Here is a 72,089-nt window from a genome sequence, read left to right as displayed (position 1 = left end):
GTATTAGCGGTGAATGCGCTGTATAATACTGGCGGGGAAGCTCTAGTAGTCATTTGGTATTGCCTCCCGGGCCAAATATAATTACACTGTGGGCCAAATTTGGCCCACGGGCCAGAGTTTGACACCCCTGGCGTAGAGAAAGAAAAAAGGCTTTTTGAAGCTGGGGATTTTATACAGATATGTAATGCATTTCTTCTACAGTATCTAATACATTTCTTGACACCATTTTCTTTTCTATTTTGATACATTTAGTTATGGAGTATTTTGTAACAAGAGACATTTTGATGTACCTTTGCCCCTCTGTGATGGAGACCTACATGTACACATTTGATGGATCTTTGCCTCTTGTGTGATGAGACCTACACATTCAATGCCCATGCAGACCAGTCAATTGGCCACTTAGTACCTCTCTGTCCCCGTTGACCATTGAGTGTTCCCACTGTTGAGTATGGGAGGCGATGGATGACGCCCCGCAGACGTGCAGAGCCTCATTGTTGTCAGGGCGAGGCGAGCATTGACAACAGCCTGTCTGCCCCCACCCGCCGCCCCAACATGAGAACATTTTAGTCCGGGGCCACAGTGGCACTGAGCTGCAATAAATTGAGACAGATGATCAGTCGATGACGATTTCCATAATCGTTATACCTTCCGTAATTCATCAAGGTAATGATACCCGCGTCCCTAATGTCACATTTATTCCATTTGGTGCGGAGCAGCGGGTGCACAGCGCCTCTTTTTTCTTTTTTTCTTTTTCCTAAAGGATTGATTACACACCAACTGCTTTTTGCCTCTGCCTGTGAGTGGAGAAGCAATCTGTTATTCGACCTGAAATAACAATGAAGGGACTGGAAATGCAATCTAATTCCACTCATACAACTTCCTATATCCCGCTGCCTGGGAAAGAGAGGCCATTACACATGGGCACATGCGCCATTGCTAAAACAGAAAGGAGAGAGGCAATCAATGATCTCTGGCCTTTGGATCTTACTGGACCTAGATTTTATAGCTCTGTGTATTGGTTTACTCAATCTCAGTGTGGCATGGACACACAGTGACATTCAATAATATTTATGAAATTAACAGTTCTTGTCAGCAAAAAAACAGCAGTCAAAAATCCTCTGTGTGATAAGATTGAGCATCTGTGTAGCACTCACATACACACGCACATAAGCACACGCATACACACACACACACGTACACACACACACACACCATCTAGTTATCTTAATTTGCTGCAGCTGGAGGTTTGTGACCTTTTCAAGGTGTGAACAGCTTTGCTCATTACCACCCTGGTCCTCCTGTCCACTTTGCAGCTGACAGAAATGGAATATAGAATCAGACACCAGAAAAAAAAGCACACACTGTTGAAAATATAAAGGGACGAACAACTAACGATAATGAACTAGGACTCGACGGACAGAAATTCAATAAGCGATCATTAAAAAGATATTCAATAAGAGATCATTAATTTCTGTGTACTGTACAGTATGTGTCACCGAATTGATATGGTTAAACTCACTCCTCAGTATAAATACCGCCCACCCACGCCATTTTAGTGGTGTAGCTGGCTAAAGCAGTGTTCATGTGAGGTTGTCATGTGCATTGGCAAATCAGAGGACCCAAGATAAAACCCAGCGTCGGCAAGTGAGGGGGGTAGCGATACTAACTAGCGACACAGTGACAGTGGTGCCGTGACCCAGATACCCAGTTGAGCTCAGCTCGACCAACTGGCATCGCAGTGGTGTTTGGAGTGAGTTTAGGGGGGTGAGTGTAACCATGTTGAAATGGTTAAATTCACAAATACCGCCCACCTGCACCATAAAATCACTAGCTTTTCGGTGGCATATCTAGCTAAAGTGGTGTTGGTGTAATGTTGTCCTTACCCGTCAGTTTTAGAATAGATTTTAAGATCCTTATTAGTTTACAAAGCACTCCATAGTCATGCACCTCAATACATGTGAGGCATGTTTTTACCATGGACTGGACTTACCCAGACTGGCGTGGGTGAGGCTTAATCGCCTCCTGACCGGCGTCAGACGCTTCCGCTCATCGATGCACATATGGGGCTTGGCATCCTGTGCGGCGTGCGAGTGTGGCGCTGAGGAACAAACCCCAGACCACGTCATCCAGGACTGTCCGACATACCGGACACCCAGCGGAATGCATGGTCTGACGGTTTTGGATGACGAAACGGTGACATGGCTCACCCATAACCCGGGTGACCCCTCACTCAGGCTCGGGGTGGTAAAAAGGATAGCCCCTCGGCCCCGAGCCTGGGAGGGAGAGGACAATAACAACTAGCCCAAACGAAGAAGAAGAAGACCATATACACAACGTAGGTCACAGAGGTCCTCTGGCACTGCATCTGGTTCCAAGAGCCACAGGACCAAGAGACATGGGGACCAAGAGACATGGGGACCAAGAGACATGAGGACCAAGAGACATGAGGACCAAGAGACATGGGGACCAAGAGACATGGGGACCAAGAGACATGGGGACCAAGAGACATGGGGACCAAGAGACATGGGGACCAAGAGACATGGGGACCAAGAGATATGGGGACCAAGAGACATGAGGACCAAGAGACATGGGGACCAAGAGACATGGGGACCAAGAGACATGGGGACCAAGAGCCACAGGACCAAGAGACATGGGGACCAAGAGACATGAGGACCAAGAGACATGGGGACCAAGAGACATGGGGACCAAGAGACATGAGGACCAAGAGACATGGGGACCAAGAGACATGGGGACCAAGAGACATGGGGACCAAGAGACATGAGGACCAAGAGACATGAGGACCAAGAGACATGAGGACCAAGAGACATGAGGACCAAGAGACATGGGGACCAAGAGACATGGGGACCAAGAGACATGGGGACCAAGAGACATGAGGACCAAGAGCCACAGGACCAAGAGACATGGGGACCAAGAGACATGAGGACCAAGAGACATGGGGACCAAGAGACATGGGGACCAAGAGACATGAGGACCAAGAGACATGAGGACCAAGAGACATGGGGACCAAGAGACATGAGGACCAAGAGACATGGGGACCAAGAGACATGAGGACCAAGAGACATGGAGACCAAGAGACATGAGGACCAAGAGACATGGGGACCAAGAGACATGGAGACCAAGAGACATGGGGACCAAGAGACATGGGGACCAAGAGACATGGGGAGGCAGCCTTCAGTTTTTATGCCCCCAGCCTCTGGAATACCCTGCCAGAAAACTTAAGAATGGCTGACACTGTGGGAGCTTTTAAGCGAGATCTTAAGACATACCTTTTTAATCTTGCTTTCATAATTTCATCATCATACCTTTGTTATAATTAAATCTAATCAATTTACATTTTTTATTCTCATTTTTTATTTTTTACTTTCTTATTTTCTATTCTCATTTATCATATATTATCCTTCCTGCTTTATTGTCTTAATTTTTGTACCATTTACTAATAAACTGTTTTTATTTATATTTTCTTATTCTGTAAAGCATTGGCTTGTAACATGTGCTATATAAATGTAATTGACGTTGACTTTGTCCGTTGGCAAGTCAGAGGACCCGAGACCGAACCCAGTGTGAGAAAGTGACGGTGGAAACGATAGTGACGAACGACGCAGTGAAACCTGTAACATTATGCACTATCACTACTATCACTCAGATGGCAGTTCCTTATTGGGGTTGGATGATACTTAATAGGCTACTCGTAGACTACTTGTATATACTGTACTCGTAGACTACTTGTATATACTGTAATTCATGTCAGTCAATCAACAGTTGACAGCATTTCAGAAGGCTTTTAGATGAGACATTCAATCTGAATTCTCACTATAGGAAATTAAATATATACTCCAATAGTTCCACTTAATATTAGTGTCATATAGAGGTCTTACTGTAGAGAATATATCTTAAAATAAAACACTGGTTCATAATTGATAGAGTTGTCTATAATGTCTAATGTACTGAAGGTTGTGTGTTGAAAATGAACACCATCTTCAAGATTTAAGATCTGTTTATATGCCCTGTATATGCTTTACACATAGTAGGAGTTTGATATCACCAGAACCATTTGTTCAAAATTATCTTATCTTTTTCTATTGTCCATCGCTAGCCTTGTAATGCCTGGAAGTTTCATTCCAGCTTTGATTAGGTATAGGTATAGGTACTGCATTTGTAACGCGCTCCCCATCCAGTTGTTACACTGGCCCGGAGCGCCATTCACACACCAATGGCGGCAGCTGCCATGCAAGGCGCTTGCCTGCTCATTGGGAGCAATTTGGGGTTCAGTGTCTTGCGCTTGACAGGTTGTATTGACTAGCTTTCTGAATCGTGAAACATCTTGTCAATACAAATGTCTCTGTTACATCCAAGTTCACATAATGAACCTTTCATAATAACACACAGGTGTCTTGAAATGAAGGATGAGCATCTCCGATTCAGAGCAACTCGGAGAAGCAACGTTACCGCTGTTCGTTTTCAAACATGACTGCCCTATGGAAGCAGTAGCCCAAGTTAAGTTTGCAATTAAGAAAATAATGATCTGGATATGTTTTAAACATGAGAGGAGCTCCACATGGCGACTTATTTGAGCACTTCAGAAAGCTAGAGCAGCAGGGAGTGGAGATAATTGAGTTGGAGTTGGTCTCCCATGGCAGGGAAACTTTGTTCACTACTTTTTTTCAATGAATGAACGAATGAGTCACTACAATTACTTCACCCGATTAGGTTATATGTGGGTTATTAGATATACTGTAAATTACAGTATATCTAATATCCCACATACACATTACAGTCTGTAATGCATTATTTGCAGAGGTAACAAGATGTGTTTTTTTATCCTCCTGTCCATAGATCTCCTCTCTGGAGATATCTGGATATCTAATATATAGTGGCCTACTATAGGTACAGATGTGGGAAGTTAGAAATGTCACATGCTGCAGCATTTCACCTTTGCGGTATTTGGCAGGGAAATCCCGTTGGAAATCTCGTGGGATTCAGGGGATCGGACAGGTGTTATTTGGTTTTAGTGATGCACCACCGCCAGGTGGCGTCTTTGAGTAGATTTAGCAGGCTGGGCTCAGTGTTTTTCTCCTATAGTCTACGAATGAAGCATCATTAAATTTCACATTCTTTAATTTAAATGCTCTGTTGTAAAGCACTGTGAGCTGAACTTATCTGTATGAAAGGTGCTATACAAATAACGTTTAATTGTTATTATTATCTTGTTCTCAAACACATGTTTTCTCCATCTGGATGTAATTTAATTATTACGAACACCTATATCTAGGCCTACAGTAGCCTATCTATCACGGTAACTGACGTGCCGACGTGGTGGCTGTTAGGTCAAATGCGCAAAATAACAGTATTGTAAATATATTTGTCAGTAAAGATATGGTGAACGTGGGGGTTTTGTGTTTTGTTTCTGGAACGCATTCAACTGGTAGGCTACTCGTAAACCCTGGAAGTAAATTTGAAGACGGGGCACCAGCTAATGTAGCCAAGTCTGAGCGCAGTAGGCTATATGGCTTCAGCACGATACAAAGAAAGAATAAGCTTGATCGACTTGTGGATCCATACAAAATTGACATAGTCGCCATGAGTAAAGATCATTCATTGCCAATCATATCCGGACATTAACTATCTTGTGCATAGCGTCAGGTTTGACAGTGTGTGCGTTCACATGCACACTATACTCAGATCAACCGATAATTGTAATAATGCGATTATTGAAATGGTCTTGTGAACGCCTTTATCTGATTATCAAAATCGGGGTAAGGTCTTAGAACCGCCAAAGACGTCCATTGGCCGATTGTGGGTTTTCATTTGCACATAACTATATTTTAATAAAACATTGAAGTCCACATGTCAATGACTTTCCCTAAAATTGTGTTCTGTTGCACCCCCTATTGTTAAATTATAAATTAAAAAAACATACACAATATTTTGTTATTTGAATGATCTTGAATATATATATATATATTCAAGATCATTCAAATAACAAAATATCGTGTATGTGTTTATTTATTTATACCGGCCGCCAGCCGTTCAATGAACGGCTATAGGGAATGCGCAGTTTCGCGCTGGCTACAGCCTATTATAATATGCACAGTTTCGCGCTATGTAGGCTATTATAAATAAGTATTATTCATTGGGGGAGCTTGGACTCGCTGGGGACTGGTGGAGAGACGCAGAGCCTCCCCAGACGCGACATCCTCCAGTTGGCTGAAGAGCTGCGCGCTCTGGCCTCCAAACAGCCACCGGCGGCGCCCCTCGCAGTGTCCACAGAAGAATACCCCCCAAAAAAATACCTGCATGGTGAAGACAAGCTGCAGCAAGAACAGAACTGTCTACCAATGCATGAAGTGCACCATAGCTGTCTGTGGCAGTTGCACTGCCAAGGTGCAGAGGATATGCGCGAAGTGTATTTGAGCTGCCGCCTCAACCGTGCGTAAGAGCAGAGCGCATCAACTCGTCACGAGTTACTCGTGTATAGCTACTAGTAGCTCATAGCCATTTAAACGGCTTATTGTTTTATTCATATATCAACTAGATAATTCGATAATAATGAGTAGCCTAGTAGGCTATAAAAGGAATTCAATAGGGCCTAAGCCTTAAGTTGTAGCCTAGGCTACAGAACAATCACAAGACGCATAGGCCTAGCCTACCGTAAAAAGCGTTGCGTTCTCATAGGCCTATTAACTTAGATAATTATTAATTAGATAAGTATTATGTATCTACGTTCTATGCTGCATCTGTACAGTAGACCACTGTTTTATTTGGATCCTTGGCCAAAATGCTGTTCTTGTAGCCGTTTCATCGATTCTTCTCCTTTTGTGAAGTGTAGGCTATATTCTTGTTAAAGTGCGGCCTAGGCTTTATTCAAAAAAATATGAGAAAGGGCCTATGACGCCTTTCACATACAAATCATGTTGCTTTTAGTAACATTAAAAACAATGCAAATGCAAATCATGCAAAGTTGAAGGCCACGACTTCATCAGTTAGTGTTGGCATGATGAAGCATTATGACCTGAGCATCTATAGATGCTCAGGTCATAATGTCCGTTGAAAATAATTCCCTAGAAGCACAATTTGAATTCTATTAAAATAGGCAAAAATTAAATTTCCACATATTCTGATTCCTTCTATATAATTTATTTTTAATTTTTAATGTGTAGCCTAGGCTATAGGCTAATGCGATGAACAGCCACAATGTAGCCTGCTTATAGCAAGCGAGAGGGCAGTCTACCATAAAGTGTATAACCATAATGTAATATATCTAGACTACATGCATTGTGGTATTTCTTTATATAGCCCAGCCTGCAATTGTTTCTCAATAAACAGTTATGTCATCCTCTGAGTCAGAATGTAGGCTAATAGACCGGCAGCTCTAAATGCCTTCCCAATCAATGAGACATGGTTGTAAAAATGATGTTTTATTGATGAAAAGGGTAAAACTGAAAAACATGAAAAGAGTCATTGCATTGATCGATGCAGTCCGTTCAAATAGGCATCAAAAGATAAAGTAGGCCCATTTAAAATGACCAATTACATCTTCAAATCCCTTCTAAACTTGGCCTTTGATAGGGTTTTTTCCCGCCCTACTGCAAATTATATCCGGACATTAACTATCTTGTGCATACAGAGCACAAACAATGAAACAAATAGATTTCCTCCCTGTCTGTCTGTGGCATTCGCTACCAGCAAACACTGAAAATACAGGTCCTCAATTTGTTTAGATTAGACTAGCCTATCCAACTGGACCACTCCAATGAATGTTGAACGTAGCCTACTATTATGTCCACACATGCATGCGCCATCTGACTAGCTCGCCACTCGCCAGCGAACCTGGACTACACTATTGTAACCCCCCCCCCCCCCCCAAATTCTTTTATATTCAAATAAACTGGATGGACCGGTTTCCTAGCCCTGGATCGTGGGGATGGGGGGTAGCCTACGGCGGGTGCTTTGCCATGACCGGCCATTCCACAGGTGTTGGATTGAATTCGCTAGTTTGATTGATAGATGGATTTAACGTATGTAAAGTAAGTAATAAAGTAATATGTAAGTATTGTGCAAGTATTGTATAGGCCCATGTGTAAGAGATGAATGGTTGTAACCATGAACTCAGCCAGAGGTAGGCCCTACTGTAGATTGTGGTATCTTTTCTTCTTGACTTTTGGGCAAAATGAAAGGACTTCAGGAGCAAAATGCGGTCAAAACAAATATTTATTGAGCATGCCTAACACAGGTCAAAACTTCGGCAATACTAGTTCTTTTTACGAGGTGGCGAGCTTATATACTTGGCTTCAGGCCAAGTATTACATGACAAACAAATTTGCATACAAGGGATGTACATTAACACAGATCTGCTTGTAATTGGTCAACAGGTCACTGAGCTCTGCCCCCCTCCGGACATGGGGGCCATTTTGGGTTCTTCCTGTTTCCTGCTTAGATCACGTTTCAACTGTAGACGAGGTGTTATCTTTATTGACCCAGAGGACAAAGGAATGTTTACTCAGGACAGGGCCTGTGTTGTAATCTACATGTTAGGTTGCTTGAAATTACAAAGTTCTACCTAAAGTGAAGTTTAGTCATTATTCTTAGTAAATGGATTACTACATGAGAGTAATACAAATGTTTTGATGTAATACAGTATAAAAATATACTACAAGATGATCAGCATTATCACCAGCCTCAATTGATGCTTTCCTCTAGGCTAGGTGTTGCCATTCATTCAAACCACCATATCACCTAGACTACTTCTGTTGCTGCATTTTTACATTTATGCTTTCATGATTTTAGAGCGCAATCAACATTTTCCAGGATTCCAATAAGTCCATCCATTCATCCAACTTTGTGCTGAGCGCAGCGCAGGCTGGTAGCCTACTGTCAAGGCTCACGACTGATGCACTCCCTTAACACGTATCGCAACTCCCCAGACCATGTAATATGTCTCCAACTATTTATGTATCGATCGTGTTGGCGGTTCGGCAAAATCCCCTTCACTATCTTTGAGTTTTGATTTATCTTTTGACCGATATGTTGGCTACCACAACTAGACTATATTTGCCTCATCAAAACTAAAGGTGATACAGTTAAGTTTTCGTCTGGGATTCATTCATCAGTACCATCCAGTGACCTATAGAGATGCAGGCTAACCACAATAAATGTGAGGACGGATAAATAATATGACTTTATATGAAAGTAGGCCTATTGTGTGTTAAAGGGGAACGCCGCTGTCATAGCAAGTTTAGCTCAAATGTCACTTTGTCCTCAATGAAACCGATCCGTACACACCAACATTTAACCGATCCGTGCAGTAGTAAGCTAGCTACTTTTTCCTCTGTGCGCGCACCCCCTTTATAATGGAGGTCTATGGGCCTCTGCTAAAAACTATGATAAACATGCATTTTCAAGGCAGGAAGCGCCAGGAAGCCCCTTACCGGTCTCAGTAGAATGTTGTCTTGTGAAATAAATTGCCATCCCCATGTGTTGACGTGTTAAGGCCGTTTTAGACGAGGAGCGATATCGCGCATTGTAATTAATTTTCAATGAGAGAGGCGAGCGGACAATTTGCACGCGCCCACTAAGTGCCGTCCGAGTAGCTCCACTCCTGGGTCCAGTTTCGTAAATTAGCCTGATCCCTGTGTCCACGTCTATCCCCTTCTGCCAAGTGGTAGAGATTGATATTGGTCGGAATAATGGGACGTCGGACGAATGGGTTTAATGTGGTCGGAACAACGGGACGTCGAAACAATGAGACGTCGGAATAATGGGTAATTTTCTGAACATTGAGTGGTCGGAATAATGGGATGGAATTATTGCATGGGGATGCTTCCTGCCTTGAAAATGCATGTTTATCATAGTTCAGACAAGATCACTTTTGTCAATTTTGAACATTTATTATACAAGCAGCATAATTATACAAGCGGCATAATACATGCATATGAATGTTTGGCGGTGTGCTCTTTCCGGGGGGCCCCCTGCCCACCGGCGTGGAAGCGCTCCACGCGCGTGGAGCGCGTTAGCAGGGGGAGGCAATCTAGGTGTTCCCCCCCTCTGGGCCAAGCCCTTGGCCCAGAGAGCCAGGAAGGGGGAACGGCATCTAGCCCCCTGCCTCAATGACGATCAGAGTGGGCCGCGATCGGGAAGACGCTCGGAGGTAACTCAGCCCACTAAGACCGTCAAAGAGTGCCACAGGAGGACTGCTGTACATTATAGTCCCTGGTCCCCACGGGCCGACGCTTCGTGGGTTCCGCGGGAGATACAGCCTCGCGTCTCTGTGTCCATGGCGCCCGCCACGGATAGCCACAGAGACCAGCTAGCGGCTACTCTGGCATCCACCGGCCGACGCCGGTGGAATACCTGCAAACTACCCCGGACAGAGAGCAATGACGACAACAGACGACATCGACATACGCAGGAGGAGCAGGGGAGGAGGTGGGGCGAGCATGCAATTACGACAGCAGTAAAGCAAGCGCGAATAATGACATGTTTTGACAGCTTAAATACCTGCGCTCTGGTGAGCCGACCAATGCTATGACAGCTACAGTCAGCTGGTGCTGCGTCATGCGTGACAGATTAACCTCTGCTGACCCCCGGCTGTGACGTACGTGCCTTGGCTGAATTTGCGTCGGAGACTTCATTTTTTAACAGAGGCCCATAGACCTCCATTATAAAGGGGTGGGCGCACAGACAATAAACATTGTCCCATGAGAAAGTTGTCAAATAAATATCTCCACTCCACACTTATTGTATTGGATTGCACTGTACTTTAGTTTGCTATTCTTGCACTTTGCCTTCAGCACTAGATTATGCTCTTAGTCATTTGTTTTAGAAAGAAGATGCACTTGTGAGTTCTGGCAAGTAGTAGTACATTGGCTTTTCCTGTATTAAATGCAATTATTGTTAGTCGCTTTGGATAAAAGCGTCTGCTAAATGACTGTAATGTAATGTGATATGCAGACTTTCTCAAAGTGATTGTTTTCCCCACAGGTTCTGCATGTCTTACCTCTGGCTGGACAGCTCATTTGCCCACCATCATGAGGGGATTTTCCTCCACAATTATAAACAGGTGTTGTGATTTTGATTTCCATTTGCTGCTTTTCCGCTTTTGATTTGTCTGGAATTATTCCGTGATTGGATGACATGGACTGGACTTTCTCTCTGACCCCGTTTACACCTTGCATTAAAATGCGTCTTGTATCGAGATTGTATCTAGATAATGATTTAGCCTGATTACATTTACACATGGCATTAATCTTCATCCCGATCCGTTTGAGATCCGATTGACTCTGTCCAGCTGACAATCGAACGTCACATCCTGTTTGTGCTTGAATATTTTCGTCCGACCAAATTGAGAGTAGACACTTTTGTCTCGTCTGGACTCCAACCTTGACCAGGATCCATTTTAATGCTTTCTTGCTAGCTGCCATGGAAGCCTGCTCCTTGCTGGTCTGGAACCGGCGCGTTGCAACAGCTACGTATTTCCGCCCAAGTTGTTGATATGTGGATTAAAAACGCATTTCCATTTACACTTCTATTAAATGTGGTCGAAATGCGTCCCTGACCACCTCCGGAGGTGGTTTGGCCGATCGGATCTCACTCCGTCCTCAAAACGTTTTGGGCGCATTTACACCTGTACTTTCATGTGGTTTAGCACGATCAGATTGCAATCTGATCACCAAAAACAAATTTTAATGCAAGGTAATTTTTTCTGGACTTTAACTACTTTAGTTAAAACCCAACATGTAGCAACATGTAGGCTGTAATATTTTATTCAACACAGCATTTCCATTATGCTTACCATGGGGCAGAACATATTAGCACTTCAGAGCCGGGTCAGATGTTTAAGAAGAAATTAATTTATTATGGATCTGCTGATCACGTGTTGTGGCACAGTAGGCCGTTACCAGGGGACCCACATATGGCTGCTGAGATATAGAAACATGGGGAGAATAAGAGTGATTAAACATGTCTTCTTCCACAAATCGCTGTTTTTTTTCTTCTTTATTAAAGCACATTAGCTCTAATGACTGTGACTGAGTTGCCTCCGACAATATGATCCTCCTTTCACTGCGCTTTTAACGTGAGACTCCTGAGGGCAATGATGCTCTGGATCAACAGTATTTATGGTGGCTAACATCTTTTTATAAAGGCATACTGTAACTGAATTACAGTATGATATTAAAATCATGCTATCACACTGTACTCATACTGATGTACTCCTACAGTTTTTCATCTCTTTTGGAGTTTAGGGCCTATTCTCAGTCTGTCTTACATGAACCTGACACACAGAGACTATAATTTCCCTGATCGCCTCAGTATTGCACTAGCTAGTTGTTCTGCTTGCGCACACTCAGCTACTGTACAATGAGGTCAACGGGGCCAGTGAGACGTTGGAAAAAGTACGATGATAAATGTGCTTATCCAAGATAGGAAGCACAGGGTGTAATCTTACCAGTCTCAGTATGCTCTCCTGTGAGATGTAGCTATCACAAACTAAATGTTCAAACAAAAGTTCCATTTAAAACAAAACTATTTTGCAGTGAACTTCATTTTCACTTTCATTCCTGCACTACAGAGGGGATGGTTGAAAAGCAATGTCTCCAACTGGCCCCACTGACTTCCCTTGTAGCCTGGTGTGCGCCTGCAGAACAACTGTAGCTAGCTCAATACTGAGGCGATAGGGCTGCACAATTAACTGAGAATTTCGTTTTGCATGGAGTGTGCTGGGGGCACGTGGACGAATCATGGGTGTTTATGCTGTCTGACGAATTGCATGTGTTCCTACTGAGTGCGCTGTGAGCAATTTAGCAGGTAGACAGCATTTCTCATATATATATATATATATATATATATCAGTGGCTGGCTGGGGCGTGGCCAGTCTAGTTCTTTATAATGTCTATGGGAGTACTAGCCTCCCTTGTGGTAATTTTTCAGCGTTTTGGCCCATCACAAATTAGCAAGAAAAAAAAGGCATTACATTGATTTAAGAGAAAAGAACCCGCCCTAAGCATAGATATATATGGGTCCTCCAGCTGCATGTTATAGATGTCACTGTGGGAGCTTTAGAATTTCAATAATGGTTTTTATCCATAGGGAAAACCTGCTTTATGAACAAAACTGAGATAATATTAATTATGAATAAATAAATTCATATATTTAGTGTGAATGCTGCAAGCATTCACACTATTGTTATCCAGTTCTTTATTATTATTCCACTTCCGTAAGTTTTTTGTCTCTCTGTAGCTCCTTCATACTTTGAGCTACAGAAACAGTTTAAAATGTTCAGGACCTTTAGCACATTTAACGCATTCAACAGATTTTTAAAATTCCTTATAGTTTTTATGTAATTTAAGTTTGTTTTGGACCCTTTTTAACATTGAAGTGGATGTGTGGAATGTTCAGTTTCTAGAGTGTAGCAGCTTGTACTTTGAAAACATCTACACGTTTTGTAAACTGCTGTCGCTCCTACAGTTTTAACAGCTCATACACATATTATACATCAAAACGTTCACACAACTGTGCTGATTCGTACAATGTAAGTATCTAAGCCGTGTGACTCATAGTTTTCGCTGTATTACGATTTGTTTGGCAACTGCGCTCTTCATTGAAACGTATGGGCCCACACTCGCATTTTTACCCTTTTTCTAACTCGTCGCCATGCCTACAGTTTTTAAGCTACACGGACAGTTATACATACAAATGTTCAGCATTTTCTCAGGATTCCTACGGTGTCAATATCTAGGCTGTGACCTTTATACTTTTTGAGAGAGAGCTGTCTGAAGCCAACATGCCTTTCCATTGAAGTGAATGAGAGGATGCTCACAGTGTCAGTTGAGATTTGAATTTGGGGACACGTGCATGCTCTCTGTACAGGCACCCTTTTATGACTATTGTGGTAGCATTCATATTCATTCCTTCCTTCCTTCCTTCCATCCTTCTTTCTTCCATCCATCCTTCTTTCCTTCCTTCCTTACTTATATTCAAAGAAATATTTAGAATGACACTTTTTCAGGCTGCGAACTCATATTAATATCTTTTCTCCTCTTTCAGCTATTGAACTCAATAAAACTGAGTTATGATGAGTGGTCTAATCTATTTTTGAGTGTAGTACTAGCAGTACTTATAACAAACACCTACTGCTTTTCACTGCTACTGCTTCTAACCTCAACTTCCATACAACACCTCTACAGCTACTGCTCGGCCCGGGGTGGGCTATAGACACATGGTCTCCAATGAGGGGTGCATGGGGATGGCCTGGCAATCACTGACCTGCCCCCCACAACCTCTGACCTGAGTGGGCGGAGTCTCGCCACCACGCCACTATCCACGCCACCGTCCCCACATCTCAGATCCTGAGTTGGCTAAAGATGCAGTTTTCACGGTTGGTTGCATGTGGGTGGTCCGGGGAGCAGTACACTGTCCTAGACCGGCTCTGACCCGAGGGGGCGGAGTCTCGCCACCACGCCACTATCCACGCCACAGACACCACAACTAAGACCCTGAGTGAGCTACAGACACACGGTCTTCACTGGTGGGTGCAGGGAGATTGCCCAGATGTCATTGCACTGCCCCCGACCTGCTCTGACCGGAGGGGGTGGAGTCTCGCCATCACGCCACTATCCACGCCACGGACCTCACAACACAGCCTCTGAGGTGGCTAGAGACACACGGTCTTCACTGGAGGGTGCATGGAGATTGCCAAGAGGTCATTGTACTGTCCCCGACGGGTTGTGACCCAAGGAGGCGGAGCCTTGCCACCTCGCCACTATCTACGCCACAGACCCCACAACTCAGCCCCTGAGTGAGCTAGAGACAAACAGGCTTCACCAGTGGGTGCAAGGAGATTGCCCAGAGGTCAATGCACTGCCCCCGACCGGCTCTCACTCGAGCGGGCGGAGTCTTTCCACCACGCCACTATCCACGCCATGGACCACAGAACTCAGCCCATGTGGGCTAGAGACACACGGTCTTCACCGTTGGGTGCATAGAGATTGCCCAGAGATCACTGTACTGTCCCCGACAGGCTTCCAAGCTTTTAAGCTATACATTCCATCATTTATTCCATCTTTCAGCTTTGACAGTATTACTCTATTGCTCATCTTTCAAGCTTAAGGCTCAGTTCAAGGCTTAAACTACTCAGGTTGAAAAGTTTAAAAGTATTTAAGTTCTTAGCTTCTTTAGGTAATGCAGTTCCAATTCTGCCAGTTTCACATTTCAGCTAAGCTTCCGGGTTTTCCAGCCTACAAGCTTTTTAGCAATATATTCCATCATTTATTCCATGTTCCAGCTTTGACTGTATTACAGTTTATCTTCCAGCTTTTGTAGCAATATATTTAAGTTTTTAGCTTCTTTAGGCAATGCAATTCAGCTTCCAATTCTGCCAGTTTCACATTTCAGCTTCCAGGTTTTTCAGCTTCCAATCTTTTTAGAAATACATTCCATCATTACAGTGTAACAGTTTATCTTCCAGCTTTTGTAGACATGTATTTAAGTTCTTAGCTTCTTCATGTAATGCACTTCAGCTTCCAATTCTGCCAGTTTCACAGTTCAGCTAAGCTTCAAGGTTTTTCAGCTTCCAGGCTTTTCAGCTTCCAGGATTTTCAACCATTCAGGTGTGATGCATTTGACATTTCAGATTTTTCACATTCATGCATTTTCAGCAATGCTTTTTCTATTCCGTTCAGCTGCTCAGCATTCACACGCATTTTCTGCAGGAAATGCAATTTTCTAGTTATATTTTAATCCCTCTCTTCTCTCCAAAAACTGAGGAGGACTGTCCTCCCCTGCCTCAATGGACGAGCCTCCACTGATATATATATATATACACACATAGAAAATCAGAAAATGTATTTAAAATGTGAAATTATAATCACAATTACAGTATCAGGCAAATAATCGCAAGGTTAATTTCATGTGGTTTAACTCCTTTTTGCAAAGCAGTGGTTACAGTATATCTTTTGTGTACTCATGAATATTTTGTATACTTTTGTTGTTTCACACTGTATAGATTCTAAAGTTTGACTCGAGTCAAAGGTTTGACCCAATTTTTATTCTGGTCTACAAGAATGTGAGGAGTCAAAGTGCAATTTGGACTCAGCAGAGTGAATGACATTGCTCATGATAAATTCATAGGAGTGACAAGGCCTGGTGACTCTCCAGGCGTGAGTTAATTTGTCTAGAGGCCTTCTGAGCTGAGTTGAGCTGCAGCAGCATGACAAAACAGAAAGCCATCCATTTTACTGTGGAGGTGGGGAGAAATAGTCCATGAAATGGCTGACTCTTTTGGATGACCATATATAATACATTGCAGATATGATATGCTCACCAAGTCGTGTCCTAAACAGAACGTTCTCTTTTTCATTTATTTATTCTCAGTTGAATTCCATTTTGAGAAGTTGGTGTGTATGTGTGTGGTGTGTGTGTGTGTGTTTGTGTGTTCTTGTTTGTTTGTGTCGGGGAGGAGGTTTTGGGTGCATGGGGGAGGATGATAGGTTGGTGCTTATGTATTCTGTGTGTGTGCAAACATCAAACATCTTGTATGTTCTTTAGAAATAAGAAAGGGAACTCTGCTATGCAAAATCGTGTACATCCCCAACCACTGAAAAACAAAGCATCTGTTCTCCCAAATATCGTGTGAGACGGGGATGAGAATGAAATTTGCCAGTCAATCAAGTAATCAATGGTAATTGGGAGGTGTGCGCTGGAAGTGTTTCTCATCAAAGGAAGCCATGCTGAGCTCAGTTCCAGCGTCCGTCAGCACGCGGAGGACGGAGGTCAGTGTCGACACAGAGCAGGTCATCACATCCCACTGTGGGATCAGGACAGTGCTGCTGAAGAAGTTCAACCTGCCAAAGCTAATGACGGTACACTTCTACACCTCCATCATCAAGTCCATCCTCACCTCCTCCATCACCATCTGGTACTCTGCCGCCACAGCCAAGGACAAGGCCAGACTGCAGCGTGTCATCCGCTGAGAGGGGGATTGGTTGCAACCTGCAATCCCTCCAGGAACTGCACGCCTCTAGGTCCCTGAAGCGGGCAAGAAACATGGTGGCTGACCCCTCTCAACCCGGACACAGACTCTTTGATCTACACCCCTCCAGCAGAAGCCTGCGATCCATCAGGACGAAAACCTCTCGGCATAAAAGCAGCTTCTTCATGACTGCAAGCAGCCTTATCAACAAGGTCCCCCTCTGACTGCAGCTTTATTTAGCACATTACTTTTGATTGTGTACTGTATATAGGATTGTATTATATATAGGATTGTATTGTATATAGGATTGTATTATATATAGGATTGTATTATATATAGGATTTTATTGTATATATGATTGTATTGTATATAGGATTGTATTATATATAGGATTTTATTGTATATAGGATTGTACTGTATATAGGATTGTATTATATATAGGATTGTATTATATATAGGAATGTATTATATATAGGATTTTATTGTATATAGGATTGTATTGTATATAGGATTGTATTATCTATAGGATTGTATTATATATATGATTGTATTGTATATAGAATTTTATTATATATAGGATTGTATTATATATAGGATTGTTTTGTACAGTATATAGGGTTGTATTGTAAATAGGATTGTATTGTATATAGAATTGGACTGTATATAGGATTGTACTGTATATAAGATTGTTCTGTATATAGGTTTGTACTGATTGTATTGCATATAGGATTGTTCTGTATATAGGATTGTACTGTATATAAGATTGTTCTGTAAATAGGATTGTACTGTATATATGATTGTATTGTATATAGGAGGGGGTGTCATGTAATAAAGTGGATGTGTCGTGTAGTCTGCAGATAGACCTGTCTCATTCACAGGCAGTGGACTATCGCTGTGTAGTTGTAGCATGTGGGTGATTTTGTATTTGCACTGTCCTGTCCTGCACCCTGTCCTATATTGTCTGCAAAAGCGAATGCCTTAACCCTAGTCACATTCCTAGTATGTGTGAACTATATACATGGGCAATAAAACGGATCTTGAATCTTGAATTTGAAATTGATGTGACGATGGTAGACACTAAGGCATATGTCATACAGTATGTAAAGGCACACTAATTATTATATGTCTCCAATGCATGGCCTCTAAATAGAATGTTTACTAGATGTTTTTGTTGGAACTGGGTGAACGTCTTACAGAGCATGTTCATTGCTGAATAAATGAATGTGAACCTGGGTTTCTTGGGTTCTCAGAGAGTGTGAATCCGTCACAGAGTTTATATTTCAGAACCACTCAAATGCTCAAGCACACCTATTGTAGCACACATTCACCGTTTCAAGCCTATAATGGAGTTTTGCCCAGGCATAATCGTGTTACCATATGCTCTCTTTTCTGTAATGAATTTGCATTCATACAGTAGCTGTTTGTTACATCCCACATGTTCCTATCTGTTTTTAACATATTTCAACTTTAGGCAAAAAGTGGTGATATACTGATTATTTACTTCCCTGTAATTGTATACTATGTATTTCCCATGCCGTTCCGCAGAGCCGGAGAGTGCAGGGGCGCATTAAGGGGGTTGGGTGATTGTGGAACCCCCACTGAGATGAAAAGGAGGATGGAGCTGAGTAGAGGGGGTGTGTGTGGAGAGGGGCTAACCAATCCGCTGAGCTGGAAATGGGTCCTGTCACGGGGTGTGCTGCTCGGGGCTCTTTCTCTCTCCCCCCCCCCCCTTTATATTTCTTTGCCTCCTCTCACTAATTTTCATACTCTCTCTCTTGCACTCTCTTACTAGCCTCTATTTGTCTTTCTGCTAATGTTTCTATTTTCTCTTCGTCCTTCCTTCCTTCCTTCCTTCCTTCCTTCCTTCCTTCCTTCCTTCCTTCCTTCCTTCCTTCCTTCCTTCCTTCCTTCCCTCCCTCATGGCATTGTGCCAGAGCCCCCCTTGGGTTTGTTCCCACCTCCGACCTCCACCCCGACCCCCCCCTCTCTCCTCTGGGTTCTGATTCTCTCTCAGTCACTACGGACTTGCAGACACCATCCATCACAACGCACAAATACTCAGCGCACACATTTGGTGGAGTCCTAATTAAAAACCCTTTCCAGTCGTTCTGGGGAGATAATTAGACTTTCATCTCACCGGGGTGCCTCACCCAAAGATCCATTCCTTTTCTTTGAGGAAGCCCAGGAAAAAAAGAGTCTTTAACCACTTTACTTCGGGGCATCGGTCAATAATTAAAGATATCTTCGGTTTCAAAATGAAGTCGGCCTTGGTGATAAAAATAGACAAATATCTTCAATTTGGCAAGAAAATGACTTAACAATGGAGAGGGACTGCATTAGAGATTTTCAACAAACAAGGTTACGTGGGGTGCTTGGCCCAGTGGGGCTCAGGCATTGATCTGACGTAATAACACCAGTGTGAAGGGTCCATTTATAGTATGTCCTGTCACATGCCTGAGTAAAAAGACCTAAATATAAAATGGAGGGATGTCGAGCTTCAAGCAAGACCGATATGAGACAGCTGGAAGGGTTGAATAATTGAAGACTGCGAACCAGCTCAGAAACACTGGCCGTGTTCCCCCAGCTGTTCTTCACACTGAGGCTGACACTTAAACACTCGTCACACCAGGACGGTTAATAGGGTCCATCTGTTATTGGGGTAATGAACACTAGCATAGTCATGGTGAAATTAATCATTACCACTGGGATGTGAAACATGATAGGATAATGACTGTGCAGTGATAATGGTCATGGTTAGGATGTTATTTATTTACTCTATGATGATGATGATGATGATGACTACATTGATAATGTTGATGAAACTTATGATGGCAGTGAGCATTAATGACAAAGCCAAATGCATATTTGTGTTCATATTTGTGCGTATACAGTATATTTGTTTGTCATGCTTATCATTATTCATACACTCGTAAAGGGTCATTTAACATAGAGGACCAGAAAATAATACGGCACCAGGAAAAACAAAAAAAACACCATGAATATTATGTGCTGTAATTGTTGACAGTTCCCCATAAACAGATGACGAAAAGGTATAGTAATGTAGAACAGAGCAGCAATGTAAGGCATGGAGTGTGACCTCCAAAATCAATAAACAAGCTGCCTTTCATTACATAAGTGAAATTTGTATTCATCACAGAGATATATATTTATCCCACTTACATCCTTGGCCCTGGAGCAAATTGATTTAGAAACGATTACCTGACTCAGGTAAAACCAATTTCCATCCACTTGTTACCCAAGTTGGTGACAAGGGCACAAGTAGGGTCACTTTCAGCAATTTTGGGATGCAAGCGGCACAATCAGCAGTTGATGTCATGGCTGATGTGTGTGGATGCATCAAATTGTCCACTGAGTCACTGTGTAGGCCTAGCTGTAACTCAACACTTGTAAAACTCTATCTTAAATGTAACAATATTGCATAGTCATAAATTTGATTTCAGTTCTGGCAGGAATGGTCCACATAAAATATTTATAGTATGACCATTCAAGAGAGTCAGTAGTGTGGTATGGATAGTGGATGTTGCAACAACTACACTTTCTTGTTTTCCATAATTTTCCATTTTCTTCCATAATTACATTATTTTCTTTAACCCAGAATTTTCAGTGACTTTCTGAAAAAAAGAGTGCAATGAAGGAAGAGTGCTGATGCAAGTCTCCAGAACAGGAGACCTCCTCTAGGTTCAGTGTTGGCTGCACAGAATGGACACCAGGAAGCTGATTCTCCTTCCCCAGGCTAGCTTCATAATGAAACCAGGTGCCAGATACAGTCCATAAGGCTATACTTAAACCCATAGACCAAGAACTTGCCATCAGTTTCAATTTTATGAGTCCCTCAAACCTGTTTATTTCGTTGCGATAGCATTACAAAACATGCAAGGTAAGGCAAAACGATGGATGGTACCTGATTTAATGCCTCACTTCTGCTCACTTGCCTTAATGATGCAAGACAGGCTACTAAGAAAATATACTAAGAAAAATGGTCTGGAGTGAAGTAAGGATGTCTGAGGTTTACACAGTCACCTGCTTCGTTAAAATAAATTAACATTTCAGAAATTCTACTTTTACTATGGCCTCTAAATAGAGTAATTTGCAATCCAGACACAAAGACAGATGGATGATTGTTTATAACATCTGCACCACATATAAAAATGTCCTCTCCAAGAGCTTATGTTTCCAAAATTAGTAAAAATGTTGACATAGACTAGACAGCATTTTGCTCCTTTTCCAGCAGTATACATTCAGAACAGCATTAGTTCAGTGATATATATCCTCTATGAAGGCAAGCTTCCAATGATCCCATTTGAATCAAGTATCATTTAGTGCTGTGTCTAGGCTCTACTGGTAGAGTAGGATTAACTTGTGATTTACAAATGTATGGTTGTCGTTTTTCATGTACCTGAGGAGACATTGCTGAAATGATAGTTTTTAGGCTAATTAGTCACCTTGAGCAGCTGGGAGAGAGAGAGAGAGAGAGAGAGAGAGAGATACCTCTCTCTCTGTGCAAAACAGCAACAAGCAAGAACATTTCTTGGGTTTATCCGCTGGGGAATGACTGCTGTTTTTGACAATAAATTAATGTACACACCTCAATCTGACAGCACTATCATCAAGTATTTCTATCATGTCAAAAAACTAACAAGGTGCTGCTGTGAATAATGAACAACTCCAGACTTCTTTATAGAAGGATGCCATAATGCGCTAGGCATATTAGCCTTCGCTTTTGATTCCATTGGCCCTTCAGGGGTGAAGTTTCAAAGAACCGCTGTGCTGAAATGCTGCCCCATTTTCAAAGACCCCCTGCTGCTTGTGTCAGAGCACTGAATCTCTCTGTGCTTCATGAATTAAGCTCATCCAAATGGTCTCACAGAAGACATGGGGGACTCATCCATATTATCTGTGAGGTACATTAATACGCACACTGCATTTTTATTTGCAAAACAGCAAATGGTAACAGTTTTGACTGTAGAAGGTTTGGTATAGGTTTTGTGATACAAATGTACAGTGTCTATACCATGTGCAGTAATCTAATTTAAATGACCCCTAATTATGTAATCTGAAATAATTTGTAATTAAATGGAATATTGACAAAATGTTGTGGTGGGAAAGCACCTTTCCCCAAAGCATATCCCCTCATTGAAGACTAGGTCCCGGAGGTGAGGGGATTGATTACCCTGTACTGGGCTCTCTTAGCCCAATTAAAGATCTGAGAGGATGGCTTCCCATGGGAAAATGAGCTCTGCTGTTTCAATCAAATGGCATGGCAACCCTCTGATGTGTGTGTGCCACAACACAAGTTAACCCGCTTTCTTCCCTCATGCTATTTTATATGAGATTTGGGATCATTTGCACCCTGAGGAAACAGACATCTATTTTTGGAGATCTTAGTGATAAATGTAATTATGAGACACATTACAGACATGTTGAGAGTGTGTCTGTACTGATCACTGGACACATGGAGATTCTGTACATGGAAACAGTCAAAACATCTGTGCTTCTCAGTTCAGATCAATGATTCATTATTTAAATGATTCTGTGCTTCTCAGTTCAGATAAATGATTCATTATTTCATTCACCGGAATTGACTATTGGAACAGAGTCAGGGAAAATGATATGACACACATGCTTTATTGGGTATCACAATACTCTGCATTCACAATTTTCAGGCACAAAACATAAATGAACATAGCTTGTTCTGTCTCTCTTGTGTGGTCTGCCTAATGTAGAACAGTAACGGAGAGACAGATGGCGAGGCACAGAAAGTTAGTCAATTACATTGATTTGTCCACAGGTGCCAATCAAAGCACTGTCGCTGATGACTTTGATGATGACGGAACAGAAGAGTTAGCGGCTCATTATGCCAGTCATTATTGGGTGTGGCACTCATCCGTGCGTTTCAACAAACAGACCCATCGCCTCACAACAGCTTCATTTGAATTCAAGTCAATAACTCACTCTCCTGGCCCCACAGAAAACAAATGATCAAAACAAAGAACACATACTCTCAGAGGATCTCCAGACCTTTTCTGTTGTTGCGCACAAAATTGCCCTTTAATTGAATTGGAAAAAATCTGTTTCTAAAACCTTTTCCTAACAAATGAATGCACATTGTCTTGTTGGTATCACAACTCAGGAGGGAAAAGAGACTGATTGGGAACTATTGCCAACCTCAACTATTCAATTGTGGTGTTCAATTTGGCTATCTAATTTAATCACAGCAATAATTTAGCCTATACATTTGTTCTCATTAAGTTAACATTGTGTTGGTGTTTTGTCAAGCAAAAGTGAGTAGTCAGTATGAAAACAAGGGGTATACATTGCCTTTCATCAATTGATCTATCCCTGGAGAGTTCAGCCCAAACACCTCCATAATAGACTAGTAAAAGTAAACAAGAAAATGACTATAGTTTGATTCACTATAACATCACTTTGTTGTGTTTGTACATGTTTGTATGTTTCACTGTTCTATATAGGGAACAATATTGGATGGATGGATTGCTCTGCATGTACAGTAATCCAACACTTCCTAGGTCAGACATCACCCAAGTATAATGTTCTTTGTTCCAGTAAGCCTAAGCCTGACTACTTGTCAGGTGCACACTTTTCAACAATGAACATATCAAGTACTTCAAAGACTGTTTTATGAATGTCTTTAAATAGTACTAATCACAGTACACAATCACAATCACAGTACTAAAAACTAATCACAACACCATGCAAACTGAACCTTTAAACAAAAAGATAAATTTACTCTAAAGCAGAAGTCTTGTTGTAACCGTTGGGATAAATGCTGCATAGCTGGCCTGAACCCCTTCCTGTGTTTCAGGAATCAAGGGTCTGGGTCAGTACTTCGAAAACCAGCATTGCTTATGCAATTTCACAGTTAATGTCAATTTAAAAGTGCTCAGTGCCTGTTACTGTCTGTTTAGAAGAGAAAAACTACTTAAAGGGAGAGCAGGTGGTGAGAAAAGGAGAAAATACTGAATGACATCACAATAGTGTAATCCTAATGTTAATTTAAAATGAGATATTCCTCTAAATCTGGCTAAAAAACATCCAAATATATATGTTTTTTTTTTTTTTCCCGGCAGCGTCCAAGGGGCCCCAAACTAATATCCTGCTTAGGGCTTCCAGATGGACAGGGCCGGCCCTGTACTAGCACTATGGAGTGTGTCAGTACTTCACAAATGGACTGTATTAGCAAACAATTTACCTCAATTTCCGGCTCTGCAAAGGTGAAGGCAACATTCAAAACAAGCATAATACTTCAGTAAAGGGGCTTTATGTGAATATAACTATCCATAACAGCGCCAGATCAATTATGGCAAATGGCTCTCTATCTCAATTTATCTATTTTTTCAGAGTCAATGAGAATCAAGAGCAAATGCATATGTTGTAAGTACAGTACTGTTAGGAATCAATGGCAGCTCTTTCATATCACAGAACTGAACACAGAACAGACGCTGCTGAAAGTAGAATAAAGAAAGTAGGAGGCTTTATTGAGATCCAGAGTGTGTGGTTAGAAAATGTGGCCTTGATGCAAAAATTCCCATGAACAAATCTTCAGTCTGCTAATTAGGGATTTTGTGATTTAATCAGATTTTTTTCTGAATCCCATTTCCATTTCCCATTGGACTAGTTAAATTTTCTCATATGCTATCAAAGGGGAAATTGCGACATGGAATCATCCTTAAAACAATGTTGTTAGCTAAGATATAGCAGCATGCCATAGCGATTTTTCGTTACGCTATGCTTGTTATAAAGAAAAGGTCTACAATTGAAACAATATTATACAAAAATAGTATGCTGGTTATTATGGTCCGGCCAGCCTCATCTGACGGTCCCTCTTGTATTTGCAAATATTCTTGAGCTGGCAGGAATTATGAAATCCATCAGTTTTTCTCAAAACTAAAACCTATCAGACCCTACTCTTCCAACATTTTTTGGTCAATTGACACCCCAATTGCTACTCTACGGTATGTCTTCAGACTGTCCTCCACAAACAATCTTCAAAGATTTTTGAAATATGAAAAAATTTTAGCCCACAGGGCATCAACATGTTTTACTGTAAACAGTACTGTATGCAGCTACTGCAAATACTAGCTCAATAAATCTCCAACGTTCATGAAAAAAATGACTAAATGTTCATGACAAGGTAGATATAGTGTGAAGATTTTCAGAGTTCTATCTTAAAAAAAATATTTTTGACAGTATTTTGAAGTCTGTCCTCATTTTGTCCCCTCAAACTACTGCTGTTCATATAGGAAAAAATACACTACCCACAATCATATAGTGGAACAGCAATGTCTCCACCAATCAGAGATGTTGTTGTTGGCAACCCTGCCCCAATAGCGGATCCTAGGACTACAACTGGCTAAATTGACTGATTCAGAGGAGACCTGTGCCACTGATAGTTTGATTGGTTTCCACCTGTCTTGTTAGTCTGTGTATATAGAGCCTACATGTAGCTCCCCTCTTGTTCTTTGTCGGTTCATTATTTGCTGTAGCCGTGCGTTGTCCATGGTGTTTCCTAGTGATGGTGAGATGAAGCTTATTGAAGACTTGAAGCCTTCCTGCCAAATTATTCACAAAAGGGTTCATTTCCCGAGGCTTCATGCGCTCACAAACCCCCTGCTGGTCAAAGACCGTAAAACAGGCAGATGTTTTCGTAGTCATTTTAACTGTATGTGATTCTCTCAAACCTGTGTAGCCACAGTTTGGGCATGGGAATAATGACTGCCAGGGACAAGAATTCATTATTTTTCATTTAACTAGCCATTTTCTCTTGTGAGCACAAGATAAATCATTCAAACCATTTGTTTTTGTCTCCCCTTATCAACAGGCTTGTGCTTGTTAGTAAATAGTGTGCATAAGAGTTTCTTGGCTGACACATTGCAATTGATGTCCCGTGGTAGTAGTACACATAGCAAAGTGAACCTCATCCTTTACATACATATTTGAAAAAAGTCATAATAATGACAGGGACAATTGTGTTTTCAACTGTGGCAGTGTTAACAAGGAAGAGGAAAGTGAGAGTGCTTGTGAAAAGAAGGGCAGTGAAGGTGCTTGTGCAACTGATGTAGAGAGGGGACTTTATTCGTTTTTATTTAAAAACAGTATTTGTTCAACTGTGTTTGGTTTTAAGCAATTTCTTTTTTTTTTATACGACTTCTCTGGCTTTGGAAAAAAATGTTCATGGTACGGTATATATATGTTCATAAATCGCACCAACCAGCGAGGCTGCGAACATCATCAGTGACGTCATCCGCAGTTAAAGATACTGTACAAGTCTCGATACACGCTTCACTAAACACATACTGGATTTCTCGACACACGCTCCAAAGATTCAGCCCAGTACGTCCCATCACTAGTGTTTCCTGAGCCATCTTGTAAGTTTGTAAGCTTTGTCTTTTGTTCTCCACTTGTTGAGTGTATACCTTAGTTTTATTGTTTAGTCTTTGGTTTAGTTTTTTACCCCTTGTGGTGCCTTTACCAAACATTTTGTGGAAACTGATGAAACCTCCATGTTACATACACTTGTGACATTTACATGCAACCCTTTATTGCTTGTCAGTGTGAAACCATCTATGCCTTCTCACATGGCAGGTAGCTCAATAAGAGTTCAAGCCCAGGGGGATGCAGAATAAAAATGCTAATACATACTCCGGCATTGTGCTGTGACATGATTTTTTAAAGATATTTTAAGTTTTAAATTATAGTCTGGGCAAATACATGAGCACACCCTCATGTACAGGTATTTGTCATCCTCTCCTCGTCTTCTTCCTCCTCTTCCTCAGTACCTCATACACCCTTCCCCATAGTTTATTTGTATTGTGGCAACTCAGGGTACAGGGAAGACCTCAGATGGGGTGCTGCTGCGCGATTTGTTGACGGGGGGGGGGGGGGGGGGTGCTGCTGCGCGATTTGTTGACGGGGGGGGGGGGGGGGGGGGCCTACATATGCTTGGGCCAGCCCAGTGTCAGTATAGAAAATGGACCAATGGGCCGCTGTCCCTGCTCTATGGGCCGTTCGTTAGCCCTTTTTTTTTTTAGATCGGCCCACAAGTAGGTCCGGCCCACCGGGCATTTGCCCGGTACGCCACATGGCCAGTCCGGCCCTGTCCACCCTCAATCTTCAACTTTAAGCAACACGCCTAAGATTCATTATGTGGCTAGTTAGCAACAGCATGGCATGTCTTTAGGTGTTTGCATTACACATTAATAATTTAGCTGCCACTTTCATCCAAACTGACTTACAATAATTGTATTTAACATGGGAAGTTAGTGTACTACTATTCACCAGATATCTCCTTTCTAAACAAGTGACTAAGAGTAATGTAATACTTAAAGTGAATTGCAAAAGTAAATAAAAATATAGCTGCAAGAAGCTATAATGGGCCCAAGCACACCAAAGGAATCACAGGCAATAAGTGAAATACGCTATAGCCACATTTGAGATACGCAGCTATAGGGAGGGAACATGAAAACATGCACCCCTAGTGGATTTGTTCCTATCAGAGAGGAGTTTCAATGTAAACTCCCATAGACTGGATTTTCTAATAATTACTACGAAGCCATTTCGGTGAAGTTATCAAAACAAAAACTTGTGAGTGTCTTTACATTAATAATCTACAAAATGTGAGAATTTCAAACAGTATTTCGCCTTTTTTTCAATTTTTTCAAAATTGCTCCATTCCTTCAGTCAAAGTCAATGGAATTTAAGAAAAATATTTTCATAATTCGGATTGTGATTGAAAATCAACTATGATCACCAGAATCAATAAAGTTTGTCTCCAAGTATTTGCCGTTTAAGGCATTCTACTAACTTTTCGGTGTCGACCAAGATATCATTTTTCAAAAGACGTGTCTATGAGAAATCCCATTCATTCTCTTGGCATTAGGAATGCTACCACTAGGGGGCGATGAGATTACTTTCCCTCCCTATTGATGTCATTGAAAATACAATGAAAGCAATAATGGGGGTGTTGTTGCACAAAAAAACACTTATATCAACATCAAAATGTAATCTGATGATGTTGTGTCCTAAAAGCAAGTTGTAGAGCATATGATCACCTACCCATACAAGCAAAATGAACCCCATCCGACCACTGGGGGCGCTACAGTAACTGATTGTGTTTTAGCCACTTTAAATCATTTTGGCTTGTTATAGTGCCGACCTGTGGCCAATTTGCGTCATATTTCTCCAGTTAACTTAGGATATGCTCTGGCACAACTTTACTAAGTTGCGGAAAAATCAACCTGGCAGTTAGGCCTAAACCGAAAATGAGCTCTCTAGCGCCCCCATTGGGTTTGATCGGGCAAATAATGCAAGGTTAGCCTCAGGTTATATCTGGGGACATGCCTACAAAGTTCCGTGGTGTTCTTTATAACCCTTCAGAAATTATATCCCTTTATGTGAAAAGCCACGCCATCTGCAATTTTCATAGGCTCATAGTGGCTGTTAAGTTCAACTTCTACAACGGAGAGTTTGGATACTTGATTCTGATTGGCTAGCAGCCTTTATAAAATACTCTGTAACCCACGGCTGCGACCACATAACAATTAGTATTAATGCCCTGTCAATCTCATTGACGAGGCCATTGATAAGATCATGCGGTAGGCTACTACAGTATGCTTTGCGTAGCAACAACTGCAACCTCGCCTTTTTCATATCCTATTACAAAAATGCACTCATCAGTCCGACTCCAACAATTCCACACCCCTACCAGCAAAAACAAGTGCTCTGGAGAACTGTTTTAATAACTGCACCAGATGAAAATGTTCAAATAAACGTGAACCACCCGAATTATGCCTATATATGTGAACAAGGCCTATCCAAATAGGCGAGATAGCCTGTGTTGCCTGGCGACCATTTAATTCAGAACTATAGCCTATCGCGGAAGATTATGTAAGTACTAAAATGATAAGAATGATCGGTAAATAAATGACTGAATGTTACTATTGTGTTTTTTGTGAATATAAATATGTAGTAACCGTTATAGAAAAGCAACACTATTGCGTCAGGCCTAACAATGCCCCGTAGCTGTTCCTATGTAACCCACTGCCTCTCGTGGTCAGTTGCTTAATTTTTCAAGTTTTGCCACGATGGAATTTTAGATATTGGTCCCTAGAGTGTGTGTACCGAGTTTCATGCAGATTGGCCAAATTTTCTGGGAGATAGATTTTAACGGTTTTCAAAAAATTCGAAATGGCGGAATGTCTGTATAACCGGACGTTATGGGTCCTTGAGGCAAATTTGTTCGTCATGAGGAGAGACATATGTCTGCAAAGTTTCATGAATCTTGGTCAAACGGGACATGAGATATACCTGTTCAAAGTTCACAAATTCAGTCGGCTGCTATTGCACCCCCTTTTGGCCAATCGATGTGAGACTTGCTCGATTGCCTCATCACACTATCCTCTACCACTGTGCAAAGTTTCATAAAAGTGACCAATTGGCTATAGGGGCTGCCATTGACTTCCATGGCAGAATAATAATAATAAAACTACCAATTACAATAGGGGCTCTGCACCTTTGGTGCTTGGCCCCTAAAAAACAATAGGTGATTAAGGACAATCCTGGTAGAATTTCTTTAGGTGAGTTTTGATATGATTCGCCTATGGCGAAATATGAGCAGTACTGATGTCGGTGGGCAATTCACTGTGTGGCCAGGACAGAAAAGAGCTGTGACCAGGTCACAATTCTTGTTCCATCTAACAGGAACACATGCCTACACCAGTTTGTATATGTGTACACCTAGAGCCGCAATCTTTCTAACCCACTTCAGGGCCCTGGAGTCATGCAGGGCCTGGGGGGAAGGCAGGTTGCAGCCGATCACCTTCCCAGTGGAGCGTATGATGTGCTGCAGTTTGGCCCTGTCTTTGGCTGTAGCGGTAGAGTACCAGGTGGTGATGGAGGTGAGGAGGGATCTGATGATGGTGTGGAACAGTACCGTCATTGGGCCTCATTCACCAACAAAGTAAAGAAGTTCTTAAGAAGCATTTCTTCTTAAACTGTACTTAAACCGTTTCTAAGAAAATTCTGGCATTCACCAATGGTTTCTCATCTGGGATTTGTTCTCAGCTAAGAACAGAATATACGAACACTGAATAGCTGTCGCAAGTAGGCCATTTGAGTGCGGAAATGTAGACTATGCAAAATTGGTGATTGCGGTTACCTCAATTCTACAGTTGGATGATATATGATTGCAATGCTATTATATTTGCATAATTCCCAATAACGTGTCTTAATCATAACCATAATTTCCATTGTAAACGTGGTCAGAATATCTGATATGTCATTGTTTAAATCATTTCGCTCCGAATTGCTTGTTATTCGTGTTGATCTTGAAGATGTAGATAAAATATTTAGATTGTGTGTTAATTATGTGTGATTTTGGTGTAAATTAATGAGTGTTGTGTTTTGTTTTCTTTGACCGTTCTGCAAAAGCACCGTGAGATTTCTCTGTATAGGCCTACATATAATAGCCTACCAACAAATCCATGACCAGTTCATCATTTGGTGATTTCTGTCACCTCAATTCTACAGTTGGATGTGTGTTAGTGCGCTAGACGGAGAGTCTGCTGTGGAGGGGGTGGTAGTCCGTGTCCCTGGTGTCTGTATCCATATCGCCAGCGGCGCACACACCCAACAGTGCTGTTGTCCCTATTATGGCACCAACACGCTGGTCGAACGCGGACAACGGTGGGCACGCCGGCCCCCCTCCAGTAGCCTGCATATCTCTCCTCAAGATTAAACATTCACGATTCCTTTATTTGTCACATGCAGCCTAATGTCCAGTCACAGTGAAATGTTGCTGCCGGCTCCAAGGTTATGATCATTACAGATAAACTCCAATACTTAATTTACAAATGACACAATAAGGACCATTTCTATACAGTATGTAGATAAGATCAGATAAGTGGGATACCTATTTTGTCAACTGCTAGCGTTGACAGCTGTGTAGCTGTCAACGTAGTTTATTTAAAATGTGTAGTTTAATTAAATTATTTTTTTAAAGGAAGGGTTTTTGAATGAAAAGAAAATAATCATGACCACAATTTGACCAAAATCGACTAGTGACCAAAAATCAACTTTGACCGTCATGAATGATTAATCGATTAATTGGACCCCCCCGAAACACTGGGGATATCTGGGTCAGCACAGTACTTCAAGATGGAGGGAGAGACAGAGTCAGGTCTGGCCGCTTTCCAGGGGTTCTGTCTCTTGAACAGACGGTTAACATCCTTCTCCGGGATGGTGAGAGGCTGTGTTGCAGTTGCGGGGGGTTGGGCGGGCAGCTGTAGAGGGGTCTGGGCCCCTACTGGGGTGGGGGCTAGGTTGAAGGGGCTGGTGGATGTGGGTGGCAGGGGGGTCCTGTTATTTTTCAAATCTGCAGTAGAACGCGTTCAGGTCATTGGCAAGTCGTGAGTTATCAGTGGCCTAAGGGGATTTTGGTTTGTAGTTTAATGATCTGTCTGAGGCCTAAACCTTGGCCTCTTTAAACTGGTCCTTGTCCCCACTCGTACTCTTTCCTGAGTTTGGATGTGAACTAGGGTATGTCTTTGTTATAGCTAGTGCAGGTTGGTTCACATTCGTACAGTACAGTAGCACAGAAGCTGGTGAATGACATCAGTGTCTGTGAAATCATCTTGATTGTTCCCAGCTTCCACACACCCGCCCAGTCACTGGGTGCGTTAAATAACTGAGCGCTCACGCTTAGAATGCTCACTGTGAGCGCTGAGCACATTTTAAAAACACTTAATGTTCTGCTCATTCTGAGCGCTGATCAACCGTCATGTCAAAAACATTCACTGAAAATGCCTATGCAAAAAGCAGTAGTAGGTGCGTTATTCAATGTTTTGGTGGAGGAGGCAGACATCCCTTCATCTATGCGACTCATTTCCTCTTCGGTTACTAAAACAGATGCCTTTAGTGTGCCATCAGCACTGGAGAGGTATAGGCCTACCTCCATGAGGTGTACGAGCATCCTTTTGGGATGCATCTTCTTTTGTGTTCGCTCAGACTGATCGTAGTTTGGGTTCCCAAACTCCATCAATGTTCCGAAACTCCGTTTCTTTCCTGCTCTGGAGAGGACCAAGATGGCGCCAGTATGTTTGGCATGCCGTCGGCCGCGTCTACTCAGTTTTGTGTTTGTCATTGCTCTGTTTTTAAATGTTTGCTGTCGGGATGTTTCGGCTCTATTTGCCTACGATCGTCAAACTTTACAAAGCATCCGAGTGTCTGATTCGATGCAAATGTTTTTTGGAGCTGACATGCGAGATCAGAATGCCCCCCCCCCTGTTAGCAGATATTCCTGCTTACCTGCGCCGGTCACCTGGTGCCTCTCCGGAGGAGACGGGGAAAGCGGAGTGGTGTTCTGGTGAAAGTCAAGGCTCTCCTGTCGTCGTCTTGTCTGGATAATCCGCGACTCATGCGTGGGGGATATTGTTATCCTCTACTGTCACGCTGCAGATCAAGAGGCCATGGGTGCGGATTGACGTGCACAGCCCGAATGCCCTCGGACTTACGGTGTGGCCTGGCCCGCTGATGACAGCGCCCACTCCACGCGCTGGGCCGGCTGCCTCTGGCTGGTGTAGCCGAACAACAGGACCGCTGTCCGGGCAGATGAGAGCCCGTGTTGATGGGGTTGTCCCCAATAACCTGCGCCCAGTAAGATTGGCTGCGACCAGTCTGACTCCCAACTTGATCTTGTCCATGGCTTTGATTAATGCCAGGTCATTGGCGAATAAGACGTTCCAACTAAATGACTTTTTCACTTCCCGTGGGCTTGATTTTATGTTCCTGACCGAGACTTGGTTACACGTTGGTGAGTCTATACCATTCTCCGAACTCCTCCCTCCCGACTGTACGTATCTCAGCACCCCTCGGACCACTGGGAAAGGTGGTGGGCTTGCGTGTGTTTTCAAGTTCAGCTTTCATTGTCGGCAGATTCCATCTGTCATTTACTCGAGCTTTGAGCTGCAACTCTTTGAACTAAACGCGTCTCCCCCTCTGCTGTGTGCGATTGTATATCGCCCACCTAAATACAACAAGGATTTTATCCAGGAGTTTGAGAGCTTTCTGTCTGGAACCATGGTGGATTATGATCATGTTATGATTTCGGGTGATATGAACATCCATGTCTGCTGTGAATCCAGTCCTCTGGCCAAAGACTTCCTGGCTCTGACTGATTCCTTCAGCCTCACTCAGTGGGTCTCGGGGCCGACGCATAATAAAGGCCACACGCTGGACCTGGTGTTATCGCATGGCCTTACTGTCTGTGTAAATGAAATTTGTGATAACGCCTGTATTTCTGATCACATGCCTGTTCTATTCACTGCTGTTGTCCCATGCGCTGTTGCCCCCTCACGTGCTCCTGTGCGCCGTTTTCGAGTGATAAACTCGGACATCTCAGCGCTTTTCTCGGCAGCTGTCGATGGCTCTACCCTCGCGAATGTGGATGGCCTTGGGGCGCTCAGTGTGGACGAGCTCGTGGCGCTGTTTAGTTCCACTTGCACCTCTATACTGGACTCTGTCGCCCCCCTTGAGGAGTAGAAGTCCCAAGACACGCTTTGAACCGTGGATTACTGACTCTATCCGTGCGCTCAGACGCTCTTGTAGGCGTGCTGAGAGAAAGTGGAAAAAGGACAAGCTACATGTCTCGTTCAGGATTCTGCAGGACTGTGTAATGGAGTTTCAGAGAGCTGTGAAGGCAGCCAAAACCGGGTACATTTCCAACCTCGTCTCCAATAACATTGGGAGACCCAAGGTTCTCTTTGACACTCTGGACTCTCTCGTCAACCCTCGGGATACTGCCCCGGTTGTACCGTCATCTGCTCTCTGTAAATGATTTTCTTAATTACTTTGTTGAGAAAATCGTGTCTCTTCGGTCCGCGCCCCCCATTGCTGCCCCTGATCCCTCTGCCTCATCCTCGTGCCCAGCTAGTCTCAATGAGTTTAAACTCATATCCCTGACATCACTGTCTGACGTTGTCCACGAGCTGCGGCCTACAAACTGCCCCTCCGACAGTGTTCCCTCTCGGCTTTTTAAAGATGCGTTTGATTCAGTGGGCTCTTTTATTCTTACGCTGGTCCATGCATGTTTTAGTTTTGGAGTCTTTCCAGCCTCCTTTAAACATGCTATAGTGCAGCCACTAATCAAAAAGCCTAGTCTTGACCCAAATGTTCTCTCTAATTTTAGGCCCATCTCTAAACTGCCTTTTTTGTCCAAAGTACTGGAAAAGATTGTTTCCATTCAGTTGCACTCTTTTTTAGCGATGAATGATGTGTATGATAAGTTCCAGTCTGGTTTTAGAATTGCTCATAGCACTGAAACGGCTCTCTTAAGGATTTTTAATGATATTATTCTTACTGTCGACTCTGGGTGTGCTGCTATCCTGGTTACACTAGATCTGACCGCGGCCTTTGACACTGTGGACCACAAGACCCTTCTTACCCGCCTTGAACAGTGTGCTGGCATTAAAGGTGCTGCTCTCATGTTCCTACAGTCTTACCTGACTGATAGGAGCTTCTCTGTCCAGCTGGGTGAGTTCTCCTCTAGTGTGGCCCCCCTCACCTGCGGTGTCCCCCAAGGATCCATCTTAGGCCCTTTATTATTTTCTTTATATATGCTGCCCCTGGGTTCCATTCAACGGAAACACAAAGTGTCTTTCCACTGTTATGCTGACGATGTCCAACTGTACCTCCCCCTGAAATTTAACTGTAAGGATTCCTTTAAGCCTGTAACATCTGCGCTAAATGACATCAAGACCTGGATGGACTTAAACTTCCTTAGTCTGAATGATGGGAAGACCGAGGTTATTTTGTTTGGTCATAAAGACAGCCATGTTAGCAACCAAGGGCCCCTCGCTGCCAATAATCGCTCTTTTATTAAAAATCTTGGTGTCACTTTTGATACTGGTTTTAATTTTGAGCGACAAATTGGCTCTGTGGTTAAAGGCTCTTTTTTCCAGCTGAGGCTCTTATCCAAACTGAAACCGTACCTCTCTCTTAAGGACCTGGAGACAGTCATCCATGCTTTTATTTCTTCAAGATTGGACTACTGTAATGCCTTGTATGTGGGCCTTGACCAGCGGTCACTGAGGCGCCTGCAATTGGTCCAGAATGCTGCTGCACGCCTCCTGACTGGAACCAAGAAGCGGGACCACATCACACCGGTGCTGGCCTCCCTCCACTGGCTTCCTGTTCGCTTCAGGATTGATTTTAAAATCTTAATGTTTATTTTTAAGGCTCTACACTATCTGGCTGAACTTATTCAAGTTCGGGCGACATCTAGAACCCTGAGGTCCTCCTCCGAGACTCTTTTAATAGTCCCTAGATCGAGACTTAAGACCAAGGGTGACCGAGCTTTTGCGGTGGCTGGCCCAAAGCTCTGGAACAGCCTCCCTCCACACATTAGACACACACAGAACCTAGGGCTCTTTAAGTCTCAGCTTAAAACGCACTTGTTTTCACTGGCTTTTGAGGCCTGATAGCCTACATCCCCTGTCCTGTTTTGTGTCCTGTCCTTTTATTGTTCTGTGATTATGTGCACTTCGGCCAATAGTCGAACCTCAGATCGAAGAGGAACAATGCGGATTTCGTCCTGGTCGTGGAACTACCGACCAGCTCTTCACTCTCGCAAGGATCTTGGAGGGGGCTTGGGAGTTTGCCCAACCTGTCTACATGTGTTTTGTGGACTTGGAGAAGGCTTACGACCGGGTCCCTCGAGAGGTCTTGTGGAGGGTTATGCGGGAGTATGGGGTGAGGGGGTCCCTACTTAGGGCCATCCAATCCCTGTACACCCAGAGCGAGAGCTGTGTCCGGGTCCTCGGCAGTAAGTCGTCTTCCTTTCCGGTGGGTGTTGGCCTCCGCCAGGGCTGCGCTTTGTCACCAATCCTGTTTGTGATTTTCATGGACAGGATATCGAGGCGTAGCCAGGGGGGAGGTGGGTTTGCAGTTCGGTGAGCTGGGGATCACGTCACTGCGTTTTGCAGATGATGTGGTCCTGATGGCATCAGCTGCCTGCGACCTCCAGCACTCTCTGGATAGGTTCGCAACTGAGTGTGAAGCGGCTGGGATGAGAATAAGCACTTCTAAATCTGAGGCCATGGTTCTCAGCAGGAAACCGGTGGCCTGTCCGCTCCGAGTAGGAAATGAGTCCTTACCCCAAGTGAAGGAGTTCAAGTATCTGGGGGTCTTGTTCACGAGTGAGGGAACCATGGAGAGGGAGTTTGGCCGGAGAATTGGAGCAGCTGGTGCGGTTCTGCAGTCGCTTTACCGCACTGTTGTGACGAAAAGAGAGCTGAGCCAAAAGGCAAAGCTCTCGATCTACCGGTCTATCTTCGTCCCCACCCTCACCTATGGTCATGAAGGATGGGTCATGACCGAAAGAACGAGATCACGGATACAAGCGGCCGAAATGAGTTTTCTCCGGAGGGTGGCTGGGGTCTCCCTGAGAGATCGGGTGAGAAGTTCAGTCATCCGGGAGAGACTCGGAGTAGAGCCGCTGCTCCTTTGCGTCAAAAGGAGCCAGTTGAGGTGGTTCGGGCATCTAGTGAGGATGCCTCCTGGGCGCCTCCCTAGGGAGGTGTTCCAGGCGTGTCCGGCTGGGAGAAGGCCGCGGGGTAGACCCAGGACTAGGTGTCGGGACTACATCTCCACACTGGCCTGTGAGCGGCTAAAGATTCCCCAGGCAGAGCTGGTTGATGCTGCTAGGGAAAGGGATGTCTGGGGCCCCCTGCTGGAGCTGCTGCCTCCGCGACCCGACCCTGGATAAGCGGATGAAGATGATGTCACTCCGAGGCTCCTGCGGTCGATCGACACGGTCACGGCTCTTCTCTGTCCTGGCCCCGCAGTGGTGGAATGAGCTGCCCACTGATGTCAGGACAGCAGAGTCGCTGCCCATCTTTCGTCGCAGGCTCAAAACTCATCTCTTCAAGAAGTACTACAACAATCCTCCCACCTAAGCACTTATTATATTTTATTGCACTGTACTTTAGATTGTGATTCTTGCACTTTGCCTTCAGCACTAGATTATGCTCTTAGTCACTTGTTTGTTTTAGAAAGAAGATGCACTTGTGAGTTCTGGCAAGTAGTAGTACATTGGCTCTTCCTACGTTAAATGCAATTATTGTTAGTCGCTTTGGATAAAAGCGTCTGCTAAATGACTGTAATGTAATGTAATGATGATTATGTGCACTTTATTCTGTTTTTTGTTTTAGTTTATTTTATATATTGTACAGCACTTTGGTGCAACTTCGGTTGATTTTAAACGTGCTTTATAAATAAAGTTGACCTTGACCTTTAGAAGTGCTCACTTGCGCGTGTAACTGAGCAGCCCGTTAAGTGCGTTCTATGCTCTGAGCGAAGCTGAGCCGCTCAGTTACTTAAAGGAATAGTAAAGGGAAAATGCATGTTTAGCCCTGTTTTAGGGTTACTTGTGATCATATACAATGATTCGGATCAAAACGTTGACAAAACTAGCATTTTCGAGAAAGTTGATAATTGCTCTATCATCGTTTTGGTCATACAATGGATCTGGATGGGCATCTTGAAAAATCATTCAAAAACATGTTAAACCCTCGATTTCAAAGACAAGAAACTCACCGGGGGGGTAATTGGTGTCCGTACGGCACACCTGATCACACCTGATTAATCACTTCCATCCAATAGTATAGGACAGGGAATAAATATGCCTTTAGAATTACAGGAAGTAGTGGAGCTTGTGCAAAGAGCCTATATGGAGTGGCGAGACCTGGACCGATTAGCCTAGCTTAGCGGCATTCACTGGTACCAGGTTAGGACGATTAGCCTACTTTCCAAATGTCACGAAATAACCCCCCCAATACAACTCGGTGAGAGGTGGCGTTTGGAATAGGAGCAGTGCATGTTAGAAAATCGAGCTCTCGAGGTCCATGGCGGTGGAACGCGTGACAAAAGATGGAGAATTATCTGAAGTCACAACAGGGCTAGATGAAACCATAACAGAACACTTACCGCAGCCGTTTCACTTTTCTGTGCGCTGCCGATGGATGGGATGGCTGTATCCGGTAGAAACACTGTCATGGTTCGATTACTATCCATTTTTTGGTATTGGTCATCTTGTGCAGAATGATCTATGCAAATACGCTGCTTGTTGATCATCTCCCTCGGTGTGTTGGGATCCATGTTCAAAGCAAGTAGCCATAGCTTCGCCCGCTCCGGATCCTTTGGAAACCTATGGAACGACCCGTGATACCCTGGCCTCGACTGCCTGTTATTACAGGTCTTTACAACACACTGAACCATATTTCTAAAGTTATGGACGGTGTATCTAGATACGAGCTAGTCTATTGTAGCATCTAACTACAGTATATGCGAGCTGATGATATCCACTATCGCTCATTGGAACCATGGATGTATTAATAGAACTGGATAGGGTCACTCCATTCACTGACTGCTCGAAAGAGTGAAGCCCTATTGAACCGCGCCATCTTTGAAAAAAATGCGTCACTGATACCTTTGACATGCGCAGTCAAAGGTATCAATGACGCGTTCTTGTAGTCCACGAACAGATTGCGTTCATGGCTCTCCCCGCTCTGAGTTAGCGATGAAAAACGGCTTGCTTATTAATCTACTTTTGTCAAATATATCCGTTGGAAAACATATTTTTTTATCCAGGCATCTTAGTTTTAACAGTATAATTGTGACTGAACATGTTTTGTTTGCTAGTAGGTGGTATTTATTCTGTTCACAACAACGCGATGGACAGCCAGGCGAAATAGCTCCAGGGGACCTGGTCCCAGGCGAGTTGAACAGCTGTCCACCCAGAGACGGGATCTCTCGCTGCGGCATGAAGTTCGCGGCTAACCCGCCGAGCTCGAAACAGAATGAATACCACCATTGATGAGCACCAAAAGCGAAAGTGATATTGTTTTCATTTCTCAGCTACTGCGGTTCGCTTTCACAGCACTTTCTTTACTCTGGTCCAAATGCAGCACAAGTCACATGAAAAGGCTCAGTGCTGTCATTGGTCAATATCTTTCTGGGGGCGGGTGCAAAAGCGTCATGAAAAACCTTTTAGGTCAAACATGTGGCGTGCACAAGGTAGTTGTGTCCATAGACATATAGGCCCTTTCTGAATCCAGTCCCTCCCCACTCGCACTCAGTCACCGAGTGCACTCCGTTTTGTAGTCCCCTCACAGCTGAATGTAGTTCCCTTGATTCACTCCAGCGGAAACAGGAAACACAAACCACAACGGTTACCATGGTTTCGCGTCAACAGCACTTTGCAGCGGCAGAGGCATCGTTCGTATCTTCCTTGTTACAGCTTATGAGGATTGCCTATATCAGATAGCTACCTAGGTCCTAAGTGGAAATATCCAAATTACAATATGGCCAAGGCATTCAATTATATTTATACATCATTTTAAGAACTCTTACCTATTCCTTTCACCGTTACCCTAATTCATTATTATTATTATTAGGACTATTGTCAATAAAATAATTGTCATTTTTCCACCGCTGCTGCTTCAGCACGATTATTTGTAGGCTAATAGTGTATTCTTTGTTTGTATTTTTGTTTTTATTTGCATTAAAACAAAGCAGGTTTTCCCTGGTCCGGGAAGATGGTTAAAATGTTTTGGTCAGAATCAGTGCTGTGTGACTCCTCCAATCACTCCACATCCTACCAAGTAGTAGTCCTACACATCATTTATCAAATCCTAGTAATGGGATACAATCACACAATTAATCTTCTTTCAAAGAATCTTAAACATTAAGGTGTTTTTGGTTGTAGGCCTAATCAGTGAAATCTGCCAATGGAACAAGTGAATCTTTGCTTAATGTTTGGAAGAAGATGCATTTATCTAAAGACAAATCACTTGTCCTATATCTCACTGAAATGTTGCTTGTTGGTTGAGTGTCTACATTACGTGTAAAAAGATGTGTTTTGTGGTGAGTGGCAGGCCATTCATGGACTAAACCTGTGAAAAAACTTACTCCCAAGCTTCTTTAGTGCTGTTTCGTTTTTTTGTGGACAACTTTTCATTTTCCATTCTCAGTTTGATCAGCTGTTTAGTCTGAACAACAGTCCTGGTAAATATCCACCAGCCACCACTTTACATTACAATTAATGAACATAATCTAGCGTTTTCTGAACTGGAGAACGGAATTTGATGCGAAATACAATGCAAATGTCCTATAATTTGTGAGGAACTTACATTTGTACGGCGCGTTTTCCATTTCGGACAATAAACACAGCTGCACATGTGAATCGAGCCTGCATCGGTGCAGACCATGGATGTATTAATAGAACTGGATACAGCCACTCCATTCACTGACCGCTATCAACAATGAAGCCCTATTGAACCGCGCCATCTTGGCAAATTTGTAGTCATTTGACCATTTCCGGTGACTTTTGTACTTGCGCAGTTGTGCTTTTCTGGCCTTCCGGTGACTTTTGTACTTGCGCAGTTCCTGTCCTACGCGCGTCCACGGTCAACGTTGGCGTTGACCACTTCTAGCTATTGAATGGCCGACTGGTGTAAGATGGATAGCCTAACGTTAGAGAGATAAATGTAGGCTATGGTTATGTTAATAAAGCTAACAATGATGTTGTAACATGCATGCAGCACTGCCGATCTGAACGATTGATTCATTATTACCATGGATCGGTATTGGGATTGATCAAGGGCGAATGTGAAATAGCAGCCAGGAACTCAGCGGGTTTTCCGAGATGCGGTAGCCGCGGCCAAAGCTCCTGCTGGCGGGGAGTGAAGCTCTTCAACTCGCCGGTCACTGGCTCCCTGGAGGAATTTAGCCTGGCTGCAATAACGTTATCGCAAACGGAATGAATACCATCTACTAGCAAACAAAACATGTTCAGTTATATTTAACCTGTTAAAACTAAGATGCCTGGATGAAAAAATAATTTCTCCAATGGATATATTTGACAAAAACAGGTTAATATGCAAGCCGGTTTTCATTGCTAAATCATAGCGGGGAGAGCCGGGAACGTGCGTGGACGCGCGTCGGACAGAAAAGCTCAACTGCGCAAGTACAAAAGTCACCGGAAATAGCAAAATGACTACAAATCTAGCCAAGATGGCGCGGTTCAATAGGCCTTCACTTTAGATTTCGAATCCTGGGGGCTTGGTGCAGACTCGCTACCGAGGGTGTTATAAGTGTTATAAGCCACTTCCACTCGGCGCGAATTGGTTTCGGATGGCACTTAAGATGGCGCGGCCTCCGCGTGAACGCGCAAACCGAGGGGGAGTGCATAGGGCGAGGGAAGAGGAGCTGGACTCGAAAAGGGCCATAAACTGAATCCCAATCTGAGTGCGCAAACCACCCTTGCGGCCCCTCGCACTTGCGGCCTGAGCACTTAATTGATGTCAGCTGGAAGGGCCAGAGGGTGCAGGGCCGTGAATTAAATGGGACAGCACTTCCAGCGGCGTGCCAACGATTCCCAAGCCAGTTTAGCTCAATGCCCCTCCCACTTCATTTTCATTGGCTGCTTGTCCCTCCACGCAGAGGCTGCTCTGACGCTCCCCTCAGCTCTCCGCTCGGCTCTGCAAATTGACCGATTGACGTCTGTTTTAATAATAATTTAAAAATTATGTTGGGTGGGATGTGTTTGCAGCATGTGGATTTCAAGATAAATGTTGTGTTATCGGCAAATGATCCGCACCAAAATTGAACGTGTTCAAACTTGGCCCGTTCAAACACCCCTCCACCAAGTTTCATGAAAATCAATCTGTTAGTTTTTGTATAATCCTGCTATGTGACTGAACGAATAAACAAACAAAATATAGCACACACAACCGAAAATATACCCTCCGCCAGCAGTCGCTGGGCGGGGCCAACAACTGTGCAGCCTCAAGGAATCACAAACTGACTGAAAAGGTGAATGTACTGCCACCTAGCATCAAACTTGACTTAGGCCCTCTGCCGTTTAACGCCACAGATTAATTAAGGCATATTTATTAATACAACATATGTCTTTATTGACACAATATAAACATGGTTGTTTATTATGAATATTTTCTGAATAAAATCATTTATTTATTAATTATTTTTTTAGCGAACTAAAGAAGAAAATTAAGAAAAATATCCTTCTCTGGCAACCATGGATGTTCTAGGTCAGTGGTTCTCAAATAGGGGTACGTTGGAGTACTGCACAGGGTATATATATATATCAGTGGCAGCTGGTGACTCAAAAAACTGAGGAGGACAGGAGGAAGAGGCGAACCGCCCGTGGGCGCCTGGGGGCACTTTCCCTCAGTCAGTTATTATTTGAAATATCAGCTTTAAAGTAGCACAGAAATGAAAAAAGCATTCTGTCCCATTTTGGTTCACATAATTGGTCATAGTGTTCACCTATTCAATTATGTATGTCAACATTTTTTACAAAATTCTACTTTTGTTGTAATCTTATATCAAAGTATATAATTTCTGGAAAACGGTACCTTACGTGCAATTACGACAACAGGTACCTTAGATTTTAGGCCAATAATCTCACGACATCCACCCTGTCAATCAAAACGTCAACTACTCTGCATCCTCAAGTGTTGAATATCCCGCCCGCTTGATACCGTTCCAATGAAATCATCTAAACGTATGTCCTGTCTTTGCAGCCCGTTTCAGGCAGAAATATGTCAAAGTATGGAAGTAAGAAATGTGGATTTACAGTAAATTTTATATACATATGAAAAATTGCATAATACTTTCTTTAACTACATGCAGCATTTATTTATCATATTGATGATAAAATATTACAAAACAACAATAAAACATCGTAAGCAATAGTTGTTGTAATGGATTGTACTCTTCTCTAAAGAGAGAAAATAATTGATATTGGTGAGATGCTGGAGAGGTTAGGTGATATATGAAAAATGTTTTTGATTAGGGGACACTGAGGTGTGCTGGCTCTCAAACAGTTTGTTGGCAAATAGATTTGACAACTGGACAATGGAATACGTTGCACAGCAAATGCAGTATCCAACAGTTCACTCATGGCTAGCTAGCAATGGTACAGCTATGGGATGAGCTCATTTGGGTTGCTGTCAAAGCTGCCACTCTTATGTTGCTATAGCTACAATTATCAGAACAACATGAACATTCAGTTGACAGTTTTCCATCCACCCATCCATCACTGGATGAGGAATAAGCACCGCAAAGCGATCAATTCTCACGCAAGCAGGAGCCAGGCTGTTCAGTGCATTTCTCTGATCCGGTGTTGCGACCCAGTCTCTATAAATGTTTTAGACGAGTTGCCGACAGTTTGCGCCTCCAGCCAATCAGCAGCCTGCCTATGCCGTAGCCTGACTCCAGCCAATCAGCAGCCTGCCTATGCCGTAGCCTGACTCCAGCCAATCAGCAGCCTGCCTATGCCGTAGCCTGACGTGCACCTCGTAGCTAATGTTAACGTTATAGCCAGCCAGTGACAACAGTCATGTTCAGACGGCTCTAGCTCAAAAAGTATGTATGTCAACTTAGATATTTAGATGGCTAGAATCAAATCAAATAGACGAACAGTTTGATGTATAATATGTCCCATAATACTTTCGGATGTATTATATTATGGAGCTACGAACACACAACAAGTCTCCAATGGCACAGGGAAGAGAAACACAGACATCAACGCCGACTCAATCGGCCTCACTGTGGTAAATCTGGAATCTGGAATGTGATTGGACTAACAAAATCATTAAATCCTGTTCAGAGTACTGTCCTCCCTTGCGGTAATTTTTCAGAGTTTTGGCCAATCACAAATTAGCATGAAAAAAAATTGCATTGATAGACCCCTAAGGGACACGCCCAAGGGAGGCTAGCCTCCCTTCCATAGATATCTATGGGTCCTCCAGCTGCATGTTATAGATGTCACTGTTGGAGCTCTAGAATTTCAATAATTGGTTTTTATCCATAGGGAAAACCTGTTTATGAACAAAACTGAGATAATATTAAATATTAATTACAGTATAAATAAATGCATATATTTAAATTGTAATCCCTCTCTTCTCTCCAAAAACTGAGGAAGACTGTCCTCCTCTACCTCAATGGACGAGCCTCCTCTGATATATATATATATATATATATAATAGGTTCAATAAAAACTAAAAACAACCACTATTGTATTGGCCGAGACTATGCTGGACAAAAACATAGCATATATAAATTAAAAACTGCCTTTGTCAAATGTTGAATTTCAAACATTTGACATAGCATTAAAGTGTTCAGTTACAAGGTTGCTGTTTAAATCAGACACAGACACTGTATAGGTTTGTTTTTTTTCTACCAAAAAGATTTTGCGCTGGTCAGGGGGTACTTGGCTGAAAAAAAATATTTCAAAGGGGGTACATTATTAGAAGAAGTTTGAGAACCACTGTTCTAGGTTATCAATATACAACCAAATAATATTTATTAACTTAATGAATCATTCTACCATGACTCATCAGCTAAAATGTGAGCAGAGAGCAAACTCATCCCAACTGTTCCAGACAGTTGGCTATTGAAACTCTGAGTAAATTTTTTTTTTTGTATTTTTTATAGCAGCATAGCAATAGCAATTTAGACTTAACTGGCACTATTTGACAAGTCGCCTATAACTTTGGTTTTGTGCCTACCGTCTTTTTCCTCATCATTTCACCCTACATCGTTATACATCGTTAACTGATGCGTTTGATAGCATGGGTTTTTACTTTCTTTGAAGCCAGATCTGTTATTTACGGTTCTCATTCCAATGCCAGCCGTTAAAATTAGATTTTTTGTTGTTCGATTCGGGCAGCTATTGGACTAGCTGGCGCCCACATAGGCTGCTTCCTTTGAAACGCTACCCCTGAACCTCTCAGTTGGTGAATGTGTTACAAAGGCGGGCGTCATGACTTATCTCACCATCTGTTTCGGACCCAATGATCTGAGATTAAAAAGAACCAACTGACTTTGATGTTGAAAAATGAAATTAAGAAGTCTCTTGAGCATACTGTAATGAACAATATAACGTATCCAACCCCCACAAAAAAAAAAATCTTGCTTGAACATCCCTTCAGTGCCTCATGAGGGCACTCTACATATCAGTTTAACGTTGGCGGCCCCTTTAAGGTTCAAAAGTTCACCCCAAATGTTTCTGTGATAACTTAACTTTTGGTTTTAGTGGCCTAGAAACATACAAAGTTTAAAAAGTTTCCAGACTTCAACTTATAACAAACTGAAGTCTTCACGCATTTAAACTTTGCCATCTAATATATCAGCATTTTCAATGAGGGAATGTTCATTCATTAAAATAATCATAATTAGAGTATATATATATATTGTTCTCATATTCAGTTGTGTGACATGTATTAGTTTGTGATGCTTATGACTGCAGTGCCATTCTAAATGCTTTCTCTCCTTGTCCATCTGACACCTTGGAATCATGACTTTTTTTTTTAAGGAAAGACCAATGAATAAAATATGAGTACAAATGTATTTCCCATATGAATAATGGAAAACAGGATACACTAGAGTTGACTTCTCAAGGTTATACTATATCATCTTGTTACATTTCCTGTCTGGCATGTGCTTTGTACTTGTTTTGTAAGAAACAAGATCAAAACTGTTCTGTTCTCAAGAAACTTTGACTCTTCTTCCGAGCTATATTAATCCTAAAAGTTGAGATTCCAATATTACAATCACAGCATGATCTGAGTCGCACCAAAGCTATGTGTGAATGAGTCACAAAACCAGACAAAGAAGTGAAAGTATCGCTGAATAACATTTACATAGCTCACAGACGGTCACATCCATACGATAGATTTATCTTGGCCTTGTAATTCAGTATAATTCATTTTCTGTCACAGTAAATTCGAATTCAGGTGTTACATCTCATATGATTGTTAGTACTGTACATGAAGAGTAGGGCCCCAGATAGTGATTATTGTATGTGTACAGGCATGCCCAATCACCAACTAGACCTACAATGAATGGAGATCCTGTTTCCGTAGAATAGCATTTCTCATTCATTCCAAAATAAGGTGTGTTGCTCCATTTTAACAAAAACATTTGTTAAAATGTTTTGGTTTGTTTTAGATCATCAAATCAACTCCTCTATCTTATTTGTTGTATTTAATCAAGGACATGATAGAGATGAATGCACTGTCCCTTTAATAATGACCAATAGGATTCCTCTCACTACTCCTCCCACACTCCACTAGTCATGTGACAAAACAAGGAAATAGATCCGAATACTTATGTAACATTCTCACAAAACTATTATTTCTGAACGAGACACATTCTCTACATTAACTGATTTGAAGACAGCAGGCCTATTCAGTCCAATTGCCGTGGACCTAACTAGAGATATCTGATCGGGTAGAATAGACTCAGAGCGGTATTAACGTTACATTGTGACAGTTTAGTTTATTATCTCATCCAAAGTGTGCAAACCTTGCCTCCTAACTGGGAACATGATCACATCCTTGCTTTATATTCTTCTGTTGCCGTGTGGACATGCAACACTACCTCTTGTTATCAATACGTGGCCCTTCAAAAATGCCACAGCTGCAGGTAGTATTCCTAATTTACATTTCACGAATTTAAACTTTGCCATCTAATCGTTCTAGATAAAACAATTGTGCCCAAAGGGTGTTTTATTGCGTTATTTAAACAGTGATATAAGTTAAATAACGCCATATGGCCTCTCAACCAATCACATTTGCACGGTCGGAATCACCTGTTTTATAAATTGAATTGATAACGATTTATGATGTTACGACAACAGTAGGATGTCTCAACACGGTCTCAACAACCAAATCATCTTTCCCAATGAGGGATTGAGGAAAGGAGACAGCCTTCCCCTAAGAATGAAATGATCTTGGCATTGTTTTCAAATTGCAAGCTGTTCCATGTATGTCACCAGTTGGCATTCTAATCCTCCCTGCAAGCCAAGGGGATCATGACCAAATGGTGGTCTGGCACACTGTTCACTATTAATGAGAGTCCTTGAGGTCAAAGAACAACTCCAATTGGTGCTGTTGTTTTAGACAATGATGCGCAAAAGTTATATCAATCAATCAAAGCTTTATTTGTATAGCGCATTTCATACCCAGAGGCAACACAATGCGCTTTACAGAGAACAAGGGAGGAGGGCATACGACCCACCCCTACATATTCCAGAGGGAAGCAACAAAACAGTAATCACCCGGGGGCCAGATAAGTGAGCTGTAAAAATTCTTCCCTGACCCCTCTCAACAAGGCGATCGAGCAAGCTCCTGGAGTATGTTTGTCTACCGGCTAAGAACAGTTTATAGACAACTAAAAGTTTGCAGATCACCCATTTGATGGTGCTGAGTTTCTCTCCAGCATGGAGGGCCCTGGAGGATGGGGGCTCGGTGCTGGACGCGGTGGAGAGGGGCTGTGCCCGCTGCGAGGCCGAGCAGTGTGACGGGAGCGTGGGCTTCGGAGGGAGCCCCGACGAGACCGGAGAGACCACCCTGGACGCCATGATCATGGATGGGTGAGTCTCATCCATGATTGTAACCCTAATGTTAGCTAGCTAGTTTTGCTTTCATTCAAGCTTTATAGTCAATTGAGAGCAAGCTCTCATTTACAATGACGTAGAGAGAACAGAATATCACACAAAAGTGCAGAGCTCAGGGCAACAATAACAAACAAAACAAAAACATTAAGAAACAAGCATTCAATAATTCTAAACAATTTGCAAGTAGGCTACAAGCAATACAATAACCAAAAGTGATTTTAAAAACAGTTGCAGATTGTGTTATGGTTATGGTGATTAAAGACCTAAATGGACAAGTGGATAACCAGTGTATTGAGTTTAAGGGAGTAGATTGTTCCATGTGTTGGGGGCAGAGAAAATAAAAGCGGTCTTCCAGAGCTCAGTGCAAGTTCTAGGGACCTGTAGAGTGAACCAGTCTTTGGAACGAGTGCGATGGGATCTGACCGACCAGTTCAGTGTGGAAAGGTATTGTGGGAGTTCACCAATAATAGCCTTGTACTGTATATGTATAGATGCCAGTGCAAGTTACGTCTCTCCATCAGGGAGGGACACCCAACCATTGTAAAGGTCCGGACACAATGGGGGGGGCCGGGCTGCCCATAATTCCGACATCCCATTATTCCGACCACTCAATGTTCCGAAAATTACCCATTATTCCGATGTCTCATTGTTTGGACGTCCCGTTGTTCCGACCATATTAAACCCATTCGTAACCCATTCGTCCCACGTCCCATTACTCTGACCAACCTGGTCTCACTTGGCAGACTTCAGAATTCGACGTTTGTCCATCGCCTCCAAACGTCATTTCTAGACGGCATCATACAACATAAGTTACAGTAGGCTATGATGAAAATAACGTATATGCGTGGAGGCACTCGGGCCTCCCTAACGATTCCGCTATCGATTCCTGTCGTTGCTGCACATGCGCAATGTCGTCACACGCACACTGCCTTGTTTTGTTTTATTCATCCATGGTTTTATTAGACCGCGGTAGAAGAAACCAGCAACATGTCATCTAGGCATAAACGTTCGAAAGTGTGGTTACATTTCACGCGACAAGATGACAACACGGCCACTTGCAATGCTTGCAAAAACCTATATCATCAAAGGGGGAAAACACTACAAATATGCAAAAAACATTTGGCCACACAGCATGTGATACCTTTGCAGGAATATCACGTTTTTGATGCGCTCCGGAGTGACGACAGCAGCGCAGCTAACGTTAGTGTAGTCGAAGGTAAACTCCTCCAGAGTCCCTGTCTATTGTGTTAGTGCCATTTGTTTAATTGTGTAAACCAGCTTTCACTATATGAATAATCTCCATTTCCATCCATGTAATTTAGATGATGCCATTCAGAGTCAGGCTGGTGGCCTGGTCGGTCAGAAAAAATACTGATTTGTTTATGTCAGTTATTTTTAGTTCAAGGTGAATACACCTAAAAAACAGCACTGTAATTGGCATGTTCAAAGTAGTACAAATTAATGTTAATAAACATGTTTGTACTCTTTTTTGCCCAATGAGAATCGATAAGAGAATCGATAAGGAATCGGATCGATAAGCAGAATCAAAAATGGAATCGGAATCGCTAAAATCTTATCAATTCCCATCCCTAGTAATGAACTTGATGGACCTTTCATAAGGTGACATTATTGATAATGGTAGTCTCCGGTCTGTGACCAGACATTGACAGAGCTCTGTTTTTGCTGAAGATGATTGCACAGGGACTCGATCTCACCTGTATGTTGACCACCTTGGGCAGGCTACCACAGGCTGTGTTGACCACTTTGGGTACACACGCAAAATAGAACCATTTTGTGGGAGGGGGTGCTACATGGCGGAGGACACATTAAGCGGGGGTCTGGGGGTCCTCCCCCAATACATTTTGAGTGAAATGCTTCCTTTCCTGCATTCTGGTGAATTTTCGATGCACCAATTTGTGCTGGATTAGCTTGTCTGCTGCTATCTTAACTAGCTAGTTTTAAGAGCAGGTATTGCGTTTGCCACAAAAGATTCAGTGGTTGTATGAGCTCATAATTCATATTCATATTTTGGGAGTAAAAAAAATACCTAGGCCTAGTGCTGAAGAAAATCAAAAGTCATTAGGCAAACCATAGGCCATTGAATACATAGATATTTGTTGTAGCCTACTTGAACAAGAAACCACTTCTGAATGAGGGCTGGTCATTCCATAGTCATATTAAATTGAGTGATACAGAACAACAATGAAAATATTTGGCAAAAACAGCCGACTATGCATTTTGCCTGCATTGACTGAAATGAGCCTTCATGTTTGTTTGCGCGGTTAATGGCTCACTCAAATCCAGCGTGTTGGTAAGCAGCAGGATGCTGCATTGCTTTTTCACAAGTTGGCAGAGCTTTTTTCACATCCATTGTATTTAGTCTATGTAGAACAAATGTAGACTACAAACTGTATAAACATGAGTCGGCTGGATTGATTATAACAACAGAATCTTCTCTCCAACTTTTACTTGAGTTTGCATCGTTTGATGCAATAGAGGGGAGCTAGATAGATAGATGCATGCATACATACATACATGCATGCTTGCTTACTTACTGACTTTATTGACCCCCGGGGGAAATTTGGCACCTCCCACACTTGTACGCCGATGTACAGGCAAAAAGCAATCAAGTAACGTGAAGTTACCTTACATTTAACCCTATTTGTAGTCTGTCTCCCATGAAACTGAAAAGGCCAAATATTTTGGCAAGTCATGTCAAGCAAGTAAAACTTGACAAACAACAATGTGTGGAGCGAGGGCACGGCCTGTCAGTCATGGTTAAAGGTGGAGCACCCTTGCAGTTTGGCTCAAGCACTTTTTGTTATCTTTTGCAATTCTCATTACATCCCGAGAGCAATTAATAAAGTACTCTACTAAAATGAAATAAATCCATAATCTGTGTGTCCAATCATTTTGAGTTGCCAACTTGAAATGATTGTCAGCCTACCTACCTGCCTAGCGAATGTCATTTGTTTTCCCTCAGTTTGGAGGAGTGTCTTTGGAGGGAGGCCTGAAGGCACTGGTAGTCTGGGGCCGTTCGTTCACATTTGAGATCTGATCAAGACAAGGTTCCATCCGCCAGATGACAGTTTAGGAGTAGGCAGGCAGTAGACAGGAACTCAATCTGAGGCTGTTTAGCCAAAAGGTAGGGCTCATCCCTACACCCGATTTTTCCTAACAGGAAATCGCATACTGCACCTTTAATTGACAGTTCTCATTACCATGACCAGATAGTTTGGGTGAACTTTTACAATGGGAAATTTAGGCTTAGAAAAATAAGCTTTTTCAAATCCATTTAAATGACTGAATAAAAAAAGAGTGACTGAATAAAAAATGCATGTGTTTTGTTGGTGCCTAAAGAAAACTGGCAAGTGTCACTTTCAACCATCATGTTACTCCTTTAAGGTAGGATTAAGCAGGGAAGTCTCCTGTGCTTGGAAATTCTTCTGGGGGGCACAAACTGCTTTACAAGAATCTAATTCAAACCCCATGCCCAACAGAGTTCCAAGTAGAGGACATGTTCAGCTGCCATTGTTGTTTGTGACTTTTTCCAATTTAAGGGGAATTGGAACAGAATCGGCCCAAACTCCATTGCAAGGCAATTATAGCCATATAATGGCTCAGGGATTGTAGGCGTCTTCCTTTTTTGCATGACAATCTTGTGCAGTCACCTGTAATGAACTGACTGTCTTTGGCTGTAGTGGTACGATGGAAGTGGGGGCCATCGCAGACTTGAGGAGAATCAAGAACGCTATTGGAGTTGCCAGAGCTGTGATGGAACACACTAAGCACACATTCCTAGTAGGAGAGTCAGGTACTGCAGGATTTAGGCCATTGAGTTAGTAAATAAGGCTTAACTCTTGACACCAAATGACATCTAATGATCTTAATAATTAACATTCAGAAAGGACTGAATGGACACAAATGTAATGATCTACCAAAAATGTGATATGTGGTGTAATTTACCTATCAGTAGTATAAATAGGCTTAACTTTCTTGGTTTTTGATATTTCTGTGTTGTACACAGCATCCCGTTTTGCAGAGAATATGGGATTCAACGCAGAAGACCTGACGACTAACAGATCCATCAGTATATTCACACAGTGGCTCAAGGACAACTGCCAACCCAATTACAGGAAGGTGTGTGCTTTTTCAGCTCTGTCTACCTTTCTACAGTACATGCATATGATGTTGCTAAGCTCTTAGTCTACCTTTCTACAGTACATGCATATGATGTTGCTAAGCTTAGTCTACCTTTCTACAGTACATGCATATGATGTTGCTAAGCTTAGTCTACCTTTCTACAGTACATGCATATGATGTTGCTAAGCTTAGTCTACCTTTCTACAGTACATGCATATGATGTTGCTAAGCTCTTGCAAGCATTGCAGTGTGAAATATTTGTTGGACAGATTGATAATGGTGTAAGCGTATCATAAGATTTAGGGTATTCAATTGATTCAATGGCAACTCAAAATCTCTGCATTTCAATCATTGGTACACCCCATGTGTGTGTGTCTGCTCTATCATCTAATCTGTCTGACAATGAAGCACTCTTTCGATCCCTATTGTCGAATGGCTTTACCATGATTTGCCTGAAAACTATAAGTAGCCTGCACCACCTTCTTTCTTTAAAATCTATGAATAAAACAGACTGATGTATGAATTATGCAGAGACGGCTGTCTGAAAGAGACTATTGTTGATCCCAACATGCTGGTAGCGTTGGCACAGTCAAAGCCCTGTAGAAATATGACGCTGCCATGTCCTCGGGTACCCTGCATATATTGCCTCCGAGCTCGGTACTAGTAGTCGGGAGAGATTAAGGTGCTTCGGATGTGGTTGGAAATGGTGACATCAAAATATGTATTTTCTTCTTAAATATCAGAACTGACTGCAAATAATGTTAAAGGAGTAGTGAATGGAAAATGCATGTTTAGCCCTGTTTTAAGGTTACTCATGCATATACAATGGTTCAGATCAAAACGTTGACAAAACTAGCACTTTTGAGAAAGTCTGATAATTGCTCTACCACCGTTTTGGTCATACAATGGATGTGGGTGGGCAACTTGAAAAATCTTTCAAAAACATGTTAAACTCTCGATTTCAAAGACAAGAAAGTGATTGCAGCTACTGTAAGCTAGACTAACGCTTCAGGTCTTTATGCTTCCTATGACTTTTTGCCGCTGCTTTTTATTAAATCAAATAATTATTCATTCATACACTGCACTCTAACTTTTATTCCTGTATTTATTTTTTTTCCTGCATTATGTTTTAAACGTTTGTTTTTTTTGCATTTCGTTTTATATGACCTTTTATGTGTTCAGGGCTGCCAAGTCTCACGCATTGAGCATGAGACACGCATTTCAGATACTTCTCACGCTCAGAAGTTAAGATAAGTTAAGATAAGTCTCACGCGGAGAAATGACCAACCCCTACATACTACAGGCCCGTAGCCAGGGGGGGGTCGGGTGGATCGAACGAACCCCCCCTCACGACCAAAGGTCCAGAATTCAGGGCAAAAGCCCCCCCTCCCCCCAAGAGAATAGTTTAAAATGGTAACATACTGACATGCAATATCCTGCACTCTTTATTTCAACAGAATGTTTTTCCTGATCCGTCAAAGTCATGCGGACCATACAAGCCCAGATCCATACTGAAGCAGAAAAAGAGAAAACCTCAAATTGACATACATGCACATGATACTATTGGTAGGCTAAAGTTCATGATTGGTTTTGTATTGTATTCTTGAGAAAATATATGGTGTGAAAATGAAGCAAATATTTGTGTTGTTTTATAGTTCTATTGTTTAACATTAGATTGATTTGCAGAAATTCAATCTGCCTCTTTTCCATAAAATAGGAATGATTGTAATTGATAAGGATGGTCATGTGGCAGTAGGAACATCTACCAATGGAGCGAGCCACAAAGTATCAGGGTACGTATGTACTGGAATATGTACATCAAAATGTTAAACAATCCATATTTATGCATACAAAAATGAAAGCAATGTCTACTAGTTTGTTTGACCTGTTTAGAGCAGTGTAATTTGACAATCCTGGTCTCCGTAACACACCCTGTAGTCGTGTTGGAGACTCGCCCATCGCTGGAGCTGGTGCCTACGCTGACAGCATGGCAGGAGGGGCGGTGGCCACAGGAGATGGAGATGTCATGATGCGCTTCCTGCCTAGGTGTGTGCCATACGATTTGTCCACAATATGACTACCGCTTTCGACAGTGCCGTGGCTACCGTTGAGAAAGCTGAGACTGCAGATGTCTGCATGTTATAATGAACAACAAACCACAAGTGTCCGTTTTGATCGTACACACAGTTACTTGGCCGTGGAGCTGATGAGGACAGGAACAGATCCGTCCGCTGCCTGCAAAATTGCCATCTCCAGGATCAAGGGGCATTACCCCTCGTTCTTTGGGGCTATCATCTGTGCCAACACAACAGGCCATTATGGTGAGTATCCTTATTCCCTCAATTATGAATCACTTCATGAGACATCGTCAGTAAGTAACTGCTAACCAAGATTCTACTGAGCATGTAGACTACTGAAGGCTATTTCCAAACCGAATGTTGAAAGGGTTACATTTGAAGCAAAACTATTTTGTCGACCGCACTACCACTCTAAGCTTCTTTACTTTGTAGAGACGACACATATTCCTCCAAGGGTTTACAGTGCTTGTGCAGTTGGCAGAATAGCTGTTTCAAATGTAACTGTTGTTTCAACATTCGGTTTGAAAATAGCCTACATTTCACAGGACAGCATACTGAGACCAAGTCAGATTAAACCAGGAGCTTCCCGTCTCATTGACCGTGGCCCCGTCCACTTCCCCTGTAAAGACATTTGAGTTGGACAAAAATGTCTTAATAGCTCAATACTTGAGCGATCAGTGAATTTATGGTCTCTGTGTCAGGTTCATATTAGACATACTGTACCGCAAATGGGATTCAGAGTCCAAAATGGCATACTACAGTATGCCTTTAATAGATACTTTAATAATCCCAGTGAGGGTTTCAGCAATAATAATAATTAGCAGTTTTTTTGTCGTCTTTGCTATATTATGATACAATTGTCTGTTTTTTCAAAGGTGCTGCTTGCAACAAAGTTCCTGGATTCTCCAAATTCCCCTTTATGGTGTTGGACTCCCAATCCAATACACCATTACTGAAATCTGTGGACTGTTTTTAAGTAACTTTATTATAACTGTATTATTAGGGGCCGGGCAGCTCAGCTGCTGCTCTTGTACAATATTTTCCAATATTCTTCTTCTTCTAGTCCATTCCTATGCCACAAGTCCTCAACTGTCATTGTCATTAAAGTTAATTTAACTAATCCAGGGTTAAAATGAAGATGTGCAACACATTTTTGATTAATTATAAACCAGTTTAAACCTAGATTTACTAATCATAGATCAAGTCTGAACCAGGATTTATTTAATCCATGTTGGTGCAAGACTTAGTCACTTGTTTGAGATGCACTTCATTAAATGCAATTATTGTAAGTCGCTTTGGATAAGTGTCAGCTCAATCACTGTATGTAATGCTTTTATACCATCAATAAAACAAATCATGAGACTTGTCATCTCTTCTAAGAGCTATAATATTGAACACTCAGTGGCCACTTTATTAGGTAGGCCTAGCCTAATAAAGTGGCCTAATCTGGTACCGGGTAGGAATCCTTTTTGCCTCCAGAACAGCCTGAATTCTTAGTGGCTTTGCTGTTACTGTGGCTTGAACCAGTAGCCATTTTCCTCTGACCTCTGTGTTTTCACCCAACAACTGCCACACTGGACATTTTTTATTCCCTGAAAACTCTAGAGGCTATAATGCCTTAAAATCTCAGTAGGGCAGTTGTTTCCAAGATGCTAACCACCACGTCTGGCACCAACCATCACATCCAGTCTTCGTCCTATAGAGGTCGACACACACTGGATATTCACAACCAATGGGCTGGCCACAATGTGATGCAGCTCGGCTTGGCATAGGGGTTCCTGGAGCTCTGTAGCCTGGCTGTACGATCGTGAACTTGTGAACAAAATAAATACCACATACGAGCAAATATAACCTGCTCCGCTATAATGAAACTGATCAAACTAAGATGCCTGGATAAATAAATAATTTTTTGAACCGATATATTTGACAGAATCAGTATTCTAATGGATTATAACACTCGTTAGCTTGAACTCCTCCCCTTCACGCACACCCAAGCAATGAAAACGCGGAGGGCACGCGTACACGCCTAAATGTGTTATAATTCTACAAATAAACATGTTATTAAAACCAAGATGTGTATATATATACATATTTGTCAGGTGTGATTCTTTATTATGTTTTTAAAATGGGTGTTTTCCATGATAACACAATTGTGGTATTACACATCAAGATTAATCATGAATCCCCTAAACTTGATTTCTATTCAAAACTGAGGCAGACAGAAATGTGTATGATGTGTAAAACAGATTTGTACAATACATAGAAACCATCCAACATTAATAAGACATTGACAATCTACCAAATTCCTTTATCAAGCTGTTAGTCCTTACCACAAAGAAAGAGCATGGTATTTGAGCTATATAGTGAAAATCCCAGCTGGCAGAGAGCAATGTAGACCCAATAACGTATACTGTAAACCGTTCCAATCCCTATCAGCAGCCTGGAAGAATAGCAACACCAGGCCCATGTTCTGCCCACTGGAAGAAGTCACACTGCTTTCCCTTTTTGAGGCTGCATACGTAGAAGCTGCGTCCATTATTTGGTCCCAGTTTGAGCACTGTTCTCATGAGGCAGCGTTTCCCATGGTTACAGGACGGGAAATGTAAATCTGCCCACTAAAGGGACAAGAGAAAATGGTGTCAGAAAATGAACCATTCTGGCATCATCAGGACATTAAGTTAATTAATTAATGTGGATGCAAATTGGATTTAAAAGCATTTAAAAAAACATTTTTGAATAACTTAATTTCTTTTTATCGCTTGTTAATCCAAATATACCAGTTCCCTACTTTCTCACCTCAAAGAAGTTACACTGTGTGTCTCTGGGGAGCGAGCAGGCGTAGAACTGTCGGCCCTTATTCTCTCCCTCCTTGTTGACCACCCTGAGGACACTGGGACGCCGGTGAGACGCACAGCAAGGGGGGCTGGGGGACGACTGAGTTCCCTCATTTGGTGCTTTGGTTTGGGGAGAACTGACAGATAATGAGGTAAAATGGAGAACACATCTCAAATTTGCTATTGTGAATATGCAATTTACAGTAACCTTTGGAAAACTTAATTTAACAGAGGTTTTCACTATAAATGAAAGGTGACATCAATGTACATAATTACTGTCAAGCCAACTGATTTGAATGAAATAGTATCTGAAGACATTGCCCCAAGGTCTAAATTCACTTCTTCAGTATGGCTATTCATCAATCTACACATTTGTAACAATACTGTATTAAACATTCCACCGTTGGACAATTTTTCATCCCACTTACCTCCCCGAAGTCAAAAACTTACCTTATTAAAACTTTTTCACTCATGAATACTGGAGTGCACCGTTAACTCACCTCACATTGTGGGTTCCATTTTGAGCTTTGTTACTGGGAAAGGGACTGTGATCAATTCTCATTTTCTTGGATGGTTGACTGTAGGAGGCCAGTGATTCCCCTTTGGAGAGCTGCGTCCTTTTCTTCTGCCAGCCACCAGAGGCATAATTGGGACTTGTTGTCCCATGGCAGACATTCTGTTTATTTAAGCCGCTCTCCAACACCAAGGAATTCAAATGACTGCTGGCTAGCGGTGGCGGGGAGTTTACAGGGTTTGGCTGTTTGGTTTGGCTCATGTTTGTGAAAACCATGGTAGTGGTTCCGAAGGCAGTTCTCCGGTTGACTTTGAGCTCCTCTTGTGGTTTGGTAAAGGCATTGCAAGGGTACTTGATAAGATCCCTAGTGAAGAAAAGGCTCTGGTTGCAGACTTTGTCTTTAGGGACTGTGGAGAAGAAAAGACAATGCTGCGAATACTCCAGTTTAATTCAACCGCCTTAATGTATTTACTGTGCATTGCCTAATTTGGAACACGGAAACAACTTAACCTAATGAAGAGTATAAACTGTGCATTTGCTGGAACCTGGATCCATGGACAAGGCCTGAAGACTCACCCTCAGGTCTGGGGGTTAGGCAGGCGTCACAGGCCTTTGCCATTGGCTGGTTGATCAGGGTGCAGAGTTCACAGGCCCACTCCTCTTCTTCCTCCTTAGCCATGTGATCATTGCTTTCCATGGCTCCACAGTAAGCCCAGCCAAGTAAGCTGTTCCTGGTGGGGAGTTTACTGCAAATGGAACGAGGACGATAAGAATCATGAATAAATTGATGTCTTGATGTCATGAATCAATTGATGTCACCAGCAGGCACCTTTTGTCATGGATGTATTCTACATGAATTAAACAAAAGTAAAAGGAGTACTGAACAAGTGCGACAAGAAGGGACCTGCAGCTTATACAACATTAGAAGACTAACGTGGGAAGACCATATTCAGGGTTCTTGATGAATAGATAATGTAATCAAAGCTGGGAAACAAACAGACTTTGAGGAGGTGGTGTTAGACAAGAGAGAATTTGTCTTCAGAGCTTTGTCCACCTGCTGTGTGGTGCCACCTGGAGCTTTACACTCAAACTCTGCTAGAAACCTTCCTCAAACAAAACCATGGACGCGCCGAGTTTGCACCCTGTCTGACAGACACTGACCAGACTTTGTATGCACTCAGTTAACCGTAATGTCTAACTCCTCGCTAAACCAGTCTGCCCTCAATGAAGGATGGCTTTGAATTACATTGGGAGTAATCTACAAACCCATATGGCTTCTCTCAAGGGACTCATACAACCTTAGTTTCAGTTGAAACTTCATGTTTTTTTACACACTTAAATGAGTAGATTCACCTCACGTCGACTTCACTCGGGTCCCCACTCTGACAACGGTTGCAGAAGTACGTCATCCGGCTGTCATCTCCAAGGCGACAGACGGTGATGGCACAGTTGCACTCCCCACAGCCGGGGCGTTTGTATACTCTGTAGTGTTTGTTGAGCGGAGAGCCAGACTTACGGCACTGAGAACAATTAGGACAGGCAGAAATAGTACTGACGTGATTGATGTGAAATTACTAGAGCCCAGCTACAGTTTCTCATTTGCAGTGACCATGTTACTGATCAGAACGTATTGCCAAACGGGCCCAACCTTGTAGAACAGAAGGGTGAAGTCCCGGGTCATCTTCACTAGATGGTGAACCTGTTTATCCGTCAGTTGCTTAACCTGAAAGTCACAATTAGAATGACATTAGAATCCACATTCACAATGTGGATCATACAATATGTTAAGTACACAATATGTTAAGTACAATGGGTCTCATTCATGAAACGTTAGTAAATCTGTGTGTAGATTTGCACTTAAAAAGCCACGCTACTGAAATCCCACACCAGATTCATCAACGTGACGGGAAACTCAGATCGTAGGCACGTGTGTAAGTTTGTGAATGTCAATCAATCGTCAGCAACCTGAAGCAGCCTACAGCCTAGGCCACGTTAGCTTACATCGTTTTTTTTAGAGACTTTCTTTTACGCTACAATAGCCTAAGACACGACAACTTCTGTCATTTCATTTATTTATTTATTATCATTTGCTCTAATTGTTCTAATGTTGGGTTGTTTTTAGGCTATGCCATTTTGTTCTGCGAATACAGTAGCCTATCGATGCAGCGTTTATTCGTTTATTTTATTCTAGGCTACTGTAGGCCTATTATAGGCTAGGCTATGTGAGTTTAGTTGGCTATTTGATTGCAATTTTGATGCATTTTCACAAGTAATTAAGGGTATTTATCGGTGTATTATGAGTCTATATGAAACATGTATACCACTTATTGAATTTGGTGCATTTTAACATATGTTTCAGTCATCCGGACATTTCAGAGATACGAACGACCTTCGGTCCCGTTGGGTTCGGATAAGTGGGGTCCTACTGTATTTTTATTTTTCAATTATTTATGAGTTCCGCTGGCGAGTGCTCCTCCCATGATGTGGCTCCTCCCCCTGCTGCTACTGAGAGCAGACAGCGAGGCCGGAGAGGTCACCCACCGGTCCACACCAATGAGGTCCTGGAAAATCAAGACAAGATACTTCAGGCAGTGCAACAAATCAACATCTCTTCAAGAAATAAACACCACCCTGAACGCCATCTGCCAGGCACTGTTGCACCAACAACAAAAATACATTTAATTTCAGTTTTCCTTCTGTGTGATGTCTGTGGTTATTGACTTACAACACTAAGCAAAACACTGAAAAACTGTAGAAAACGAAAAATGGGTAGTCCACTTCCAAAATCAAAATGTGCCGTTTCTCTTTCATTTGTATATTTAAGTGTAGCCTTTCAAGAGATGACACGTGTCTCTTGATGAAATTACCCTGTGTGTTCATATTCCAAATGATGACTCACTTTGCAAAATACAAATGGCATTTTTAAAATAAAATGAACTAAAATCATGATTTAGGATAAAAAAATAAATAAAAATAAAACAAGGATAAAAACATGGGATATCAGTTTGCAAATAACATCAAATGTTCAAAGTAGGCCTACCTTATCCACTTCCTGTCTAATTAAACACTTACCTTAGAATCGCTCTATAATTTGCTGGCATGTCCGCTGCATTGGCAGCTCCTGAGCTGGTTCTGGAGGCAGGGCAGGTCCAGGTGCATCGGGGAGTGAGCTGGTTCTGGAGGCAGGGCAGGTCCAGGTGCTTCGGGGACCTCGGAGCGTGGTCGTGATGTTGTGCAGGACACAGCAGGCCAGTATTATTTTGCATACCTTCTTGTGTGCATAGATTACTTAACGTGCAGAAAATACATGTATCAAGTTGATTTTAACAACCCATTCACATTTTTAACTAGAAAAACCGCGTAGCGGCTAAATGCCTCCGCCCAACAATGCAAGTTGCAGTTAACCTAACTAACCCTAACCAATTACCCCCTCGATGAGCTTCTTGTCTTTGAAATCGAGAGTTTAACATGTTTTTTGAATGATTTTTCACGGTGCCCACCTACATCCATTGTATGACCAAAACGGTGGTAGAGCAATTATCAGACTTTCTCAAAAGTGCGAGTTTTGTCAACGTTTTGATCTGAACCATTGAATATGATCATAAGTAACCTTAAAACAGGGCTAAACATGCATTTTGCCTTTACTACTCCTTTAAGTCCAACTGGACATTTTGGCCAAATATATACAAATTATGTCAAGCTGTTCTTGAGATATCGTGTTCAGCAGGCCAAAAACACCTTTTGTGAGGTCAGTGACCCTAGACCTTTGACCCCCACAATGTAAGCAGTTAATCCTTTAGTCCAACTGGACATTTTACGAAAGGGGAAGAAATTCCATCAATGCGTTCCCGAGATATTGCATTAACAAACATCGGACGGACGGACGGCCCGAAACCTATCGCCTGGCAGAGGCATTATAAAGGAATATGAGGCTTAAACCTCAGCTAAATTATCAATTAATTTATCTTTGTGTTATATTTCTAATCATTTGTCATGTTTAAATTATGTGTTTCAAATACATCTGTGTATTGTGAACTTAACAGAGCACAATACGAATTAAAATTGTGATTTCTAATAATGGAAAGCACTATTGATGCGCATTCGGTATTTACACAAGCCCTACACGCAGTCAGAAGCAGGTGTAGATTTTGTTAGTAGCTACGAAAAGATTGGAGCTACTAAAATAATGATGAATGCCAAAATGCACGTAAATTTCCCTCTGCTCACAGTTCACTTGCAAATTTGTTCTGCTTACGTTTCATGAACGAGAGCCAATGTGTTTAAGAATTCTTTAGGCCTATATCTTCAGTCAGTATTGCTTGCCTTTACAGTAGGGTGGAGACCTGAGTCAAACAAGGCCTCGTTTTTAATGATGTTCCCCACCCCTGGTAGGACAGCCTGGTCTAGGAGAACGTCACAGAGCATCCTACCAGCCTGCCCTCTAACCATCTCTGCAGCACGAGAGAGACTGAACGTGGGGGAGCACACATCCAAGCTTCCCATGGCCCTCACTCTCTGTTCACAGTCCTCCGTCCTCCTAGAAACAAACATGTCTAGCATGAAAATGTAATATCAAATACAGTTAACTCTTTATGTGTAGGTATTGGGCAGAGATGGGGTCATGAATGAGGCAGGAAACATGTAGCCTAACCCATTACCTGATTTCAACGGTGGAGTCGAAGAAGCAGACTATGTCGTTGGTGAGATGGATCTCCAGCACAGCAGGTGGGCCCTTCCTGTCCTTCCTCTCCACAGGGTTCACACGCATGGAGCCATTCATACCAAAGTGAACTCTACCACAAATGAGAAAGATAAACATGATCTTATACATCTATAGATATCTAAGTGACAAACCAAACACACACAAGCTCATATCTCTGCGGATACACTGACCCAATTTACCTCAAAGCTCTTTGGCCGAAGTACATGAAGAGTTCCTTTCCTAGGGTCTCCACTCCTGTGTACTGACCCCCAGTGAGGACCTGGAAGGAGCCTTTATTGGGGTGATTTCTCTGCAAACAGAAGAAGGCACGTTAAGATAAAGTTAGGTAGACTGGAACAAACGTTTAGTAGTTTGTCAGTTATAACTAGCTATACCTAAAGATGACGTGCGTGCATGGATCCAGATTAATAATATAAAATATATAGATTAATAATATCTAATCTATCTCACGTGAGCTAGTCTGGGTTCAGTTTAATCAGACTCACTCCAGTATTGGTGGACAGGCTTCCTCTGAACTCTCTCACTTTCTGTCCTCGCTGGACCCTTGAACGGATCCTCTCTCCGTTCAAAGTGCATCCCGGACCCTCAACCATGTTCACAAAAGTGTCAGCCAAGTGTTTGTGATGTGAAAAACGTCTAAAACTCACAGAATAGCAAGAGCACTTGTCACCTCGCCTCACAAAGCGGGTTACGAAACCAAACGAACCCGCCACATGTTTTAAAAACGCGCATGCGCACTGCGGCGTACATACTTTTTCGTCATTCGTTGGTGGCGCCTCGCGAGACTCTACTGATCTCGCGAGATCACGTTCTGTTGATCTCGCACAAGCCCTATGCTTTTTGACAGCCATACCAAAATGGTGTCAATGTCACGGTGACTACCAATTCAAACACTTATGTTGTTATTTTCCAAGCATAATAGTCTAATAAATGGCTCTTACACATAAAACAAATTGTATAAACTCCACCAAGCCTATCCAAACCTAGTCTAATCCAAACCCATTACTAGAAAATGTCCCCCCCCCCCCCCGTTAGTGACTAGGACAGCGTGAGGAGGACCATGGTGAGGACTCAACCTAATACATCCATGGACTAAACCTAATACATCCATGGACTAAACCTAATACATCCATGGACTAAACCTAATACATCCATGGACTAAACCTAATACATCCATGGACTAAACCTAATACATCCATGGACTAAACCTAATACATCCATGGACTAAACCTAATACATCCATGGACTAAACTGATGTGCAAACTAAAGGTTTGTGCGAGATCAAATAAGTGTTTGAATTGGTTGTCACCGTGACATTGACACCATTTTGGTATGGCTGTCAAAAAGCATAGGTTATCCATTCCACTGCTGCACATTTTAGTATAGCCTATCTGCAAAACATTGTGCTACACTGCCCTCTGGTGCTTAACTGTATTATGGTAGTGTGTGAAATAAAACCACACTCAATATTAATTTATGTCTTCATCAAACCAACGTGTTTACTCAAAAAAGAAAATAGAAATAGATGCTGACTCTGACCACTTGTGAGTCAATTCCACTTCTTCAATTGCACTTAGTAAATGATTGGTTTAGGGCCAAAATATATTTTTGATCTGCTGCTTCGTTATGAACCATCCAGACCTCTGAGGTCGTCTGGCACAGGTCTGCTTTCTATCACCAGAGTTAAAACAAAACATGGAGAAGCAGCGTTCAGTTTTTATGCTCCACATGTCTGGAACAAACTTCCAGAAAACTGCAGGTCTGCTGCAACTCTCAGTTCTTTTAAATCAAGACAGAAGACTTTTCTTTTTGCCGCTGATTTTTAATAAATCAAATACTAATTATTCATTCATACAATGCACTGTAACTTTTATTCCTTTATTTTATTTTTCCTGCATTTTGTTTTAAATGTCATTTTTTTACATTTCGTTTTATATGACCTTTTATGTGTTTCTTGCACTTTGTCTTGATGCTTTTAATGTCTCATGTGAAGCACTTTGAATTGCCTTGTTGCTGAAATGTGCTCTACAACTAAACTTGCCTGCCTTGCCTTAGATGGCAGAACTCCCTGATCAATCACACTTTCCAAATAGGCTATTATATTTTAGGTCTTAAAATAATTATTTTTACACTCCACCTGAAACCAAAATTGAGAATGCAGGAGCACTATTTTCACACAGGCACGGCATCAGCTGCACTATTATCTAATTGTGTCCAGTTAGGACCTGCTGGGAGACTAGGGTTGCAGTGGCACATGACCCCCCTCAGTAGCAGAGGCTTTTACTAAAGAGGGGCAATGACAGAGGCAGCAGAGAGCACTGAGAGGCCTTTTGTGGTCCAGTTGTCCAATGTTTACCTTAGCATCATGGCACTGTTCTGCTTCAAGCTCTTTGTGAAGATAAGCCTCAATTTGCTGACCTACTTCTACATAATACGAGGGAATCGGAAAGAGGCGGCTAGGATATCTGCAGAGTTCTATGATCATGGTCAAGGACATGGTGAGCATTATGACTATTGTTGTCATCTGTTCTTGTGCATTACATAGGCTAGTACTATGTAGGCTACTACACGTGTAGTAGCCTATTGACATAGTACATTTGTCAATTGCTTTTCTGAATACACTATCGGAGTCTGGTAATGATGAGTTTGTAACCCCGATAGTGTATTCAGCCTGTTATTTTGACTATTTTGGTTCTTGAAGTGGTGTTTTTATAGTGACCTTTTAACATGGAGTCAACGGGCACTTCCGCATCCGTACCACCAATTACGTCAGACTGACCAATATAACAGCTGTAGTGAATAAAGCGAATAATTCACCTTCTCAGTAGACTGTAGCTGCTTTCCCAATTCACAATGTTCTGGTAATACAGGTGTCAATTCAGTGAGGCTATACTATATTGGCTTAATTACAACTCTTCTAGGCTATAAACAAGTATCTTTGCTTAGAAGAAGATGGTCTGCTGTAAGTGACCATATTTTCCATACACTGTCATATGCATATGCTTAATATACTTGGTTGGTCCTGCCTGGCCTGATCCTTCGCACAGCACATCATACTAACGTTCAGCAGTATAGCCCCAGATGTACCTAGGCTACGGTATGAATGTGCAGTATAAAGCCTGGATGTAGTGGAGGACAGGCAGATTCCCTCTCTGATGTATTAATAGAACTGAGCCCCCCGGTACCGGCCCCGCCCCCTGGCCTAGTTTCCCGCTGTAGACGGAACTAGCTGAGCACCAAAACAACACTCACATTTCTCACTGACAGTTTGCAGACATGCAAAAAGCGTCAGCAGCATAGCCCAGAGCTCTCTGAGCAGACTTCAGGATGGGTTCTCTGTTTGTCAAGGGAGGGTGCTCTCTATCAAGGGAGGGTGCTCTCTATCAAGGGAGGGTGCTCTCTATCAAAGTGGGATCTGTCTTGGAATATCAAAGGTCAGTGATATTGTTGGATATTATATCACTCTTCAGATATTACTATATGGGATTTTTTCACTACAAAAAACTATAGCTGTATTAATATAGGTGTATTAAGGCTATCTGAATGAAATGAAGGATGATGATGCTGTCTGGAATGCATCTGCCGTCATTCTGGATATCGACTCAGGTGTGTGCAGGTGTGCCCTGTGAAGGGGAGTTGGTCTGAAGAGTTGTTATAACTGGTTAAACCATGGGCAAGTTGTGGACATAATGAACAAACAGGTCATTATAAACATTATGCATAGTAGTCAAAAGGTGGAGAACACTACTCAAGGTTCTCTCTGTTTTGAAAGTCTACAGGAGTAAGAGTCTCTATGCATTCATTAAAAATGTTATTTTTCTTTGTGCCCCAGGATCCTGGGATGACCGGTCTCCTCTTCATGATGCTGCGTGTCAAGGCCGTCTCTGGGTCCTAAAGAACCTCATTTCACAGGTGGGCAGATCTACAGTAGTAGAATCCAGTGCATGTCCATGTGCATCACCTCATTTGATTTGATGAACATGTATTAGAGGAAGAGTTATAATAATTTCTCACTGAAAAGTACTTACCTACCTACCTTACACTATAGACTAATCAATATTTCAGTATTATACATATATTTTATACCTGTCATGACTTGTCTGTTTAAATCTATAGGGTCACAATGTTAATGTCCTCACTATAGACCACGTAAGCCCTCTTCATGAGGCCTGCATTGGAGGCCATGCAGCTTGTGCCATTCTCCTCATCAATGCAGGAGCCAATGTGAGTTCCTTCTGACAACTCAAATTTGGTCATACGCATGCAATACATAAACAGGTCATTTTCACTACATTCCGATCACGTACTGAAGGTTGAATAGTCAATCTAAACAGATTGTGCCTTCCCTTAAATACCAGAGTACTCTCAGCTCAAAGTGTCACTGTGCTACACAGTTTAGTGGAACTTGCATCCTACTCTGTGCAGGTGAATGCCACTACTATTGCCGGGGTGACTCCCCTGTTGAGCGCGTGCATGGTAGGCAGTGTGACATGCACAGAGCTTCTCCTGGAGAGGGGCGCAACGCCCCAGGCTGCAGTGTTCCAGCCCTCGCCCATCCACGAAGCTGTGAGAAAAGGTGTGTTCAACAACAAACACTGTTGAAAAGGCATTTTGGCTCACTGGAATTCACACACGGTTGTGCTGCTTTCTATTTGTCAAGTGGTACAGCAAGACAATTGTCCGGTTTAGTTATGGATCACTTTCAATGGTGCTCGCATGGAATGACTCATGGTTGAGTCAGAAAGCGCAAATTCCTGACATATCCCAAATAAAAACAGTCCAGTATTGGAAAAAAAAAAAGACTGATTTTTTAATGTTGAAGTGGAGACATGAAAGTAGGAACACCTTAAGCCTCCCCCAGTGTTGAGTAATCTGGCATCCGCTGGCATCTTAACATTATCTTAATTAAAACACACTGTTCAGGTCACCCCCCCACCCCCTTTCTTTTTGGAAGCATTTTTAAATCATTTTTGAACTCACCTACTGGACTAAATCACATTTATCCTCCGTACTGACATCCCTATGCATCACTTCAGGCCACAGCAGGTGTGTGGAAGCTCTGGTCGCGTGGGGAGCTGACGTGGACATGGACATCCCTCACCTGGGCACCCCACTATACCTGGCATGCGTCTGTCAGGAACTGGAGTGTGCCAGGAGGCTGCTGCGGGAAGGTGATGTCCGTCCCAGAATGCACTGAGACTTAGGAGAACGTTAATATCCCCAGAGAGGCTATTTGTGTTGCAGCATACAGCAGAATACCGTTGTTCACATCTTTCTCATGGGAAATCAATATAACATACAGCATTGTGAAGTTGTACCAGTCCGTCTGTCTCACCCCAGGGATTATATCAATATAACATACAGCATTGTGAAGTTTGACCAGTCCGTCTACCGTCTACTTCCTCTCACCCAGGAGCACATGTCCAGAGAGGCCGATACCTGGACTCGCCCTTACATGCTGCAGCCCAGAAGGATTGCACGGCCCTAGTGAGGCTGCTGCTGGACTTTGGGGCGGATATTAATGCCAGGAATCTTGAGTTCCAGAGGCCAGTGGAGGTGGCTCCTCCCAGTAGCCTGACAGAGGGCTTCTTGCTGATCTACGAAGGTCAGTCAGGTCACATATGACAGTACAATGCTGGGTGCGGAGTCCATTCATTTTTGTGACCATATGCTGTAGATCAAACAGACATTGCTGTCTTTAATAATATGTATGGCCCAGAAAAAGTTGTAGTTTAAATGAATTGCAGCAGTTGTTCTGCTGTGCTCCCTTGTCATCGTACTCTCCACCTCTCCGCAGTCACACCTTGCTTGCTGAGCCAGCTGTGTCGTCAGTGCATCCGTGAGTGTGCGGGCCGCCACAGGCTTCACCTAATCTCCCTGCTGCCCCTGCCTGGTCCGCTCAGGAACTACCTCCAGTTCAGAAGATGAACAAGAACAGAGCAGAAAAGCAGTGTTTTCTGTTTGCCTGAGATTAAGGGACACTTGTCTTGTCACAAATGTCCCTTGAATTACTTTTTGTTCAGTTGAAATTCTGAAATACTGGTTGGACAGCCTATATAATCTACTATGGTATCAATGTCTTGAAAAAGGAGACATAGCCTACTGCATTGCTGGGCAATTTCACCTATCCCACGCAAATGATCAGATCTATACTAGATTAAATGTCTAAATATTTGATATGTTTTTACCAATGTGTGCTGTGATTTTATATTAGATTTTATATGATAAAAAATACTGTTTCAAACACTGCACAGTGTGGTCACTGCCTGGATGAGCAGCTTAAATAACCAGTAAAAGGTTTGAAAGGTTTTCAGTTGTGTAGCTATGTCCTGCCTCTACATGCCCACTAGGGGGCAGCAACACCCTTTCCCGCCAAAACAACCACCTTCCCGGGAGGGGCCGTTGCCATGGAGCTGGAAACAATGTCCAACGTCAAACATGGAATAAACTGGGTTATTTTACACATTGAGCCTGTTCGCTTAATTTACAACTTAATTCGATGTCCCAAGTGTTAAGCAACTAGATTATAGGACAAATACTGTTGAGCTGGCATGGATTATGCACAAACTCCTAAAAGAACAGGACTACCACGGGAAGTCCTGAAGTGGTTGCAAAGCCTTGATCTGTCATTGTTTCCAAAGAATGTGCTCAGGTAGGCAAACCAGGTAATTGAATATGTTCACGAATGCACACACTTTCATTTGGAAATAGACTGTCAGATACCCTATTCTATTTGAATTGCATTGTCTCTGCGTTTTCTTTCATACAATGCTGTTACATTTTCTTTACAGAGATTTTTCCAATGGCTATCTTGTGGCAGAGATATTTTCCTGGTATTACCCTCAGGACTTCAGTATGCACTCATATGACACTGGCACATCTCTACCAACAAAACAAGGCAACTGGTCCCAAATAGAAAGGGTAGGACTTTGTCACGCAAGAGGATAGTGTCGCACAAGACTGTTGGACGTGTCACCATGTACGTAGTTACATTTCTCTATTTGATTGATGTAATCTCAGTGTTTTCAAATCCATTTCTGCTTCCTTCCTCAGTTTCTACAGAAACAGAACATACATCTGCTAAAGGAGGCTATCGATGGCACCGTCCACTGTAAGCCCGGAGCAGCAGAACTACTAGTGCAGGAGATTTACACCACCTTGACAAACAGGAGGTGAGGCTATAAGCCTAGTTGATTGAAAGGGAGTAGGTTCAGGCTGGCAACGTCACATGGCACATAAACATTGGCAGAAGACTTGAAAATGTAATCATCTTTAGCATCGTGGAATAATTTCTTACAAACCACACACAACTGTGACATTTAATACCCGTACCCATCATCATATCATATCTGATCATATCTGTCCATTATCACTACTCTCCAGCATCAAAGGTCGGCAGGACCGGATGACTGACTTCACCGACCATGACTACCAGGAGCAGCTGCCCAGTGTGGCACGCTCCACCACCTCGACCGCCATCAAGAACAACCTGCGTCTGACTGAGCTCCTGGCTGAGCCCAGCATCACCGTCAACCAGAGGAAGGTCCAGGCCATCATCCATATGAACCTGGAGCAGAGGGCTTCAGAGAGGATCCAGGATCCCAGTGAGTCTGGAGGGTCAGACGGTTGGTTACAGGTCAGAACAATCCCAGTGAGTCTGGAGGGTCAGACGGTTGGTTACAGGTCAGAACGGCTCAGCTGAAGATAGTGAGACTGGAAGGGGGACGGGTACAGAAAAAAAGAAAAGATCTTAGATATATAACCTTGAAGAGATGAAGGTGATCTGAGGTGGCACCATTTTGGGGGCGATACAGTGACTGTTTCTCTGGTTCTCTGGCAGAGCGTTTCAATGTGAAACCCACCCTTGGAGAGCTGGCCACCAGACCGCCTCCATCATCTCACCAGCGTGACGAGCCCTCGGAGAGCGACACGTCCGTGTGCAGTGGGACAGCAAGTCAGTTTAACCCTTAAATGTGTTGCCAACTGGTTTACCTCATTGTGACGAATAATCAAAAGGGGGATAATACATGAATTGACTTGTTTCTGTTTCCTTTGTTCTAGAGTCCTGTCCCTCCACTATACGGAGCAAGCCCAGCGTCTGTTTCCGGGAGATCAAAGTGCGTCAGACTGACAGGCGCTCTGTTGTATGATTACCAATTAAAAGCAGTGTGGGTCTTACCCCTCTGATATCTCTTTATAGTATGTTACTGAACATCTGTGTTCACTTGTTATTCACTGGTTTGCACTTTGCACATGCAGGTTATCCCCATATGTACTATAATGAATAGAATAGAAGGTTTATTCTCCATATACAGTATAACCAGTATATTGGAATTCTTGTCATCGCTTGTCCTTACAATATCTTATCAGCACTGATCAGTTCCTCATTCCAGTTCCTACTGTAGGTATGCAACTAGACATTATGATTATAAGGTTCCCAATCTGGTAATTTACTCTCTGTAGTCTAACAGTCTATCAAATTGACCCTAATCTATGTATTTTATCCAATCATGGATGACTGTGACCGTAATATAGGCAGTACAATTCTTAAAATTCAAGTATAGAGTTGTACAAAGTCGATTGTTATTGTCTATTGTATAAGCAAGAGTCAATTGTTATTGTCTATTAAATAGGCAAAGTGTTCAGTTGTTCAAGTGTTGTCAAATAGTAGAAATTCCCAAGAACTATTCTGTATCATATCATTGATACAAATACAAAAATGGCATTGTCCCTGCAAAACTAAGTGAACTCTTCACCAGCAGGTGGCAGCACTGTGTCTGATTTTAAATCATGGGCGTAGCAGGGTGAGAATCGAAGGCATAAGGTAATCAATCAGCACTCAGTTTGATACATGTGCACAATAGAATTGCTCTGCTTTCGCACATGAATCTGATTGTTTTGCAGCAGTGGAGATGATAATGTGTAGGCTATGTAGGCTATGGATTTCTATCTGGCAGTTCTGTGGATGGATTGACTCATCTGTAACCCATTTTGGATTCTTACCATTGATAGTTAGTTTACTGTATACTGTAATTATACTGTAAAGTGCTGCTAAGCAATATGCCCACATTCAGTTCTCCATTCATCAATGGTAACTAATAATAACTGGGACATAGGTCTCCTTTCAATTTAATTTCTAGATAGACGTGAATTGAAATGTAATCTGTTTTTTGAGATGAACCCACACTCATTTTTAATTGCACCTCCATATCAATGTTACAGTTAAGACCAAAGGAACGACATCTGTTTGTTATTTGTTTCAAAGGTTAGTTAACTTGGAAATACAGATAAATAGGCCTAGTGTACAGGAAGAGCTTTTTCATGTTTGCTTTACACCTGCAATAACATTTAGACATCAGAATCAGCATTAATTGCCATGCATTTTTTCAACATACTAGGAATTTGCTTTCGGTCGTGATGCATAACATGGAGACAACATTGGACAGGGTGCAGGGGTGAGACAGGGTGCAGGGGTGAGACAGGGTGCAGGGGTGAGACAGGGTGCAGGGGTGAGACAGGACAGTGCAAAGAGCAAGAGAACAGAGCACCATAGCAGCCAGACATGGCACCATCTTGGACATCACACACTCGCACATGGCAACATTATTGCCCAGGGACTGCGGGTGGAAATTAGCTGTTTAGCTATAACCTTGTACAGTGCATCTCTCCCTATTCTATAGGGTAAATGTCTACTGTACCTTGTCCCTGTCTTAAAAATAAATAAATAAATGTTTTTTTGATACATCGCAGTATAATCACAAACTCAGCAGGGATAACCTTGCTTAGAATATCAGGGGGATATCATCTTGTCATAACTGTTAGAATATCAGGGGGATATCATCTTGTCATAACTGTTAGAATATCAGAGAGATATCATCTTGTCATAACTGTTCCCCTGATCTTTCACCTGCTACAGTTGGCCTGACAAACCAGTTTATAGATGCACATTGCCTAGAAATCAGCTACCTCACCTCAGGCTTATCATGCCTAGAAATCAGCTACCTCAGGCTTATCATGGCAGTGGTTGGGCTCATGAAATCAGCTACCTCAGGCTTATCATGGCAGTGGTTGGGCTCATGAAATCAGCTACCTCAGGCTTATCATGGCAGTGGCTGGGCTCATGTCTCAGCATGTGCCTTAAATATATCAACTGTAATTACTGGTTGTTATCTGTGCATTATTACAATTCCAAATTAAAGTGTAACACTTCATTTGCATGAAGACTGACATGGCTGTTATAATGCATAACAATGACATGACACATGAAGAATCTTTGTCATTAAGTGTATTTCGGTC

General features: G+C 42.5%; 4 protein-coding genes across 4 annotated transcripts; 3 read left to right on the top strand and 1 right to left on the bottom strand.

The window, feature by feature from the left end:
• The first annotated feature begins 46,308 nt into the window (after positions 1-46,308).
• Positions 46,309-55,052, top strand: aga (aspartylglucosaminidase). The gene is made up of 9 exons (XM_084449076.1): positions 46,309-46,528; positions 47,324-47,477; positions 51,203-51,315; positions 51,529-51,641; positions 53,102-53,210; positions 53,362-53,437; positions 53,583-53,690; positions 53,832-53,965; positions 54,598-55,052. Exons 1-9 carry the CDS (start codon positions 46,429-46,431, stop codon positions 54,696-54,698), a joined length of 1,008 nt encoding a protein of 335 aa, XP_084305202.1. The 5' UTR covers positions 46,309-46,428; the 3' UTR covers positions 54,699-55,052.
• Positions 55,053-56,154: 1,102 nt separating this feature from the next.
• Positions 56,155-62,402, bottom strand: neil3 (nei-like DNA glycosylase 3; the record flags this gene model as incomplete). Its single annotated transcript, XM_084449295.1, has 10 exons — positions 62,279-62,402; positions 61,973-62,082; positions 61,729-61,863; positions 61,394-61,607; positions 58,719-58,793; positions 58,424-58,590; positions 57,647-57,816; positions 57,057-57,477; positions 56,519-56,693; positions 56,155-56,337 (listed from the first exon to the last, which is right to left on the bottom strand). Exons 1-10 carry the CDS (start codon positions 62,384-62,386, stop codon positions 56,155-56,157), a joined length of 1,758 nt encoding a protein of 585 aa, XP_084305421.1. The 5' UTR covers positions 62,387-62,402.
• A 1,687-nt stretch (positions 62,403-64,089) lies between these two features.
• On the top strand, positions 64,090-67,721 carry asb5a (ankyrin repeat and SOCS box containing 5a; the record flags this gene model as incomplete). The annotated part of the gene is made up of 7 exons (XM_084449109.1): positions 64,090-64,291; positions 65,626-65,705; positions 65,910-66,017; positions 66,219-66,369; positions 66,830-66,964; positions 67,207-67,398; positions 67,591-67,721. The coding sequence occupies 7 exons, from the start codon at positions 64,090-64,092 to the stop codon at positions 67,719-67,721; spliced, it is 999 nt and encodes a 332-aa protein (XP_084305235.1).
• Positions 67,722-68,344: 623 nt separating this feature from the next.
• On the top strand, positions 68,345-69,943 carry spata4 (spermatogenesis associated 4; the record flags this gene model as incomplete). Its single annotated transcript, XM_084449108.1, has 6 exons — positions 68,345-68,445; positions 68,585-68,714; positions 68,847-68,965; positions 69,177-69,397; positions 69,634-69,747; positions 69,855-69,943. 6 exons carry the CDS (start codon positions 68,345-68,347, stop codon positions 69,941-69,943), a joined length of 774 nt encoding a protein of 257 aa, XP_084305234.1.
• Positions 69,944-72,089: the final 2,146 nt, after the last annotated feature.

This window comes from Borostomias antarcticus (assembly GCF_949987555.1).
Source record: "Borostomias antarcticus genome assembly, chromosome: 14".
In the NCBI taxonomy this organism is placed as follows: Eukaryota; Metazoa; Chordata; class Actinopteri; order Stomiiformes; family Stomiidae; genus Borostomias; species Borostomias antarcticus.
The sequence above is the reverse complement of the archived record's forward strand: the minus strand, read 5'-3'. Positions and strand labels throughout refer to the sequence as shown.

Excerpts from the sequence above, each read along its gene's own strand:
- aga (XM_084449076.1), top strand. The coding sequence starts at position 46,429 with ATGATCACATCCTTGCTTTATATTCTTCTGTTGCCGTGTGGACATGCA. Across the intron at positions 51,316-51,528 it reads ATTCCTAGTAGGAGAGTCAG|CATCCCGTTTTGCAGAGAAT; the intron begins GTACTGCAGGAT and ends TGTTGTACACAG. Across the intron at positions 53,691-53,831 it reads ATGATGCGCTTCCTGCCTAG|TTACTTGGCCGTGGAGCTGA; the intron begins GTGTGTGCCATA and ends TCGTACACACAG.